At 45.5% G+C, this 72,089-nt stretch overlaps 1 protein-coding gene across 1 annotated transcript; it reads right to left on the reverse strand.

Annotated features, from left to right (window-relative positions):
* Positions 1-18,255: 18,255 nt before the first annotated feature.
* LOC112102631 (60S acidic ribosomal protein P1) lies at positions 18,256-18,706 on the reverse strand. Its single transcript, XM_026652529.1, is given in 2 exon segments — positions 18,256-18,334; positions 18,336-18,706. Coding segments are annotated over 2 exon segments (435 nt in total). The 3' UTR covers positions 18,256-18,270.
* Positions 18,707-72,089: the final 53,383 nt, after the last annotated feature.

The following is a 72,089-nucleotide window of genomic DNA, read 5'->3' on the forward strand; positions in this document are numbered from 1 at the left end:
CAAGCTTGGTGGGCTGGTGCCTGGAGCTGGCCCTGATTGGTTCTGGCCCTGCTGCGGCCAGGCCAGGGTCGGCTGCCGCCGGGCTACTTCCGGACTCCCCCTCGTAAGGTACCTGAGTTTGGCTGGTGTCCTCGGAGGTTTCCAGCACCATTGGTTCCTCCAGGTAACTAGCAAAGGGTAGGCTCGGCTGCTCCTCAGGGTAGCCGTCGAGGAGTAGGCTTGGCTGGTCCGGCCAGTCCTCGGGTCGGCCACAGCCCGCCAGCGTCTCCCAACCTGGAGCTAGGCCACAGGCATCTGGCCTCTCCGGCGGCTGGCTTTTAAGTGAGCTCTGCATTGGGGCTTTTCTACTTCCTGTCCTGCGCCGTGACCTCTGGGGGGCGGGCGCAGGACCCACTGGCTCCGCCCACGTTGGTGCTAGGGGAGGCTCGTCCCTCCGCGGGGCTGTGGGTTATCCCATCGCTACAGTCTCTTAATGCTATTGTCATTTATGTTGCAAAGTTCCATTATTTTGGTCAAAAGCAAATTGTAAATAGGCTACAACATCTTAGGCGGGATTTGTACACTGAAGAAACTTCAGCAGTATGGCTTCACTGCACAGTCAAGAAAAAGAAAATTAATCAAACAAAAAATGAAGTTCAAAGGAAAGGAGAGCGTCTAGTGCTTAGATCAAGGAACTCTTGCTTCTATTCCCAGCTCTGCCATTGACTCTGTGTGACCTTGAGCAAGGCACTTAATCTCTTTGGTCTAATTTTTGCATATTAAAATAGAACCTTACTCTGCATGGAAGCCCACTTTCTTTCAGCTGAAATCAACGAGGATGTTCAAAGGATCAGATTCTACTCAACGAGGGTATAATATACTTACAAACCAGACCACATAGCACCTTAAGTCTGAGGAATTCAAAGCATTTTGCAAAGGTGTTTTGTTAGCCTCATTTTATAGATGGGTAACTGAGGCACAGAAAATTTAAGGGCCTGATTTTGCCACCCTTATTCACAATGAGTAGCTATGTTACCCCATGAGTATCCCATTTGAATCAATAGAAGGTACTACTCTTCATGAGTAAGGGTGACAGTATTGAGCCCTATGGGCCAGATTGGCAGGAATCAGGGCGTGCAGCAGAGCCAGTCTTTGGCAACCTCACAAGTACAACTGGCATGTAGCAGGCTGCCTGATTGGCTATGCTGCCTGATTGGCTGGAAGAGTCAGCAGACTGGCTCTTAAGTCCAGCAGCAGCAGTTCAGTGGCTGTTCAAAATATTTGCCTATGGCTGTAATAGCTCCTGTGCCTGCTTGTTCCTAGCCTTGGACCCAGCCCTGCTTCTGCCTTCTCTCACTCCAGATAATCCGGCTGTGACCTTTGATGCTGATTCTTGACCTTTGACTCCAGCTGTTACCCTTGGCTCTGGTGCCTGGCTTCTGACTCTGGCTCTGACCCTATGCTACTATTCCTGGCTACTGACTCCTGATCGAACCACTGCACCTGACTGCTCACATCCCAATCATTGACACAGATAGTGAACCTCTTACTCCCACTAAGAACATAAGAATGGCCATACAGGGTCAGATCAATGGTCCATCTAGCCCAGTATAGTATCCTGTCTTCTCAGAGTGGCCGGTGCCAGATGCATCAGAGGGAAAGAACAGAACAGGACAATTATCAAGTGATCCAGCCCCTGTTGTCCAGTCCCAGCTTCTGGCAGCCAGAGAATTAGGGACTCCCAGAGCATGGGGTTGTGACCCTGGCCATCTGGACTAATAACCATTGATAGTTGGAACTTATCTAATTCTTTTTTGAACACAGTTATAATTTTGGCCTTCACAACATCCCCTTGCAATGAGTTCCACAGGCTGCCTGGGCATTATGTGAAGAAGTACTTCCTGATGTTTGTTTTAAACCTGCTACCTATAAATTTTATCAGATGACTCCTGGGCTTGTGTTATGTGAAAGGGTAAATAACACCACCTTATTCACTTTCTCCATGCCATTTATGAATTTATAGACCTCTATCATATCCCCCTCCTTAGATGTCTCTTTTCTAAGCTGAACAGGCCCAGTCTTTTTAATCTCTTCTCATATGGAAGCTGTTCCATATCCGTAAATATTTTTGTTGCCCTCTCAGTACTTTTTACAATTCTAATATATCTTTTTTTGAGATGTGATGACCAAAACTGTACTCAGTATTCAATTTGTGGGCATATCATGAGCTGATTTAGTGGCATGATACTTACAGTCTAATTACCTATCCTTTTTTATTGTTTTCTAATATGCTGTTAGTTTTTTTGACTGCCACTGTACATTGAGCAGATATTTTCAGAGAACTATCCACAATGATTCCAAGATCTCTTTCTTGAGTGGTAACAGCTAACTTAGATCCTATCATTTTATATGTATAGTTGGGATTATATTTGCCAATGTGCATCACTTTGCACTTATCAACATTGAATTTCATCTGCCATTTTGTTGCCTAGTCACCCAGTTTTGTAAGATCCCTTGGTAACTCTACACAGTCTGCTTTGGACTTAATTATCTTGAGTAATTTTGTATCATCTGCGAACTTTGCCACCTCACTGTTTACTCCTTTTTGCAGATCATTTATGAATATGTTGAACAGCACTGGTCCCAGTACAGATCCTTGGGGGAACCTGCTAGTTACCTCTCTCCGCGTGAAAATGGATAATTTATTCCTACCCTTTGTTTCCTATCTTTTAACCAGTTTCTGATCCATGAGAGGACCTACCCTCTTATCTTCTGACTGCTTACTTTGCTTAAGAGCCCATGGTGAGGGACTTTGTCAAAGGTTTTCTGAGAGTCCAAGTACACTATATCCACTGGATCACCCTTGTCCACATGTTAGTTGATACCCCCAAAGAATTCTAATAAGATTGGTGAGGCATTTTATAAAAGCCAGCTTGACTCATCCCCAACATATCGTGTTTATCTATGTGTCTGATCATTCTGTTTTTTACTGTAGTTTCAACCATTTTGTCTGGTACTGAAGTTAGCTTTACCAGCCTGTAATTGCCACAGTTGCCTCTGGAGCCTTTTAAAAAACTTAGTGTTACATTAGCTATCCTCCAGTCACTTGGTACAGTGGCTGATTTAAGCAATAGATTACATACCATAGTTAGTAGTTTCATATTTAAGTTCCTTCAGAACTCTTGGGTGAATACCACCTGGTGACTTATGAGTGTTTAATTTATCAGTTTGTTCAAATACCTCTTATATTGATACCTCAATCTAGGACAGTTCCTCAGATTTGTCACCTAAGAAGAATGGCTCAGATTTGGGAATCTCCCTCACATTCTCTGCAGTGAAGACTGATGCAAAGAATTCATTTAGCTTTTCTACAATAGCCTTATCTTCCTTGAGTGCTCCTTTAGCACCTCAGTTGTCCAGTGGCCCCACTGATAATTTGGCAGGCTTCCTCTTTCTGAAGAACTTAATGGGTTTTTTTTGCTGTTATTTTTTGTGTCTTTTGCTAGTTGCTCTTTAAATTCTTTTTTGCCTGCCTAATTATACTTTTACACTTGACTTGCCACAATTTTTGCTCCTTTTTGTTTTCCTCTGTTAGACTTAACTTACAATTTTTAATATATTTCTTTTTGTCTCTAACCACCTCTTTTACTCTGCTGTGTAGCCCTGGTGGCAATTTTTATTTTTGGTCCTCTCACTGTTTTGTTTTGTTTTAATTTGGGGTATATATTTAGTTTGAGCCTCTATTATGTTGTTTTTTAAATAGTTTCCATTCAGCTTGCAGGCACTTCACTCTTGTGACTGTTCCTTTTTAATCTCTTTTTAACTAGCTTCCTCATTTTTGTGAAGTACCCCTTTTTGAAGTTAAATTCTACTGTGGTTCGTTTCTTTGGTACTTTCCCCACTACATTTTGGTTGCTATTACCGAGTAGTTCCATTACATTCACTTCATGGGCCAGATCCTGTGTGCCACTTACAACTAAATCAAGAATTGCCTCTCTCCTTGTGGGTTCCAAGACTCGTTGCTCCAAGAAGTAGTTGTTAATGGTGTCTAGAAATTTTATCTGTGCTTCCTGTACTGAAGTGACATATACCTAATCAATATGGGGATAGCTGAAATCCCCATTATTATTGAATTTTCTGTTTTTGTAGCCTCTCTCATCTCCCTGAACATTTCACAATCACCATCACCATCCTGATCAGGTGGTTGGTAGTATATTTGACTGGTGAGCAATTACTCATGAGTGACTACTTGTGAGTAACTGATCACCAATGGGAGTAAAGGGTTCGCAATCTGACCCGCTTAGTGACTCACCCAGGGTGACGCAAGGAGCTGGTTAAATAATCAAGAAAAAACCCTAGGTGTCTTGACTCCCAGTTCTAGTGTTCTAAGCACTAGAAGTAACAGGGCTGGTCTGTGTTCTTTAAAGGTAGTACGGACTAGGGGTCAGCCAACCCCTGTTCCATGGCATGACCCTATAAGATTTTGGGAATTTTGATGTACATGAGGGCCTATTCATGTTGAATAGTATCTTACTGCTTGAGTACTCCCATTGATTTCAGTGGGATAACTGGTGGAATAAGATACTACTCTTTGAGAGTAAAATAAAGTGAGAACCTGCTGCTAAATGTCAACAATATCCTTAGCTTTTCAGTTGGTCAGCTGGTCAGCTGACTGGCCTTGCTAATATGCCATGTGGAGTGCTAATTGTGAAGGCAGTTTATTTTCTGTGACCAAGCTGCCTGTTCACAAGATGCCTTAGCAATCTTGTAAATGGTGTGGCAGCAGCAGTTTAACTAGTGATTTTCTCTTGGTTCCCCCATAGGTTCCTTCAGACAGAATGACCAAACCATAACATCTCTTAAATTAGTGCTGCTGAGGAAGCAAACACTGTTACAGCCAGAACAATGAAATGTAGAGATAGAGTTTGATATTTATAATTCCCAGGAAAGGCACGGGATTTATTGATTTCACCCAATCATGAAGTGGGGCCCTCACCTAGTAAAACATTACATAGATGAGACAAGTAACTTACAGTCACAAAGCAAAAAGTGTTACAGTTAAACTAATGACTATAAAAATTTACTTGCCTTTTATTCAGAAGGGTCCCTACTTAGTTATTTTACAGAATACTTCTGTGGGAATTACTTTCTTCACCATAGAAATGCAGACACTGCAGAGGTGGGACTTGGCAGCTGTTTAACAATTCAAAGCAACGCAATACTAGTTAATGACAGAAAGTGAAGAATAAAATATCCCATTGAAATTACAGGGGTGGTTTTAACTAGAATGTACCCAACTACAATTTGTCCAGGATATCGAGGTTAACTTTTCGGTTCCTACCCAAACAGCCATGGAATATTTGACTACAAGTTGCCAGGTTCACAGTTTTATATATTATCTGAAAGACGACAGAGCAATAGCCCAACCATGTTCTTGGGCATTAGTTGTGTACCACAGACTGAGACTGAAAAGTGTGTCACCTACTGAAAAGCACTACCCCTTCCTGCAGCCATCTGAGTTTTCCGTGGAAGTTTCCCATCCAAATCCTGACCTGGTCTGACCTTACTTAGCTTGTGAGATCTGATGAGATCACAGCCTGAGGTGACGGAGCTAAACTAAAAAATATGATAACAAAACAGAAATGGCATGATTGACAGGGCATTGGGCTAACACAATAAACCCACGGAGAGCTATGTGTATGTGTTCTGCTTCCTAATATCTTATTTGTAGATAAGAAAAATAAGCCTTAACCAGGGGCTAAAATAGTAATGGGATGAGGGCTGCATGCATTACTTGATGGCCATAAACAAAAAGTATATTATACAAAGACAGATTACTGAAATGGAAAGGAATTGGGTACTTGTGAGATGCTACCTCCAGGCAGGACTGAAGCAAGAGCCATCCTGGACCTGGGTGCTGCCTGCATTTTATCTCCTCTTGGAGGCTGTATGCTTCTCAATAAGCTGTGATCTGACCCTGTGCAGTCCGGCTTTACTGCTTTCCACTGTCAGGTTCATTGAGACTATATAAGATTATTTTTCTTGAAGAAAAAAAAAGAAGATATGTGAACAAGTCACTGAGTGCATCTACAGATAAAGGAAGTAGTCAGCAGTGAGCTGTCTAAAGAGGTTTTCTTTTGTAGTGCACCAATGGAAAGTAGCATACTTAGGGCAATGAAAGGAAGGGTAATATTAGGGTTACATAAAAGGAGCTCAAGATCCTTTTAATTTTTTCCCCAGTCTTGGAAATTATTAAAGCAACTGCAAATAAGAGTTTGCACTGGTGTAAGAGAGCTGTGATCGCTGGGTTTATTGCTGGTGGCAAGTGCTGAAACTCAGAAGCAATCCTGGAGACTGCTCTCAAATTCTGCTCTCATTTTGATGCCATTAACTTCATTGGAGTTGATCTAGACTGATGCTGATAAAACGGAAAGTCTAATGGGTCTAATTCAGAGTGCAGGGGGCAAAAATTTTGAAATTTTAAGTTTCATATAAATCAGCCTTTACCATGTACATATTCTTTATGGCTAGTCAACCTCATTACTTTTTGCCTTCCAAAAAAAAAAGAATAGCTTATTTCTAAAGCACTTTTCTCTTCTGCATACTTAGCTATCAGCAGGCAGAATGATCATATGCAGCTCTTTCATTGCTTGGAGAGTCCTGCCTATCTCATTTTCAACTCCGATAGGTTGGTGGAATGATGCAGCAGAAAAAGAACAGATGCAGTCTGCAAGGTCTTTTCTTCAAGGAGTAGAATTCAAATAAGTTAACGTAATCAGAAAGTATACAAAAATTTTCAGTCGCAGGAATTCAAGACAGCCCCATGATAGGGTGTGCAGCAGGCCTGGTTGAAAATTTTCACATTGAAACTGTTTTCCAATGGAAAATTGGAGATTTGATTAAACAAAAATTTTCATAGAAAACATCTGCTTTCCACAGAAAATTTGATCTTTTCATTGAAACACCAAAAAGTCCACTTTTTTCTTGATTTAAAAAAACAATACCACATTTTTTGTTCAGCTCTAGTGTGGATCCCATCTTCTCATAGGCCTTCAATCTGTCCTGTCTAACTTGGTACTTAATCAAGTGTAGAAATCACAAATGCATGGTCTACCATCTCCAGGTCTATGGTTCAATCACCTGTCCTATCACATATGGAAGTCAGCATTTTGGGTGTTTTTTTTTGCTGCTGTGGCTATTTGGCTCTGATATCATTGATGAGTCTAAGGATATGTCTACACTGGCAGAGTTACAACGCCGGCAGTTACAGCACCATTCAGAGAGCGCTGAAGGGAAACCGCTGTTGTGTGTTCACACTGACAGCTGCCTGTGCAATAGTGTGTTCACACTTGTGGCACTTGCAGCTGTATTCAGAGCGGTGCACTCTGGGCAGCTATCCCACGGAGCATCTCTTCCTCTTCTGCCGCTAAGAGTTGTGGGAAGGTGGAGGAGGATGCGGGCCATCCTGGGTCCTATCCCAATGCCCCGTGATGCATTGCTTTGCATCCCAGCAATCCCTGTGCTTCTGTCCACATTTGGCACCATCTTTTAACGGTTATAATCTACTGTGCATTCTGCCTCTTTGGTCTGCAGGAATGGATCCCGAACTGTTGACCAGTATGCTGCTCGCTCTGACTAACACCTCACGAGTGGCAGTGGAGTTATTCCTTAAACTACAAAGGCAAGAGGAGTGCGACATTGATCTTGCCACGTGTACTAGCTACAACACGAGATTGCTTGTGGCATTCACGGAGGTGCTGACCACAGTGGAACTCTGTTTTTGGGCTCGGGAAACAAGCACTGAGTGGTGGGATCACATCGTCATGTATGTCTGGGATGACGAGCAATGGCTGCAGAACTTTCGGATGAGGAAAGCCACATTCATGGGACTGTGTGATGAGCTTGCCCCAGCCTTGCAGCGCAAGGACATGAGAATGAGAGCTGCCCTGTCGTTGGAGAAGTGCATGGTGATTGCACTGTGGAAGCTGGCTACTCCAGACTGCTACTGATCGGTTGCTAAGCAGTTTGGAGGGGGAAAGTCGAATGTTGGACTCGTGTTGATGGAAGTGTGCAGGGCCATTAATCTCATCCTGCTCCGAAAGACTGTGACTCTGGGCAACGTGCGTGACATTGTGGATGGCTTTGCACAAATGGGCTTCCCTAACTGCAGAGTGGAGATAGATGGCACGCATATTCCAATTCTGGCAACAGACCACCTAGCCACCGAGTACATAAATTGGAAGGGGTATTTCTCAATGGTTCTCCAGGTGCTTGTGGATCACCGTGGGCATTTCGCAGGCTGGTCCGGAAAGGTGCATGATGCATACATCTTTCAGAACCCTGACCTGTTCAGGAAGCTACAAGCAGGGACTTCCTTACTGGACCAGAAGATCACCGTAGGGCAAGTCAAAATGCCCATTGTGATCCTGGGAGACCCCACCTACCCCTTAATGCCGTGGCTTATTAAACCACACATGGGGCACCCTGATAGCAGCAAGGAGCAGTTCAACAATAGGTTGAGCAAGTGCAGAATGACTGTTGACTGTGCTTTTGGCCATTTAAAGGCCTGCTGGCGCTGCCTCTATGGGAAGCTGGACCTGACCGATATCAATATTCCTATGCTTATAACCGCGTGCTGTACACTCCGTAATATTTGTGAAGGGAAGGGTGAAAGCTTCGCTCAGGGCTGGACCGCTGAGGCTCAGTGCCTGGAGGCTGAATTTGAACAGCCAGAGACCAGGGCTATTAGAGGGGCGCACTGCAGGGCCATAAGGATCAGAGATGCCTTGAGGCAGCAATTTGAAGCTGAAAGCCATTAATATTTGTTGCTATGCTCGGGAGTGCAGTGCTTGTAATGCTAGGAGGTGATTGTGATTGGTGCAGATGATGCAATATGAAGGTTTAAGATAATTGTCTGTTGCTTTGCAGGGTTCTGTTTGCTTTCAATTAATAGAATAAAGTTTGCTTTCAAACCAACACAATTCTTTTTTTAAAAAAACAATAACCGGAGGAAAGAGTCAAACAAAAAAACACATCAGCACTGAGGGGGATGGGGAAAGGGAAGGTCCCAGGAGGAGGTGGGGTCCCAGGATGGCTTAAGATTTGTATATGTCCAGTGATCATATCCAACCTTCTCCTTTGGAGTATAGTTCAGAAGGTACTGAACTTCAGCAGGGCCAAACTGCAGAGGGATGGGTGTTGAGTGCAGTGGGTACTGGGAGTCTGCAGTGCTGGACTGTGATGGGGGGGAGTGGAATGTCATGAGTACAGACTGGAGCCAGGAGGTTCATAAAAGTGTGTTGGCAGTGTCTGGGGGGTGCATGGAAAAGAGTTTTGTGACAGCAACTTCAGGGGAGGGCAGTGTGTCCTGGTCATGGCTCCTTTCTGTCATGCATTGTGAAATCTGTCCATAGGTATCATAATTCCTACGGCTGGAGCACAGCTGGGACTGGACAACCTCCTCTCCCCAAATGCTGATGAGGTCCAGCAGATTGGCACCGCAAGCCTGGGAGGCGGGAGAAGTGGAGCGGTGCCGGCGTGCTCAGGGGAGAAGGCAGAGCAGAGGTGAGCTGGGGTGGGGAGCTGCCGCAGGAGGGGCTGCCCGGGCGGAGGGGGGGCGGGGAGCTGCCACGGGGGGACGGGGAGCTGCTGCGAGGGGGCTGCGTAGGGCACCAAAATAGCTAGGGCGGCCCTGGCTCCCCGGGCCGGAGGGGGGTCGCAAGGTGGAAGTTTCGCCTAGGGCGCAAAATATCCTTGCACCAGCCCTGCCTGGAGCGGACTGCCGCTGGGTGAGTAAGGCGCAGGGCCCTCTTAGGCGTGGGCGTGGGGCCCTCTTCGGCGTGGGGCCCGATTCCGGGGAATCGAGGGAATCGGCCTAAAGCCGGCCCTGGTGAAACCAACACAAAAGATGCTTTATTTGCATCTTAAGTCAACAGAAAAAGCAAGTTATTGGGAGGATAAGAAAACAGCCCGGCATCAGCTCACTGGAGCAAAAACAGCAGGAGAGAAGAACTTTATCTGGGGATACATTTCAAAAGAACACATTTCAAAGGTTTACTGGACTATAAGAAGAATGGGGAAAAAAACTTTTCTTATCCATCACTGAGGGCACAAAGAGGTCAATGCTTTTTGCAGTCCATGAACGGTGGATCCCCGCCTATATGGACTGAGTGATACTGAAAGGTTGCTCATCTTAGTCAAGGACTGTAGCCTGTTGGGTTACGTTTTGGTCACCAGGAAGCACAATTATACTTTTTTTTTATTTGTAACCATTTTCTTGCATCTGAAGAAGTGAGGTTCTTACCCACGAAAGCTTATGCTCCCAATACTTCCGTTAGTCTTAAAGGTGCCACAGGACCCTCTGTTGCTTTTTACATTTTCAGTGAGTGTTACATGTACCCCCTCTAGTGACTGGTCCACAGAAAATATGTCTGCTACCACTAGGAAGCTTTTATTTCTTTAACTTGTTTGGTGGAGGCTCATGCTTTTAGTGCTGGAAGCCCCACATTGAAGCTCCAGTGACAGCTCATGACAGTAGTTGTTGCAGGTGGACAGCAGGAGGTCATCCACCAAAGCAACAAGTGCTGTTTCTGTACCATGCCTTGTCCTGAAGTCTGAGTGGGAAGGATCTAGGATATTGGCAGCTCACAGGTGGTGCCGGAGGCTGTTTTTTGTTTCCTTCTGTATCAGCTTCCTCAGAAGAAGGCAGCTAGTCATTGACAGGGAATTTGCCAAGGAACTATTGTCTATTCTCAGTCATATCGTTCTTCCCCCAGAACAAGGAGAGGGGAAAGTTGAGCTGACATTAACTCTCTGTTCACCCAGGATCAGATTGTATCCCTGCACCTATTCCATTACTATTACTGAACAACTTCCTGTGCTTGACATTATTAGGTTGGTTTTGTGACACTGTTCTCATCCTTCTTTGGTTGTTGTTAGGCTTGTTTTTGTTCTTATGTTAGTTCTTTCTGGCTCTACACCTACCACATTTACATTTTTGGTTCTCCTCTAAAAGCTTTTGTATAATGATGTCTTAAACTTTATGCCACGAGGGCCTAATTCTTGTCTCACTTACATCAGCTAAGGTACCCCAGCTAATTATACCTAGATTGTGAGTGGGTTAGTGGGAGAAGCCTTCTGTGCAGGGCTCTCAGTTCTAGAATTTGTTTTCTGCACTGGTCTACGAGAGCCTGATGGTTTCTTTTTCAGGGATGCTGTGCACTTATAGCTCCCATTAAAGTTAATGGGAGCTGTAGGTGTTCAGCACCTTTGAAAATCAGGCCATATGTCCATGTCCTGGGTAGCATAAACTGGGGAATCTCAAGGAGGAATAGAACATTTATTTTATCTCTATATTTGGCACTGGGATGGCTGCTGTTGGAATAGTGTGTCCACAATTCGAGAAGGATGTTGATAAATACAAGAGGGTTCAGAGAAGAGCCACAAGAATGATTAAAGAATTAGAAAACCTGCATTATAATGATAGACTCAAGGAGCTCAATCTATTTAGCTTAACAAAGAGAAGGTTAAGGGGTGACTTGGTTACAGTCTATCAGTACCTACACGGGGAACAAATATTTAGTAAGGGGCTCTTCAGTCTAGCAGAGAAAGGTATAGCACGATCCACTGGCTGGGAGTTGAAGCTAGACAAATTTAGACTGGAAATAAGACATACATTTTCAACAGTGAGGTTAATTAACCACAGGAATAATTTATCAAGTGTTGTGGAGGATTGTCCATGAGTGATAACTTTTAAATCAAGTTTGGATAATTTGCTAAAAATTATGCTCTGGGTATAATTTTGGGGAAGTTCTGTTGCCTGTGTTACAAAGGAGATCAGACTAGATGATCACAATAGTCCCTTCTGGCCTTGGAATCTATTAATCTATTGGAGGGGTGCAGGCATACCTGAGTAGGACTGCAGGATGTGGCCTCTTTGCTAAAAATGTAAGCAGTTCCCTTTCCTATACATGTTTGCAAAGGAAATGAATTTATTTGGAAAGCAATAGTGTATTTTCAAAGTGGTTTTTCCAAATGTTGTTTTATTTCCTTTCGGAACATACTGAGAGTATCATTGTTTTACATTCCATATAAAACTCAAATGTGAAAAAACATGAAATTCATTTAGTATCGTTATCCCAGTTGTAGCAAAGTACTGTATTCGGTCAAATTCATAGGCATAGCTTTGTCGGTATTGAGAAGTCACTTGCTCCCTGTGAACCCAATCACCACGGCAGGGACACCTCAAATCTGGAATACACATCATTCTATAAAGACAAAGTGGTCCAACCTCAACTCTTTGTTACTAAATTCATGAATATGATTTTCAGACATCTGAGGCTACTGCTTGGAAAAGATGATATTGGACAAATCCCTGATTAGACCCTTTGTAATGTTAACCATCCCCACTGTGCTTGAATTGATTACGCACATTTGGTGAAAGGCTATTTGAATGGTAAGTCACTTAGTCATATTCTCGTTTTCACACATCCTTCAGCTTCCTACTGTCCTCCTGCTCATTCTTTTCTCCTTTCTCACAACAGTAGGCACAGCATGTTCCCTCCATTGTTCAGCATAGTTTAAAATGGCATTAAGAGGGGAACAGTGATGTGAACAGGTGGAAATAGTTCCCACTGCAATGGTTAGTATTCTCCCGCATGTGCACAGCTGCAGCACTCTGCTCTCCCAGGCTACAAGGAAAAGAGAGAAATTAGCAGCACTTCATTTGAAGAGATGAACTAATTACGGCAAACATATTTAGGGTCCTATCCTGCGAGGTGATGAGCACCCTCAACTCCCACTGAAGTCCCCACAGTTGAGGGCATTCAGCATTTCGCAGGATCTCCCCCTTAATGAGGTTTATCAGTTTTCAAAAACAAGCAAACAAACCTATTTTCTGCATATTTAGTGCATTGGGGACTGAATATGAAATTGAAGATTAGACTGAGCCAAAACAGAACTCCAGACCTGACAGCTAGATCCAGACCAAACTTTCTATATTTATAGTAGGTCAAGCCAAAACTCCAGATCCAAATCCTCTCACACTTGAAGATTTTAATTCCACATTGGGGTCTGAACTTTCCCAGATTTCACGGTGTTCAGATTAGCCCTCTTTAGAGAACCGTTTGCTGCAAACTCAGATCTGAGCCTGGACCTTGACCTAGAGTTTAGCACTGGGTTGGTGATTTTCTGTTTGTTTGTTTGTTTATTTGTTTGGGTCCATCACTACCAAAATCTATTACTCTGGTGGTCATATCATACTGATATATCATTTAGTTTATTAAATAACATTTGCTCCTGGGGGAATTTTGTGCCAAAAAAATAAAAATTCTGCGCACAATATATTAAAATTTTATTTGTCAAAATAACACTATAGAATAATTTCTATTATTTTGTTAATTTATTTCAAAATACCTGTCAGCAAGTATTTCTGTAACAATACAGACACACAAAAATTCCCCCAGGAGTAGACAGTTAAAGAAACCCCTACGACAATCCAGTTCCTGTTTCTCTGCCCCCAGAACCTAGCCGAAGGACCAGACACTCACACCCCCCAGAGCCGAACCGTGGCCGCCCCAGCCCAGAGACTCACACCTCCTACCACCCAGAGCCCAGCCATGACCCCCCCAGCCCAGACACTCACATTCCCTACGCCCCAGAGGCCAGCTGGGGGGCCCCCCAGCCAAGACACTCACACCCTCTACCCCACTCAGAGCCCAGGGATCCAGAGGGAGATGCTGGATCCTAGGCTTGCATGGAGTTTCCTACATGCTGTCGCCTCCTTCCTTCAGGGGATGTTGGGAACTACAGCAGTTCCCTCCACCTTCCCCCAGCCTTGTCTTCTATTTGTGAGCTGGGCTCTGCCGGGTCCAGGGGCCCCCAGTGGTGGCCAACATCTCTGCAGCCCATTTCTGTGGGGAGGGAGAATGGAAATGCTGTGCGCAGAACATTAATTTCTGCAAAATTCTGCATTGCGCAGTGGTGCAGAATTCCCCTAGGAGTAAACATTGCTTGATTGTTTTTTAAGCCAGACCTGTTTATTTTTTTTGAAAGTACTCAGACTACGTGTACCCTTCACCAAAGTGATTGTAACATTTTAAAATAATTTGCCAAAAAAGCTAATTTTTTAAAAGACACTTACTTTGTAATGGGAATGTGACAATACTACATTTTAGATTCCTAATCAGCACAATGTCTCTGTGGCCTTCTGAATTGCATAGACTGGAGATGGCTGGATTCTGGTCTACTCAGGTAATAGATCAGCTTCTGCATCTTGCAAACAAAGAAACCAAAGCATAGCACAGAATTGCAGAGTTGCTCATTGGAGAGCTACAAATGCTCCTGCCACCTTTCACACTCAGCTACCTTCTATGCTGGTGTAAAACATCACAGCATTTAAGGCCTGATCCTGGGGGTGCGGACAGCCTTATTGTGACTTTAGGGCTGAATACTGAGAAGGGCTGAGCACAGGCCCAGATTAACCAATGTGCACTTGGTGCACTTGCCCGGGGGCTCCCAACCACCGGGAGAAACCCAACATCCCCCCTCCAAACACACACACATACACACAAAACCAACCCAGGTCAGGAAGGGGGAAGAGCAGACCGTTTTGGGGGAAGGGCCCTGCCTGTTCCCTGGGTGAGAGCCAATGGGCTGGTGTGGGGGAAGCTGGGCCAGCCCTGCAGGACAAGAGTTACTGTGGGGTGAGTCGGGAGTCGGCTCATGCTCTAATGCCCCCTCTGGGGCCCCCCACCCCTTGGGGGAAGGGAAGGTGGAGGGGTGCAAATTGCCATAGTGAAAACAAGTAAGTTTGCTCACCATGCAGGTTTCCCCAAATTTAGACATAAATATCCTTACAGTTAAATCAAGTCAAGGAAAAGTGGCTTTGTTTCCTAGCAAACATAGCTTAGGCAGCCATCAGCACTTGATCATTTATACAGAGAGGGAACTGTTAAGCTGCTGCCAACTGCCCATAGTGCCTTTCAAAAACAGATGTTACTGTTAGAAAAATAACATATGCAGCTTGACATATGAGTGCTGCAATTTTAATTTAAAAGGGAGATGAGAAAATGTGGTTGAATTAATGAACTGAGGTAGATGATGTACAGTATGAAAAAATTATAACAGGAGAAAGTGGTGAGTGCCCACTTCCATGAGATGGTTAAAACTAGATTGCATGGATTAATCATAGCTAGTAGACAATAATCCTGCATTTGCATGAGGATGGATGGGTCTTTTCTGGCTCTAACTCCTATGATTTCATGTGGACTTTTTGGTCAATCCCCAGATGTAGTAACTGAAACTATATATTGACCAAGGTCTAAGATCAATATTTACCAGGAGGGGAATGATCAAAATCCACGTGTTACATACCAATCAGTCTGTCACAAAAAATTAATGAATTGTAGTGTGGATTTTGCTATAACTTTGTTTTGATGTCTGGTGGCTTTTTCATATAAAGCAATGAATCTTTTGCATTCTAACCTGTCACTTTAGTTTATCTGGGTACCACCATCCTATAGGCTAGGAAGGACCTTGTATTGAAAGGTAAATAGTACTATTTTTTTGTTTATTCCATAAACAAAGAACAAGTGACTTTCGGTCTGGACAACTTAGACAGAAGAAAAGAGTAAAGAAAGAAAAGAACAAATATAAGGGATCAGATCTGCCGCTGCAGCCAGTGGAGTGATGCCAATTTACACCAGTGGAGGATCTGCCTCAAGGGCTCCATGCAACAGCACAGTCTATGTGTTTCTGTAGAAGCAGCCAGCTTGGACTAACGCATGGGGAGTGCCTCTGCAGTCTGGCTAGGTGACTCACTTTACCTATGAAAGTGCCATGCATACAAAGCAGCCTTCTAGTTACATAGCCACACGCTTCACAAATGCTCCCCTCTGCTTCTGGAAGCAGCTGAGAGGGAAATGAGAAAAGACACAGAAGGGGAGATTACCAGCTCTCTGCTATGCGCCCCTTTCTGTCACTTGAATACGCCTTGGTGCCCTCTGATATAAAAGAATACAATTTTCTATTATGATTCATCATATGGTAGCCACTAGAAGCGCAAATAAGGATTATGGCCCCATTTTCTTAGACTTTGTGCAAGTAGTTAACATTGACATTTACCAGTTTGCCACCAGTCATGAATGAGTAAGGCTTTAATGTAGGTAGAGTCAAAAATAACTGATGTTAAAATCCAGTCACAAATCAAATACATACAGTATTTCACACATAGTTAAAACACTGTCTAATTAAGTCTTCAGTTAAATGGGTGTAATTTTGCTGTTCAGATTTATAGACACCTTTGTAGACTATATTCCCTACAGTGAGTCATGATGTCTCTTCATAAATGTTGTTAGGGATACGAAGAAAATCTTTTGAAGCTTGTGTTTTTTGCAGATATAGCGTGACACAAGTGAGGACCTGAGAAGTTGTCCTGGTCATTCAGATGCTGCTTACTTCATTGGGAACAAAGGATATAGTAGGGTTCAGATTATAGTGCAGTTCTGAAATCTGCTCCCAGTTCTTTTTCTGAATTGCTGTAAAGCACAGTACGGGCAAGGGCTGGGGAAACGAGACTTCTACGGACACAGGCATTCTAAAGCAAGCAATCTGCTCTCTAGGCTTAGGGGAAAGTCATAATTACACCGCAGTGATGATTTGCAATGCACAACAACACAAAGAAGTGAATTGCCTGCTTACTGAGTGTGAATTTTTGCCCCATAGGCAAAAAATAATAATGGAAATGCATGAAATGACAGTGCTAGCTGGAATTCTGTTCTCTTTTGGGAGGAAAAGGGAGGTCCTAATACAACTTTACAATAGCTTTTTTCTGTTGTAGGTAACAAAATTCTGCTGTATTACAAAAAGAGTTTGGAGAGTTGGTTAAAATAATAAATCTGAGGTCACCTGTAGAAACATTATCACTGTTACAGCAATGTACACCTTGGCTGCTTGGAACATCATGGTAACAATGGAGATGATCCTCCTACTTCCGAAGCATAGGACCTTACCATCTGGGCTAATAGATCATCTCTAGCAGCAATATAAGCCCTATAACATACAGCTGAGCTGTTCTGATGCTGTCCAGAGAAGAACAGCAGTACCTGTTCACACAAGCCAGTTCAGTGCAATACTTGTATCATGTTTTCTATCCTACAGTAGGATCTCAGAGCTTGTTACAAATATTAATTAAGTCATAAAACATCTCTGTGAATTTGGTAAGTATTATTATAGCCATATTGCAGTTGGTGAATTGAGGCACGGAAAGAAATAGTGACTTCTGCAGTGTCACATGGGAAATCTATAGCAGAATGGGGAATACAGTCCAGGCATAAACTAAGGGTGAATCTAGCCTGAAATGATTTTTCTGCATTAATCGTCGACTTCAAAATATTTCTCTCTATGCTACGATATAATTAGTGCTTGATTATTTTTTATTCAAATGATTTATTCATGTAATAATGCAGATTTTGGTGCCTAGAGGAATTAAAATAAGTACAGAACTTGCTGCTGAGAGATAGTGCTGTGTTAGTAGCACCTAAATTATAAATCACGTGACCACTGGCATTCATGCAGTGATTATGGGATGCAGGTCAGTGAGACCCAGACAGTTTTTAAACCACTAACAAGTGAACTCTCAGACACACAATTGAACTCTGAGACACTAGCAATTGAACTCATGTGAAATCAGTCTACAGAGGCTAAGAGCTGCTCATGTAAGTGGAATTTTCAAACTACAAATAAATTATAATGGGAGGGTAAATAGGACCCCCCTAGGGAGCTGATGTACACACAGCCTGCTGCTGTTGCAAGATCTATTTCTACTACTTGCTTTGCTGGAGAGGTTGAGAACTGTAGCAGAATGAAATAGCTAAACTATGGACTGATAACTTTGGAAATGGAAGAAAAAGAAAATTCTACATGAAAGTCAAATGTGTTAGTCTCTTGTTAGTATGGATGGGTATAACGTTATTCATTTTCAACAGGGCAGCATGGGGGGTGGGATGTTGCTGGAGGAACCCATGTAAACTGAAGGATAGCTCTTTCAAAATATACAATTTTGTTCTGTTTATTTCTGTATGAAAATATTTTTAACTTTATTTTGAAACATTTCCCTTTCCAACCCAAGTGTTGTTCTGTTTGCATTTTTGATGGAACTACTTGTCTTTGCAATGAAAATGTGTGAAACATTTGAATTTTCACAAGTTTTCAAGACAAAAGCCATTTTTGCTTGAAAACTGGACTCATTTTGACTCAGAAATATTGTGTATATTCATGATACAAAAAGTCAGTTTAGTCAAAGAGACCAAAGCCCATGTCATCATCAGATTCCTCAGATTCTTCTTCCTTTTCTTCCTTTCTTCTCCTCAGCAGGGGCAGCCCCACCAGCAGGAGCAGCACCCCCAGAAGGAGCAGCAGCAGTTGGAGCACCACCAGCTCCTACATTACAGATCAGGCTTCCAATGTCAATGTTAGCTACAGCCTTTGCGAACAGGCTCGGCCAGAAAGGTTCAACATTTACTCCAGCTGCTTTAATAAGTGCATTAATTATGTCCTCCGTGACGGTGACTTTGTCGTCGTGCAGGATGAGCGTGGCGTAGATGCAGGCGAGCTCGGAGCTGGAGGGGCGGGTAGCGGTGGGGCGTGGTGCTAGTCGCCAGGATGTAACGGCCTTAGTTTCAGCTGAAGGACACAGCACCTTTTGCGGCCAGAGAGACAAGAGAACCATTCATGACACTTTTCTCAAATACACTTATTTCCATATGGAAAAGCAAAAAAAAAAAAAAAAAAAATCAGAGTTTGTTACAGATATTTCTCACAGCTGTGCTGGGAAGTTTCTGGTCCGCACTGTGATCGGTCACATTTCTGGGGTTAACTGTACCTCTGTCCCCTCTGTGGTCTGCTTGAGGGTGCCAATTTAGGTTTCATGCTTCCAACCATCACCTCTGTATGGTTGGAGACCCGCAGCCCTCTTCCTCCAGACTGGGGATGTAGGCTTGCAGTCTCCCTGCAATCCACTGTGTTTATCCCAGCAGGTCTGAGCTTAGCCTAAGGATATGTCTACACTGCAATTAAAAACCTGTGGCTGGCCCATGCCAGTTGACTCAGACTCATGGGGCTTGGGCTAAGGGGTTGTTTAATTGTGGTAGCAACGTTTGGGCTTGGCCTGGAGTCCAGGCTCTAGGACCTTGCAAGATGGGAGGGTCCCAAAGCTTGGGCTGCAGCTCGAGCCTGAATGTTTACACTGCAACTAAACAGCCCCTTAGCCTGAGCCCTGTGAGCCCGAGTCAGCTGGCACGGGCCAGCCGCAGGTATCTAATTGCAGTATAGACATACCCATAGAGGCCCAGATCCGCAAAATGACTTTGCATTGCAAAGGTGAGTGTCACAGTGCCAGGGCCGCCCGGGGGACAGGGGGGGCAAGTGGGGCAGTTTGCCTCAGGCCCCGGGCCCCGCAGGGGTCCCCATGAATATGTCGGAGGCTCCCCCCGCCTCCGTCTTCCCCCATCCCCCGGCGTCTCAGCTGGTAAGGGGGCGGGGCTGTGAGCTGCGGCTGAGCGGCTCCCTGACACAGCGTGCTGAGGCTCCGGGACAGGGGGTAAGAGGCATGGTAAGGGGCCGGGGCTGGGCACCCCCCCCGACCCCATCCCCCACAGCCCTGACCCCCAGCTCCGAGCCCAGCCCCTCTGAGCCGGGCACCCCCCCCCGACCCCATGCCCCACAGCCCTGACCCCCAGCTCTGAGCCCAGCCCCTCTGAGCCAGACACCCCCTGACCCCATCCCCCCCACAGCCCTGACCCCCAGCTCCGAGCCCAGCCCCTCTGAGCCGGACACCCCCCTGACCCCATCTCCCCACAGCCCTGAGTCCAGCCCCTGTGAGCCGGGCACCCCCCAACCCAGAGCCCAGCTCCCCACCCAGCCCTGGGCAACAGCAGCACCACCCCCAGGCAGTGACAGCCCATTGGCACCAACCATCACCATCACCCAGCAACAGCCCATTATGTAATTGCAAATGTATACATACCATTACAGCTTTTAATGTTTTTAAATAATGTATTTAGTGTATTTTCAAATTATTACAAATTAATTTTTGAATGTATTTCACTAGTTATTTTTTACATTTCCAAATACATGTTACTATAGTATTGCAACTTTTTTTTATGGAAGGGGCCCCTGAAATTGCTTTGCCCCAGGCCCCCTGAATCCTCTGGGCGGCCCTGCACAGTGCCTAATTTTTAGGAGCCTAGGAAATCATAGGAACAACACTGTGACACTGCAAAGCCTAAATTATGTGCCTATACTCCTATACAATGAATGGGGAGAGAGAGGTGCCTCAGAATGGGAAGCACAAAAGCCAGCACACTATGTTGGGGAGCCATTTAAGCTAGCCAGTGGAAGATACCAAAGGGAAGCATGTGTCCTAGGCTCCATCCCTCTCGTAGATATAGATACTTATCTCTTCTAGTAACCCACAACTGGGAACCCCTCTCCTGATGGTGGCATGTGCTGGACTATAGGATATTCTGATTGGATCTCCCTCAATCTCTCCTGTTGACGTTGTTCCACTTTAAATAATTATACTGGGCCAGAGAAAGAATGAGACTCACTCTATAACCCAATGGTTAGAGCACTAACCTGAAAGGTGGGTTCAAATCCTTTCTCCTCAGCATGCGGGGGGGGGGGAGTTGAATTGGGGTCTCCCACATCCCAGGTGAGTACCCTAACCAGTGGGCTAAAGGAATATCCTCCTCCTTCCCCCTCTCCCCGACTTTTTGTGTGGAGTTAGGTGGTCTCTGAGCACGCTTACTGGCTCAGACTCTGCACGTGACTTAGGTGGAGGAATACCTATCTTCCCCCAATTTTTGGAAGTTTTTGGAAAGTGTAGGGGACAATTTCCTGGTGCAAGTGCTGGAGGAAACAACTAGGGGCAGAGCTCTTCTTGACCTGCTGCTCACAAACCAGGAAGAATTGGTAGGGGAAGCAAAAGTGGATAGGAACCTGGGAGGCAGTGACCATGAGATGGTCGAGTTCAGGATCCTGACACAAGCAAGAAAGGAAAGCAGCAGAATATGGACCCTGGACTTCAGAAAAGCAGACTTTGACTCCCTCAGGGAACTGATGGGCAGGATCCCCTGGGAGAATAACATGGGGGGCAAAGGAGTCCAGGAGAGCTGGCTGTATTTTAAAGAATCCTTATTGAGGTTGCAGGAACAAACCATCCCGATGTGTAGAAAGAATAGTAAATATGGCAGGCAACCAGCTTGGCTTAACAGTGAAATCCTTGCTGATCTTAAACGCAAAAAAGAAACTTACAAGAAGAGGAAGATTGGACAAATGACCAGGGAGGAGTATAAAGATATTGCTCAGGCATGCAGGAGTGAAATCAGGAAGGCCAAATCACATTTGGAGTTGCAGCTAGCAAGAGATGTTAAGAGTAACAAGAAGGGTTTCTTCAGGTATGTTAGCAACAAGAAGAGAGTCAAGGAAAGTGTGGGCCCTTTACTGAATGAGGGAGGCAACCTAGTGACAGAGGATGTGGGGAAAGCTAATGTACTCAATGCTTTTTTTGCCTCTGTCTTCATGAACAAGGTCAGTTCCCAGACTGCTGCACTGGGCAGAACAGCATGGGGAGGAGGTGACCAGCCCTCTGTGGAGAAAGAAGTGGTTCGGGACTATTTAGAAAAGCCGGATGTGCTGCATCCGAGGGTGGTAAAGGAGTTGGTGGATGTGATTGCAGAGCCATTGGCCATTATCTTTGAATCGATCGGGGGAGGTCTCAGATGACTGGAAAAAAGCTAATGTAGTGCCCACCTTTAAAAAAGGGAAGAAGGAGGATCCGGAGAACTACAGGCCAGTCAGCCTCACCTCAGTCCCTGGAAAAATCATGGAGCAGGTCCTCAAGGAATCAATTCTGAAGCGCTTAGAGGAGAGGAAAGCGATCAGGAACAGTCAGCATGGATTCACCAAGGGCAAGTCATGCCTGACTAACCTAATTGCCTTCTATGAGGAGATAACTGGGTCTGTGGATGAGGGGAAAGCAGTGGATGTGTTATTCCTTGACTTTAGCAAAGCTTTTGATACAGTCTCCCACAGTATTCTTGCCGGCAATTTAAAGAAGTATGGGCTGGATGAATGGACTATAAGGTGAATAGAAAGCTGGCTAGATCATTGGGCTCAACGGGTAGTGATCAATGGCTCCATGTCTAGTTGGCAGCAGGTATCAAGCGGAGTGCCCCAAGGGTCGGTCCTGGGGCCGGTTTTGTTCAATATCTTCATTAATGATCTGGAGGATGGCATGGACTGCAGTCTCAGCAAGTTTGCAGATGACACTAAACTGGGGGGAGTTGTAGATATGCTGGAGGGTAGGGATAGGATACAGAGGGACCTAGACAAATTAGAGGACTGGGCCAAAAGAAAACTGATGAGGTTCAACAAGGACAAGTGCAGAGTCCTGCACTTAGGACAGAAGAATCCCATGCACTGCTACAGACTAGGGACCGAATGGCTAGGCAGCAGTTCTGCGAAAAGGACCTAGGGGTTACAGTGGATGAGAAGCTGGATATGAGTCAACAGTGTGCCCTTGTTGCCAAGAAGGTTAACTGCATTTTGGGCTGTATAAGTAGGGGCATTGCCAGCAGAACGAGGGACGTGATCATTCCCCTCTGTTCGACATTGGTGAGGTCTCATCTGGAGTACTGTTTTGGGCCCCACACTACAAGAAGGATGTGAAAAAATTGGAAAGAGTCCAGCGGAGGGCAACAAAAATGATTAGGGGGCTGGAGCACATGACTTATGAGGAGAGGCTGAGGGAACTGGGATTGTTTAGTCTGCAGAAGAGAAGAATGAGGGGGGATTTGATAGCTGCTTTCAACTACCTGAAAGGGGGTTCCAAAGAGGATGGAACTAGACTGTTCTCAGTGGTACCAGATGACAGAACAAGGAGTAATGGTCTCAAGTTGCAGTGGGGGAGGTTTAAGGTTGGATATTAGGGAAAACTTTTTCACTCGGAGGGTGGTGAAGCACTGGAATGGGTCACCTAGGGAGGTGGTGGAATCGCCTTCCTTAGAGGTTTTTAAGGTCAGGCTTGACAAAGCCATGGCTGGTATGATTTAGTTGGGAATTGGTCTTGCTTTGAGCAGGGGGTTGGACTAGATGACCTCCTGAGGTCCCTTCCAACCCTGATATTCTATGATTCTATGATCCTATGATTACTAGCGGAGATAAGCACCTTTCTCCATGAGAGGGGCAGGGCTTAGGACACACCCCTCTCGCCGACATCTCCCATTGGCAAGTTTAGGCAGAGAGCTGCCTAGCATGCTTGGTTTTGTGGGTTGGATTCTAAGGGTATGTCTACACTATGAAATTAGGTCGATTTTATAGAAGTCGATCTTTAGAAATTGATTTTATACAGTCGATTGTGTACGTCCCCACTAAGCATATTAAGTCGGCGGAGTGCGTCCTCAATACTGTGGCTAGCATTGACTTACAGAGCAGTGCACTGTGGGTAGCTATCCCACAGTTCCCGCAGTGCACTGTGGGTAGCTATCCCACAGTTCCCGCAGTCTCCTCTGCCCATTGGAATTCTGGGTTAAGCTCCCAATGCCTGATGGGGCAAAAACATTGTTGCGGGTGGTTTTGGGTACATGTCGTCAGTCTCCCCTCCCTCCCTCCGTGAAAGCAACAGCAGACAATCGTTTCATGCCTTTTTTGCTGGGTTACCCGTGCAGATGTCATAGCACGGCAAGCATGGAGCCCGCTCAGTTCAGCACTGCTGTTGTGAGCATTGTAAACACCTTGCGCATTATCCTGCAGTATGTGCCGAACCTGGCTAAGAGACGCCAGCACGAGGACGATTGTGAGGAGGACATGGACACAAACATTCCTGAAAGCATGGGATGTGGCAATTGGGACATCATGGCAGCAGTGGGGCAGGTTGATTCAGTGGAACGCCGATTCTGGGCCCGGCAAACAAGCACAGACTGGTGGGACCGCATAGTGTTGCAGGTATGGGATGATTTTGACTTTTGCATGCATAAGCCCACTTTCCTTGAACTTTGTGAGTTGCTTTCCCCCGCCCTGAAGTGCAGGAATACCAAGATGAGACCTTCCCTGACAGTTGAGAAGCGAGTGGCGATAGCCCTGTGGAAGCTTGCAATGCCTGACTGCTACCGGTCAGTCGGAAATCAATTTGGAGTGGGCAAATCTACTGTGGGGACTGTGTGATCCGAGTAGCCAATGCAATCACGATGTTCTGTTATCTCGGGTAGTGACTCTGGGAAATGTGCAGGTCATACTGGATGGCTTTGCTGCAATGGGGTTCCCTAACTGTGGTGGGGCGATAGATGGAACGCATATCCCTATCTTGGCACTGGACCACCTTGCCAACCAGTACGTAAACCGCAAGGGTACTTCTCAATGGTTCTGCAAGCACTGGTGGATCACAAGGGACGTTTCACCGACATCAACGTGGGATGACTGGGAAAGGTACATGACACTCGCATCTTTAGGAACTCCGGGCTGTTCGAGCAGCTGCAAGAAGAGACATACTTCCCAGACCAGAAAATTACCGTTGGGGATGTTGAAATGCCAATAGTTATCCTTGGGGACCCAGCCTACCCCTTGCTCCCATGGCTCATGAAGCCATACACAGGCAGCCTGGACAGTAGTAAGGAGCAGTTCAACTATAGGCTGAGCAAGTGCAGAATGGTGGTAGAATGTGCCTTTGGACGTTTAAAAGCTCACTGGTGTTGTTTGCTGACTAGGTTAGAACTCAGTGCAACCAATATTCCCATTGTTATTACTGCTTGCTGTGTGCTCCATAATATCTGTGAGAGTAAGGGGGAGATGTTTATGGCGAGGTGGGAGGTTGAGGTAAATCTCCTGGCAGACGATTTTGAGCTGCCAGACACCAGGACGATTAGAAGAGCACAGGTAGGCACTTTGCACACCAGAGAGGCTTTGAAAACCAGTTTCATGACTGGCCAGGCTACAGTGTGATAGTTGTGTGTGTTTCTCCTTGATGCAAACCCACCCCCTTTGTTGATTTTAATTTCCTTTAAGCCAACCACCCTCCCCCTTTCGATCACAGCTGGCAAACGAAATAAAGTCACTATTGTTTTGAAACAATGCATTCTTTTTTTATTAATTAAAAAAAAAGTGAAATAACTGACAAGGTAGCCCGGGTGTGATGGGATGGGGTGGGGTGGGGGAGGAGGGAAGGACAAGGCCACATTGCTTATTGTAGCCACACTACAAATCAAAACTGTTTGAATGACAGCCTTCTGTTGCTTGGGCCATCCCCTGGAGTGGAGTGGCTGGGTGCCCGGACCGCCCCCGCGTTCTTGGGCGTCTGGGTGAGGAAGATGTGGAACTTGGGGAGGAGGGCAGGCGGTTATACAGTGGATGCAGGGGCGGGGGGTCTGTACTTTTGTTGGCTTTTCTGCAGCTCCACCAGACGCCTCATTATGTCCGTTTGCTCCCTGTAGCAGGGTGGACACCTGCTCCTGCCTGGAAGGGCCTGAGATAGACCAGGGACCAGGCAGCGTGAAGGCTGAGCTGATTGGGGGAAGTGGCTGCAGCTGGGGCCACGTCCCAAACAGTCTCAGCAGGCCCTATAAAGGCAGGGAGCCAGGAGCTCAGGCCAGAGTCTCTCTCTGCACTCAGAGAGAGAAGGGCCTGGCTGCAGGGAGCTAAGACAGAGTACCTGGGTAGAGCAGGGCTGGGGAAAGGCTGAGGAGCTGGGAGGTCCAGCCTGGAAAGCCCCAGGCTGCAGCCTAGTAGGAGGCCAAGGGGTACTGGGGTTGCACAGGGCAGCCCATGGGTAGGCCACGGCAGCAGGTCCAAACCCAACCTTGCCTGTGATGAGGGGCCTATACTGCAGTCTGCCCCAGGGAGCGGGGGCTAGTTGGTGACTGGCAGTGGCCTTATTCTATGGTGAGGTAGGGATAGTGGGTGGGGGTTCCCCGGGGAGGGGAGACCCTAGTACTGAGGGGTGTACTGCCAGGGGGCAGCACCCCAGATACAAGGGCACAGGGGTCTGGGAGGGACACGGGGGCTAGAGGACAGGCGGATCACTGGCCTGCAGGGGGTGCTCCAGGATGCTGGAAGAGCTAATTCCCAGAAGAGACCAGCAGGAGGTGCCACAGGGGTGAGTCCGCCCCTCTACACTTCCCCATTAGCCTCAGCGTCGCCTCCTGCCTCTGCTCATCGCGCTCACTGTATGCTTTCCTGGCCTCTGTCACTGAATGCCTCCATGCATTCAGCTGTGCCCTATCAGTGCGGGAGGACTGCATGAGCTCGGAAAACATATCATTGCAAGTGCGTTTTTTTCCGCCTTCTAATCTGCGATAACCTCTGGGACGGAGATGAGGGGGGAGCGTAGAAACATTTGCACCTGCGGGGGGATAAAAAGGGAGAGTAAAATTTAAGAAGATACATTTCTGAGAACAAAATGAAGACTCTTTCACAGTGAATCAAGCAATTCACAGCAGACAGCACATGGACTTTAGGTACAAGGTCGCATTTTGCCTTTTATATTGAGCGCCTGCCGGTATGGTGACACATCACACACGGCTGGGCAAAAGAATTCGGTTTCCAGGCAGCCATGGTAAGCCAAAAGGTATGTGGGGTTGGCTTCCTATGCCTTCATAACATGTGGGAATGGTTTCAAACTGCAGCGCCCTCCTTTCCCATAGCAAGCAATGCCGGTTGGGTTTCACATTTAAAAGGAGAGGCTGTGGTTTTCAGGTGGATGTGCAGCACACACTTCCCCCCACCCCACCGCGTGGCTATTCTCTGGGATGATCCCTTTTAGCCAAGCGCAAACAGCCCAGCATGAACGGGGTCCTTTTACTGATCCCTTACAAAAATTCCCCTATTTCAACCAGGTGACCATGAATGATATCACTCTCCTGAGGCTAACACAGAAAGATATAGACCAAATGTTGATTGAGTTTCACCAAAACCCAGGACCATTCACTGCCATGCTTTGTGCTGCAATGATTCCAGTCTACTTGCTACTGGCTTGGCGTGGTAAAGTGTCCTACCGTGGAGGATGAAATAAGGCAGCCCTGCCCAGAAACCTTCTGCAAAGGATTTCAGAGAACCTCCAGGAGAGCTTCATAGAGATGTCCTTGGAGGATTCCTGCTCCATCCCTAGACACGTTAACAGACTTTTCCAGTAGCTGTACTGGCCGCAAATGCATCCCAATTCTTCAGGGCAAATCAAACATTAAACACTATTACTTTTAAGCCCTGTACTATAGTTACAAATGTGCACTCACCAGAGGTGCCTTCTCCGGCTTCAGGGTCAGGGATCCCGCCTTGGGAGGGTATTGGCTCCAGGGTGATGAAAAGGTCCTGGCTGCTGGGGAGAACGGATTCACCAGTTGCCTGCTGGGCATTCTCCTCCTCCTCCTCCTCCACAAAATCCTCCTCCCTGTTGCGTGAGACTCCCCCTTTGCAGGTGTCCATGGGCAGTGGTGGGGTAGTGGTAGGGTCCCCCCCTAGAATGCCATGCAGCTGATCACAGAAGTGGCATGTATGGATCTCTGACCTGGAGCAACCATTTGCCTCCTTTGTCTTTTGGTAGGCTTGCCTGAGCTCCTTGACTTTCACGCAGCACTGCTGTGTGTCCCTGTTGTAGCCTCTCTCCACCATGCCCTGTGCGATTTTGGCATATATATTAGCATTTTTTCTTTTTGATCGGAGTTTGGCCTGCACAGATTCTTCTCCCCATACAGAAATCAGATCCAGTGTCTTCCGTTTGGTCCATGCTGGAGCTCGTTTGCAATTCTGGGGAGACTGCATGGTCACCTGTGCTGCTGAGCTCACCACGCTGACCAAACAGGAAATGAAATTCAAAATTTCCTGGAGCTTTTCCTGTGTACCTGGCTAGTGCATCAGAGTTGAAAATGCTGTCCAGAGCGGTCACATTAGAGCACTCTGGGATAGCTCCCGGAGGCCAATACCATCGAATTGCATCTGCACTACCCCAGATTCGACCCAGCAAGGTCAATTTTAGCGCTACTCCCCTCGCCGGGGAGGAGTACAGAAGTTGATTTTAAGAGCCCTTTAGGTCGACGGAATGGGGTTGGTTGTGTGGATGCATTCATTTTAAAATCGACCTAACACAGCTAAATTCAACCTAACCCCATAGTGTAGACCAGGGCTAAGTCACCATTTCTCCCCCTGCATTGTATAGGAAGACTAGGCTTCCTATATAATAACTCAGGGCTGTGTGGATTGCAATTGTTCCTGTTATTTTCTAGGAGACTAAGGGTATGTCCTACACTACAATTACTACAGCAGCACAGCTTCCGTGCTGCAGCACTGTACTGTAGACACTTCTTATATCAGCGGAATGGGTTATTGATGTAGTTAATCCACCGCTCCAAGAGGCAGTAACTAGGTCGACAGAAGAATTAGCCATGTCTACAGTTGGGGTTAGGTCAACCTAACTACAGTGCAAAATGTTTACAGCTCTGAGTGACATATCTAGGTTGATCTAATTATTAAGTGTAGACCAGGCCTAAAAGTTAGGTGTTGAGATGCTGTGTGTCACAATGCCTAAATCCCTTTGTGGATCTGGGCCAGTGTGTGCAAGTTTTAGTTAAAGGCTCAATCCAGCAGTTACTTTAAAATTCATTCTTCCAGGAGTACAATCTAACTGTTTTTTGTGCAGCAAACCTGGTACAAACTCTCAAAAGACTTTACACAAAAGTATTATTCTGCTTTCCCAGGGAAATTCATTGATGCAAGCTTACAAGCGATTTTTAATCTTTTTTTCCAATTTTTAGTTTTATGTTCTTTTACTCATGAATATTCTGATGTTTATTTATTTACTCACAGTCAGATCACGTGTAGTACATAATTACATACTTTATCATTTACTGACTGATTTATTACACGCTGTATTGATATAATAATATACCCTACCATGCAGAGCTGAGGAGCCATACCTTCATCAAATGGAGCTTCAGAGAGACACACACTAATCAGAGAGCTGTCCTGTCACTGCATTTAGCTGGCATTTGCACTGTCACAACATATAAACACAATGCTGTGACACAGATATCACAATGCAGCGTCAGGACACCACTCTGCATTTGTTTTGTGACTATCAGCAACTCCATTCAGTAACATATTCATTCTTTTGTCTGCCCCTTCCTTGTTTCTTGGAAAAAGGGTGTTTCTTCTCACACTCTTTCCCTATTTCTCTTTCCTTCCTGAAGCCCAATCTTGCCTGGTGTTTTAGCATCTTGTGGAAGGTCCTGAATGCCTTTAATTGCCACTGAAGTCAGTGAAAGATGAAGATGGTCAGCATCTTGCAGCGCATGCCCCTGGTTGCTTGGAAAACTCATAGGGGCTTGGACTTACATGTTTAGGGCAGCGGCCTATACTGCCTCACATGTGAGCGCCAGGATTCCACAAGAAATAGGGTTGAGAGCCCAGAGCAACTGTATTTGGCTGTAGAGTCACATGTTGGATATTGCTGCATTAATACTTGATACTTTAAAAAATGCCAAAATGTTTTTGAAAGTATGAGCCATTTCACTGGCCTATCTTATCACAGGATGTAATCAATAAATCATATGCCAGTTCTGGACATTCTGCATGTCAGATGTGTCAAGTCACATGTCTACATCAGTGTCCAGACTAGTACAGATTGCGTGTTTGTTATTGTGTTTTTCTACCTCCTCAGTGCTGACTTAGGAGCTATTATCCTAAGTTCATAGTAATTGCAAGAAAATTCCATCTGTTTGCCCCAAAAGAAGGAAACTGAATAAAGAAATTCAAAGGAAACTGCACTTACTAACCACAACATGCCACCACCTGTGGCTTAGCTAAGGGATCCTCATACTCATGGGAATTCCGTGATGTAAACGAAGTGCCTTCCCAGTAAGAAATCTGCATAACCTCTAAGTCATGCCAGTTCTCACCAACTGGTTGAGCTGAAAGATGAAAGTCACTTTTGATATTTACAGACCATGACTTATTGATTGTTGTATGGCATATACAGACCAGTTCAATAGGGAAAATGCTTCTTAGTGGAAAATGAAGCTGATAGTAATTTTATTGTAAGGATGCTCTTTGCCTGTCTTGTTCGTTTGTCATATTGTAAACTAACCTAATTCAAATGCAAGCTACATTTTAAAATTGTACTGAAAATCAGACAGGAGTAAACAGATCCAATTCAGCACACCAGATGAGAATACAGATTACAAAAAATGTACAGATCTGAAGGGAGAAAGATTAAAACATCAGACTAAGAGCCAGGATATCAGGCTTCTATTCCTAACTCTGCCAGAGAATTCCTATGGGACCTTTGGACATAAGGTACAGAGGTTAGTTTCCCCATCTGTGAAATTAAGAAATTAACAATACTAACCTGCATCACAGAAGTTTTGTGCGGCTTAAATTAATATTTGTAAATGGCTTTGAGACTGACAGAAGTGCAAATCATTATTTCAGTATTATACTCCTGGCTAGAATTTCCATAGTAAGAGAAGTTTGTTAGTGTTAATTTTGGCTTGTCTTTCTGCTAAATAAGGGGACATTGTAATATGTTTCTGAATCTACTGTCCTTTTTGGTATCTCACTGTGATTGATTTCCACTTAATCAAGGTTTATGGGCAAACCTTCAAAAAGCTACTCTGTTCTGACATCACATGTAACATTTAGGAGCCTCCCTCAAGATGGCACTATTAAACTGCTTCACATACCTCTGAACACTTGCATAATCTTGTTTATAAAGCACTGAGGTCATTTTAAAGCTAAGATCACCCGATGCTAATTTGGCCAATTATTTTCAATTTCTTTTTGGCAAAATGCCTTTTTTATGTCTAGATGCAGACATTTAAAGGCAATGTTTGTGTGAAGGCTCTGCCAATAGAGTTTTGCAGTCAGGGAGTGCTTGCTGGGATTACAGTTTTGGATCTGTTTGAGAAACTGTGAATCCCTCTGAATCAGTTGCAATGTTGCATTACATTCCTTTCAGTCCTTCAGCTGAAACCCAGGATCTGCACTATGGGGGAAGATACAAAGGAGAGGGGGAGGTGGATTTATTCCTCCAGGCTCTGTGAGTTTAGGTCACCTTCTGCATGCAGATATTCCTAGTCCCCAAGCACCGTGCCCCACCCCACCTCACTTCTGTTCCTGTTTTCTCCGTCATTGTCTCCAGTACTTAATTGTGGCCTGGCCTTAGTAGTTCCTCCCCTTTAGTTGAGGGTCAGACCTTTAGTTTTTGGTAGGCCTAAACCCACCTGTCCCAATACTGCAAATAGTACCGTGCCCCAGCTGGCCTCTAGACCCTGTGGAGCTCCCATGGTGGGTCTGGTCATTCTGTGCAAGAAGGGGAGAGGGGGCAGGGAAGAGCCAGGGGGATGCTCATTTTTGCCTCCCTCACCCAAACCCTCCAGGAAATCCACAACATAGCTTCATTAATCCTGAGTCTGCATTGACCTTTGTACATCCAATCCTCCTACCTTGAGCATTCCTTTAATGGGTTGGGAGGTCCCACTGCTTAAGCCAACTGCTCCTTATCGTTGTTGTTCCTTTGCCACAAGGCCATTACCCCTCCTCATTCACATCCTGCCTGAAGGCCCACCTCTGTGGTAACCGAGAACTCCCATCTCCATTGCCCCCCTTTACATCTCTAATCTGGCATCATCCTTTCCCCTAAACTCTCTTACTTTGACATCAATCATCTGCGGATCTGCCTATTACCATCTGCAACACTCTGTAGGGATACCACGGCCTCACTCTACTGCTGCTGAAATCCTCCTCCCTGCCTTCTGTGACACATCAGCTGAGAAGGGGTTAACTAGAGCCTGAAAGCCCTATTAGCCCCATTTTGTTACACCTAGAGGGTGTGTCAGGCTCAGAGATGAGTTTTAATGACAGAGTTCAGTGTCTAGGAGATAGGTGGTCTGTAGTTCCTGCTGTGTGGGAAGCGCCAGGTGGTGGGAGAACCTAAAATGGCCTAAAAGCTCAAGCCTGGGCCAGGAGAAGTTGCTTAGTTTGTATTGTTACAAACAATACAGCCTGGCTGAAACCTGGTTATGGGTTGAGTTAAAACCTCGCTGAGATTGATAGGAGTACACTTACCCTTCAATTAATGTAACTGTAAGGCTAAGTCCCAACCTAAGAGTAAAGGAGTATTTGAACCCACCAAGGAGCTTTTGCTGAGTATTGTTTTGTTAGGAGTGTCTATTGTGGTGGTGGGGAAAGGCAGAACAGACAAAAAGCTGGGAAAGACAGAGACATAGCCCAAAGGAGCAGCTGAAAGCATGGTGGGTAACCCTGGAGAAAATCTGGGGAGAGGTTTTGGGTCAAGGATACAGGTTGAAAAGAGTGTTCCTAGTGCTGTAAGATAAAGAATCTGCTTTCTGCTATTTGATTCCTTTTGTGTTCAGAGACACAGGATTTTGTACATTCTTTGAAAAAGGAGTAATTGTGGTGACGACGCAGGAAAGGAAACAGAACGCCAGGTCTGTGGTACTTTGCTTCTAAAGCCTCAAGCCAAAAGCCTCCCAGGAAAAAAACCTTTCCTGGGGTTTTTATTATATTACTTGCTTTGTTTACAACACTTCTTATTGGTACAAATCTTGCGCATGAAGAAGACATGCAGTAGTCAATTACATAAGATAAGAAACCCATCTCTTGAGCGCGTGAACACTAGCTGCAAGGGTGATGTCAGGTTGCCAATAAGTTTTCCAAACATAGGCGCTAGAACAAGGTCACTCCTGCCTCGTTGCCAAGGGAACAGTTTGCCGTTCTTCAAGGCTTGTGATTAGGGAGCAACACATTCCTACAAGTAATGAATAATAATCATATTGGCCCATATTCTGCCACCTTTATGCCAAGTGAGCAGTACCTTTCTGTTCACCTAGGCCCTGATCCTGCAAACACTTATTCAAGTGTTTAACAACTGTGGGTAGCCCCATTGATTTCAATTAGACTTCTCATAGTAGTAAAGTTAAGCATGTGTGTAAGTGTTTACAGGTTTGGGGTTTTAGGCCCATTGAAATCATAACTTGACGAGTAGGTGCTACTCAATGTGAATAACGGTAGTAGAATCTGGCCCATTAGTACCATTTACTTGTATTATGGATGGGCCTACAATATGCTAAATGCTAAGAACACACACATGCTGTAGTGCAGAGCTGACAAAGAACACATTAAATGGCTGAAAGGCGGTGAGATGGATAAAATGTACAAAAGAAAGCTGAATGTATTTCCAGTCCTAGAATACCTGGTATTTCTGAATGGTTTCTATTATGTGAGGTGTATAAACTACAAGGAGTATTTAAGGAATTTTTATGACCGTATGAATGAATAATAATTTCAAGGTGCAAGAAATGAGACTCAAAACCTAGTATGAAACACGATACAATGTTTTTGTTTGTAGGGATCATTCCTTTCTCATGGGGAATATCAAAAGTATGTATTTTTACTCATACAGCTCTTCTCTTCTTATACCCATCTCCTCTCTCAAGTCTTCTGTCCTTTCTTCTTCCCCCTCATTCAAATTCTTTGCATGATTTTTTTATGGCATACACAATAATGTTCTTGTACTAGCCATATATTTACTGATTTTAACGTGTTTAAAATCTCTCTGTATAAAAAGAACTAGAGCTGAAAAAACAAAGGGGAAAAATGAAAACAATTCACATTTCTATGTCTTCATTAGTTCATTTTTAACTCTGTACAAACAATAAAAGTAATTTTATAACAGAGGCCTAATTTACCAAATTACTTTTCTGCATAGGTTATAATGGATGCCAGTGAAAGATGCAAGAAAGTACACATTGGGATGCATGCATTCCTAGTTGCTAAATCTGTCATACACATGCATGTATTGAATGTTCCTGCCATGATACTCTGAAGCAATGTAACTGGCATAGAAAGATGAAGGAATATAATTTGAATTTTCTATGATCTAATGGATCCATCAGAATGGATATGGGCAACTGATAGATGTTGGAATGCCACTTTGATTCCTGATAAGAATGGCAATCTTATGTGTACATGGGGAAGTAGGAGAGGGAGCAGTAAGGTAACCTTTCACAGAAAGGCAGCTAGAATGCTGGGTGGAATCTAATCAGACTGCTTACAAGAAGGTTGGCATCAAAACACAACAGCTGAAGTGTAGCAGATGGCTAGATCTGAAGGAGATGTAAACAGAGGTTGAATAAACAAGCATTGTATTCTGGTAGATGTCAAAGTTTTCAGGCTGTACAAAGTTTAATTTAAGAACTCTACTGCAACTGCCTTACCTTCTTTTACTAAATCCCCAAACTTGACACACCTCTAAGGGCACATGAGGTCTGAAAGGCAATGGAATCACTGTGGCTATTCTGCATGGGATGGATGCAGAGTTGGCCACTGAAGGTATGTCTACACTGCACTTAAACACCTGCGGCTGTCCCATGTCAGCTGGCTCAGGCTCTGGGGCTGTTTAATTGCTGTGTAGATGTTTGGGTTTGGGCTGAACCCTCCCCCCCACAGGATCCCAGAGCCTGGGCTCAAACCTGAGCCTGAACATCTATACCACCATTAAACAGCCCCATTGCGCAAGCCTGAGTCAGCTGACATGGATCAACTGTGAGTGTTTAATTGCAGTGTGGACATTCCCTGTGTGCCCATGCAGTGAGCGGGAATATGATCCCCTCCTGCACCAGGTGTTCCGGATCTGTACTCTTCAGGGATTCCATCTATAGTAGCCAAGAGAGGTTGGTGGTTGCTAGGGTGAGGAGAAGAGTGGGGTGTATGGTCAATTAATACATAAATGCATGGATACCCTGGCCAACCCCAATGGCCCTACATATAAGAGGAGGTGCAGCAGCTTCCCATTGCAGTACTTCCCTGTGCCAAGCTCATGTATTTGGGCTTTGTGCAAGGGAGAGGATTTGAGACTTTCATGGCAGTAAATTGGGAGGGAAGGAAGAGAAGTTAGTTGTGCAGGCTAAATGTAGGAGTCACTTATCCATATGAAAAAGAGATTTCTGTGACAGCTCTCCAGTGAAGTAAAGTCTGAAACTTGTGAGCCATATGACTCATCATCCCTGAGCTCCTCCATGTGTTCTCTGCTAAATTTTCCTTTTGTCTTTTTCTCTCTCATGTGACTTTGCACTTTCTTCCATGCCCACTCCACTTCCTGGCCACAAACACCACTCATCTCCTTCAAATCCCTCCTTAAAACACTCCTTGTCTGCAAAGAAAAAAAAAATCTCCCTGAGATCTCTCACCAACAATGTCTCTGCACTGTCTGTCTCATGCCTAAACTGTTGTCCTATGCATCACATTATTTTAAGGAGATTTCAAACGGTTCAGCATCAATGTATTCTGTAAATTGCAAGCACATATATTGTGCTATAGACATGATGTCTCTGAAAATCAGGCCCCTCAGACAATTGGTCAAATGTTACATTTGGGTTCTGAAGCAAAGATGAGAGACAGAAAATGACAGACCTGAGTTGAATGATAATTGATATGACAGTTGAACAAGTACCTGAGAACAATTATACAGATAAGGATAGTTGGGTGAATAGTACATGTGGAAGTGTTCAGAAGTGGAGGTTGGTTCAGATCCATCTCTAGTTAAATATTCTACCTGCTCTGCTTGAAAGCAGGGAAAATCATAAAATCAGTAGTAAAACAGAAAAGGCTTGTGAGTAAGGTTATTGTATTAAGTTATCCTTGCCAGATTGCAGTTCTGGCTGTTTTCAGGTAACTTGGCTTGAGGCTGGTGATAAACACCTGATTTCTGGCAAAACAAACAAACAAACAAAAAACAAACCCCAAACCAGCAAGTAAAAGTTCATTTGAAGTACCCAATGCTTAAGTTATCCTTTCCACCATTCCTTTACTAAACATACTACTGCAGGTATTTGAGCCTTCCTTGGGGTTAAACAGGAAGACCAGATACTTTCCTACGGGCGCTGATATAAGAAGATAGATCTGATCCGCAAATACATCTGAACTTAGCTCTGCAATTTTATACCCTCCATACTTCTCTTTCCTTCAGCTATACGTCTTATTGCACCAGCTCTTAGTTGCAGCAGCAGCAGCTTTGTTACAGCAGTCCCAAATTCTCCATGACTTCAGGATGTGAATACATGCCTTTAGCTATAAACTCAGCTTTTCATCCTTCGAAGGTAGATAACCTGCATATCCTGCAGTTTACTGTATAGGGGGTCTCTCTCCCAGATGAGAGCTGAAGTGAGGTCTACTATGAATGAATACTAACAATCTGATGTCCATTTTTGTATGAGTTAGAGTTTGCCCCATGTCTTTGGCCAGAATTGCCCCTCCTTTTTATTGTAATGGAGTGTGCTCCATTTACTAGCACCAGTCAACTGTTGTCTTTCTCCCTAATGGAGGTAGCTTTTCAGAGGTGCTTTCTGTATGTGTACTATCAAGCAGTTTGTGATCCCTCTAGTATTATTTTATAAACATAAAATATTATAAATGGATACCATGCCTCTCTGACACTGGAACTGTGAAAAAATGTTATGACTGTGTTTAACATAGGAACAGCCAGACTGTATCGAATCAGTAGTTTCACCTAGTGTGATATTTTGTCTCTGACACTGACCAGTAACAGATGCTTCAGAAGAAGATGCAAGAAATTCTGTAATGGACAGTTCTGGAATAATCTTCTGGTAGGTGAAACTTCTGACTAATTTCTTTTGATTAATGATTGGTTTATGCCCTGTGCGTATGGGTTTATATCCCTTGTACATTTTTATCCTGTTTTGTGGATCTTCGATAATTCTGAATGTCTATATAGGCACAAGGAGCAGGGAATGTATTGGGGAGGAAGAAATTTATAGAAAAAGAAATATTTGAACTAGGACAAAAGATATAGGGAAAAGGGGGAGTGAACTAATTCTCTCTCTATCTCAAGATATTTTATATGACTGGACAAAAGCCTTTTATTTCAGGTTGCTTGATTGCAACAATAATACTACAGTTAGAAGCTCTTTGGGTTTTGAGTCATGTGATTCCAGGGAAAGGGCATTCAAGATACTAGGTCAGCTTGTGCTCTCACATGCCTTCCAGTGTCATTCTGGAGTCAACTCATTGAGAACACTGGAATTGCTCTGGCTTTATACAGCCAGGGCCGGCTCCAGGCACCAGGCATCCAAGCTGGTGCTTGGGGCGGCACCTGGAGGGGGGCGGCGCGGCGCTCCGGCCGCCAGGGAGAGCGGGGCCACAGCCGGGCTCGCCGCCCTCCCCCCGGCGCTCTGGCCGCCCTCCCCCCGGCCGACGGGGGGAGAGCGGCGAGCCCCTACCGGGGCGCGCCGCCCTGCGCGCTCCCGCCGGGGCTCGCCGCCCTGCCCCCGGCGCTCTGGCCGCTGGGGGGAGAGCCAAGCCCCCTCCGGGGCTCGCCGCCCTCCTCCCAGGGCTCCGGCCGCCCTCCCCTCCGGCGCCCTCCCCCCGGCCGCTGGGGGGAGAGCGGAGCCCCCGCCGGGGCTCCGGCCACACCCCCGCCCCGGCTCCGGCCACCCGCGGGGGGAGGGGGGGCGGCCAGAGGCTTTTTTGCCTGGGGCGGCAAAAAAGCCAGAGCCGGCCCTGTATACAGCTGTACATGAATGCAATATTTGGGCAACTTTTTTCATCCATGGTTGATGGCAGTATCATTTCTATTCATTCCCTTTAATTTTCAAATATTATACACTTACAGTCCATGAGACTTGATACCCCCTCACATAACCTCTGCTGCTCATTGGCGCAAAGGCTTTGTCCACACAACTACAACTGTGGTGTTATAAGCAGGTAGAGATACAGTACCCTTGATGCGTTACAAGGAATATGGTTCCACTTGTGTCACAGTCATGTTTGTACACCCACAGTTCTTCCATGCTTAGATGAATGGTTGGCCATAGTGATTGTTTGCCATTTGATCCATTCCTGTGTGGTGACAAGGGCTTGATGGGCCAAGAGTCCAATGTCAGAACAGACTTGATGTATGCACATAATAGGGGGTCTCCCTCTCGGCCGCCTCCACCCCTTGGTTGGTGGAATTTTATCCTGGATGTTACAAGCCACCCAGAAAATCATGTTCACCAGAATGTCTTGCAGCATTCTGGCAACATGTCCGAAAAGCATAAGACCCCATCTGCGGACAATGCCCCCAGACATCCACACTGCCCAGTTTTATTTGTATCAGTGCATTCTGGGACAATTCCTTACTGCCTCAATAGGCAGGACATGTACATTGAGCAGCAAGGGGAGCATGCAGTGGAGGATGTCCTACCAGATAGAAAGCTGGAAGGAAGAGGACTACCTAATCATTACACAGACATGGTTTAGGAGTCCTGTCTACATAGTGAAAAAAAGTGTTCTTCATTTACAGGAAAGCAATCATTCTGGATGAGGCAACTGGCAGGCATCAAACACTGTTAGCTGCCACAGTTACTAACTGAATTTTAACCATGCATAGTAAGGACACAAATCATGTTTAGAGTCAGTCATGCCACTAACTGGTTCTATTAAAAGTTGTAGTGTGGACAAAATCAAAGAGGGAGTGGCTATAAGCCTGCTGCTACAGAACCTTCCATTTTGCCAAATCTGTGAAACTTTCGGTGAAAGAAGGTTAATTTGTGACAAAGAACAAGCAAAAGTGAAGCAGCCTTCCATGGTTATGTTTGAAATTACTGGCTCTCAGGAATGAGTCTGATCAGGCTGCTTGCTGTGTGGAGACAGTACTTTGGTGGCCACCATAGTTTGGATTATGTAGTGCTCAGCTGAACTGCTTTGCCTTTGGGGCACATAGCATGGGTTTCTCCTCTTCATTAGGAAAAAAACCCAAAACTGGATTTGGATTCTCAGACTTTCAGTGTTTTTGAAGTTTGTCAGAGATGGCACCGAGCAGCATCTCTAAACAGTTTGGATTGAATGTTTTTTGAATGAGTAACTGTGAACAATAGCTTGCTTTTACTGAGGAAGTAAAAAATCTGCACTCTGATTTAAAAAAAACAAAACAAGCAAGCAATTCCAGATATCTTTTGCTTTGCTACTTAACATTTGGCTATGGTTCTGAAACCAGAACTGGTAATCTTGGGCTCAGTTACGTGATTCAGGGATGCCAGAATCACTTTAGCCTCTAGCAGGACTGGAGGAGACTGAGGGTGGTGGAACAGATTGGGGATAACACAGAAGGGGACTTAATTGTCAGCACGGAGGAGGAAATATTAGATATTTTTAGGGTTTTTACAAGTATATGATTTGTCTAAAATCTGTCTGAGAATAGCATAGTAAATAACTAGTACCAGTGCATTGCACTTCTGACATGCTGTCTGTCCAAGGATCTCTAAGCACTCTACAACTATCAGTTAAGTCTCAAAATCCATGTGAGAAAGGGAAGATCATTTTACAAATAGGTGAACTGAAGAGCAGAAAAGTTAAATGGTTTGCACAATGTCAATGAATAAGTCAATGGCAGAGCTGTGACTAGAACTTTGCCTATGTTCTTTGAAAAGATGAAAAATTGTCTTAATGAAGCAAATACACTTTTTTAAAAACTAAGTTAAAGGAATCTCTGGAATGATTCATTCCTAGTAGAAAATCATCTGAAGTGACAACTCATTTTTGGTTCCAACCCATCGAACCTCACTCTCACAAATCCAGCATCTCACTCTGAAGTAACAGTCAAGCATTACAGGCTGTTGAACTGCTATGTTTAATCAACAAATTGCTCATGAAACTTGTAAGGCTCTTTGAAATCTTCACCAATTCACCTCAGCTCTAATCACAAAGCATCGCAGCCTCTGTGAGATACTGGAAAGCTCAGCTCAAATGTTTAGGTCTGTTTCCAGTTCACCCCTATTCCAGGATCAAAGAATCCGCTCAGAAAACAGGAAAACATGGAGACAAACTGCAACCCTAATCTCCTAGGATGAAATCCACCCATGGACACAGAGGCTACAGAAGATCTGCAACAATCCTGGTGGGTGCATGGGTGGGCATGTGATAGAATTAGGCTTCAGACTAACTTCAAGTAGCCCAACTGAGAGGGGCTTTGGGTCGAGGCCACTGGGTCCACAATTACACAGATCCAGTGACCTCTGGCTCCTAGCATTAGTTTATGCCCTTTCTAATTCTGGGATATTGTTGGAGATCGTCAGCACACCCCAACCAATTACATTTTTAATCTCTGCCTCAAGCCTTAGATGCCTTCACATGTTGGAAAACTCCCCTGTCATTTGTGCTATATTGCAATCGCTTTATGATGGGTGCGATCAAAATCAGGTAGAACTGTGCTAGTGACACAAAATGAATTTCATGTAGAAGCTTTCACAGGTGTAAGCCCAAGCTAATCAGAAGCCCAATTCATCAGGTCCCTGGGTCAGTGATCCTCCTTTAAAAATGTGGTGGTGGGGGGTACTTTTGTTCTTGGTTTAAACAGCTCACTTGGGAAAGAATCTCAAAGTCCTAATTCTGATTTCATTTACTCCAGTTTTACACCATTATAACTCTGTTGGGAACTTATGCTTCCTAAATCTTTGGCTATGTTCTCAACACTGGTTAGGGCAGCCCTAGAAACTGCCCTAGTTTGTGCCTCTGGCTGTCATGGCCCCTCTGAGTTTGTGGCAGCTAGGGAATTGCCAGGATATAAGAATACCCCAGCAGCACAACTTACTACCCTCCGTACATACGCTCCTCCTGGCAACCTAGAATGTCCTTTCCACAGTGCAGGCTCCTCTGGAGTGAGTCCAGAGTCCACTTTGCATCTACCAGGGAGGCCCCCTGTGTGGAGGGGCAGGGCTTCTGGCCTCTTTGTGGCCACTTTATGCTAGAATAGCTAAAACAAAGTGGCTGCAGCACTGGGGTGAATTCCTCTCATTGAGCTTGACTCATTGGAGGTGTGCTGGCATAAAACTGGAGTAAGAGCAACCAGAGTGAAACTCAGTAATGGAGTGCTGCTGTTTGTGCTACAAAAGCAAGGCCTCAACTCTCACAGCCAACTATAAACCCTAACAAAAGCTCCATATAACCAGTGTTCTATCTATCCTCATTAGCCCCTGCTGGGCATGGAAGTGACTTTTTGTTTTGCATAAAAAGCCAGATCCTATACTTTTCACTTCCCTGGTTTTTCCAACTGGGCCTGATTTCCCCCCTCATTTACACCTGTGTAAATCAGGAATAACCCTGCTGAAAGTCATCAGTATAAAACTGGGACAGGAGAATCAGGCTCAATGGATGATTGCACATGAGGAAGGAGAGTAGGATTTGGCCCATTATATCAGGATTAGAAAGTTATTTAATCTCCATAGAATAAAGCAATTAAAAACACATGGTAAAAGGTTTTGCTATTTTTGACAGGCTTGTCTGAACAGTGTGGGCTCCAGGAGACAAACAAAAATAAACAGCTAGTTTGGGTTCTGAACACATTGCCACAGCATGGAAATGTTTCCACACCCAGTTGATTAAAAATTAAGAAGTGCTAACATTTCCCCCATTCCAAAAACAAATCAGTAGTGCTTTTTTAAATAAGGGGTGGAGAGGGAGGGGGAAAGCACCTCAGTCCTCTTCGATGTGTTTTGTATTCTGTGACTTGGGGAATATCCTGGTGTAAATCAATGTCAGTGAATATACTGCTTGTTCACCTCAGTAATTAAATAAAGTTATCTGGAAATTGGTTCAGAATGGAGCTGTGATGTGTGAAAAAGTGCCTGTCCACTTAGAGCTGAATGTTCATGCATAATGGGAGAAGGTACAGAACTGTGATTCAGCAGGAAAAAACCTACCACCACATGATATATTACATAGAATACACCCACCACCTGTCTTTGTCAAAGCTGGAGCCCATTTAATGCTCAGAAGCTCAGAAAAGCTGCATTATGCAGCCATTAGTAGTACAGGAAAGAGGTGTGTTTCTTGCTGTACTGAGGGATTAAGACAGGATTTAGGTTTCAGCACTCCAAGACACTGAGTATTCTCAATGCCCATTGACTCCAGTGGGAGTTGGGGGTCCTGAGTGCTTCTTGGAGCTGCTCATCAGCTTACAAGATGAAGCTCTTATTGAGGGCTTTGAGACAGATATTCCCTTTTACTTACATGGGGCAGGGGAGCAAAAGTGCATGGAAATGCAGCAGGGAGCATGGAAGGAATTTGGAACAGTGGCTCAGTGGCAGGTACCTTATAGGGTAATGGATCCACGCACCAGCCTGGGACATGTGCAGACATCAATCAGACACGTGCAGTTCAGTTTGTAGCCCTAACCTCAGAGCTCTGTTTAGTCTCCAAAATAGAGAGAGAAAATATGGAACGATAACACAAAGTAATAGTCCTGTTCCCAACCGAGATTGTGGGGTTCTCTAGCCTCCAGCAGCTTAACAGTCAGGTGCTTCCCCATTCTAGGGCTGTCTACAGGGACAGCTTACCCTCTTCCAGCCTTCTGCTGCAGTACTCACAACCGCTTCTGGATCCCTAGCTACCTCATGGAACAGGGTCCTCATTTATACCCCCAGCTGTACAGATGGGTCTGATGAGTCTCCAGAACAGTGTTCCAAATCCACTGAAGCCTTACTGCACCAATACCATATTGAGAGGCTCCCTAAGTTCTTGGAGGGTTAGGTGATCTGTGTCATGGCAAAATCAGGGAATAGACACTTTACATCTTTGTTATTATTTATATTGCGGTACTGCTGAGGGGTCCTAGTCATGGAAAAGGGCCCCATTGCGCTCGGCACTATACAAACATGGAACGAAGAGTTTCCCTGCCCCAAAGAGCCGACAATCTAATATTTAACTTCTGAAGAGCAACTAACTAACAACTTTGTTTTCTTAGGAAGGGGGCCCAATGTCCATGGCAAATTGGTATAGATATTAATGCCAGGCAGACTAGCCTTAGTCTCCTCCCAAGGTTGTTAGCTCTGTGCAGCTGTACTAGGAGAATCCACAGCAGTGTGGAATGGGGTCTAACTAAGCAGTCAGGGATGAGGGGGACCCAGCAGATAGAGTCAATTTTTGAATGTCTTGTCAAAGATCTATATGATATGGGAGTGGATTTCCGGTGGATCTAGGTGGAATTTGGCCATTAAATCTCTTTATTGCTTTGTTAACGCTATTAGACTCAGTTCTGAATGTCCTTGCTTTTATCAAGTTAGCTGGGTCTTTAAAATGAGGCTATCCTCAAAGTGATTAACAATAGCATCATGTGGCTCCATGCTTATTAATTTCTGTACCAAATGTATTCATTTTGCAATAAAGAAATGAGTTCTTTTTTATATGAGTTTGTTAGAAATGTCATATTAACAATGGCATAATGTGAATTTCCCAACAGCACAGGTTGTTTATATACAAATGCACTTTTTGGTATCAAGGGGCTGAAAGGATTATTTCCTATTTGCGCAACAATCAGCTATGCATCCTTCACAGAGCCGTGGAACACTGCCTAGAGTCCTCTGCATCAACAGCACATTTACTGGAGAGTCATGGGTGCATTTTTACTTTCTAATCCTACTTTATAGACTAAGGCCAAACTTGCCGAGGTGGATCCCTAGGGTTAACTTAGGGTTGTCAACTTTCTAATTGCACAAAACCGAACACCCCTGCCCTGCCCCTTCCCTGAGGCCCCACCCCTTCTCTGAGGCCCTGCCCCTTCTCGCTCCACCCCCATTCCTCTGTCGCTCACTCTCCCCCACCCTCACTTACTTTCACCGGGCTGGGGCAGGGGTTTGGGGTGCGGGAGGGAGGGGTGAGGGCCCTGGCTGGGGTTGTGGGCTCTGGGGTGGGGCCAAGGATGAGGGGTTTGGGGTATGGGAGAGGGCTCTGGGCTGGGGCAGCGGGTTGGGATGTGGGGAGTGAGGACTCCAGCTGGGGTTGCAGGCTCTGAGGTGGGGCTGGCGATGAGGGGTTTGGGATGCAGTAGCGGGCTCCAGGCTGGGGTCGAGGGGTTCAGAGTGCAGGAGGGGATGCGGGAGGCTCTGGATGGGGGTGTGGGCTCTGGGGTGGGGCCAGGGATGAGGGGTTTGGGGTGCAGGAGGGGGGTTCCAGGCTGGGGCAGGGTGTTGAGGGGGTGCGGGCTCCAAGAGGGAGTTTGGGTGCAGGAGAGGGTTCGGGGTGCGAGGTCACGGCGGCGCTTACCGTGGCTCCTGGGAAGCGGCGGCCAAGTCCCTGCAGCCCGCAGGCGCCACCCCCACAGTTCCCATTGGTCGCAGTTCCTGGCCAATGGGAGCTGTAGAGCCAGCCCTTGGGACGGGGGCAGTGCGCAGAGCCTCCCTGGCTGCCCACGTATCTAGGAGCTGCAGGGACCTGGCAGCCGCTTCCAGGAGCCACACAGAACTAGGGCATGCAGGGAGCCTGCCTTAGCCCCAGGCCTCCATTGCGCTGCCGACTGGACTTTTAATGGCTTCTTTTCAGTGGAAACCCAGACACCTGGCAACCCTAGGTTAGGTACCTAAAATAAGTGACCTGATTTCAGTGGCACCAAGCACCTGCAACTCCCACTGAAGTCCGTAGGAGTTGTGGTTTCTCAGGCCCTCTGAAAAGTAGGCCACTGACTGAGGTATTTAAGTATAGATTTAGGTGCCTGATTTTAGGCACCTGCATTTGGCCTAATAAACACTGAAATTTCTTAAATGTTTTGGCTTCTTTGAGGGCAAATGTTCTCTGTGGGTGATATTCACTTCTGTGCAGGGGGCAACATAAGGTGTATGAAGCACTTAAATCCCATTTAAACCCTATTTTAAGGGCATATGTGAGACTTTAGGCCCGTGGCATCCCTCTGCACAGGGTGCATTTCACCATATCTGAATATTGCATAGATGGTGATAGTATTTTTTTCTCCTATGTTAGGTATATAATTAGTGACTCAGTTTTTCCACTTAAGGTAGCAGGACTTCCCTTTGGATAGTGATTAGCTACTTAGCAATCCAGCTGTGAGTAAGAGGTCTTTTAACTCACTGCTTTCTTGAAGAGCACCATCAGCTTGAGATTTACTAGGGAGTCCTCTGACAACTTGTGCCCCCCATCCCAGCCACTCAATTTATAATCAGATTTCCCCCAAAATAACCCTGAATAGCTGGACAGGTCTGACATATATGAGTAAGTCCCTTTTCACAGTATTGCCAACCTCAAAAGTGCAAAAATTAGGCCCCAAAATCATGGTTTTTTTTTATAAAAAATCCTCATGTTTGTTCTGTCCTTTGATATTTGAATTCTCCCTGCCCATTGTATGTGTGGCTGTTTCACCACAGCTTCTCCAGCACCTATCCCCTCTGATTACATTTAATGTGGTAGCACTTAAAGTTTTGTAAGAATCTATTAGTTTGAGGGATATTCCCCAAAAATAACATGGAAGTGAGCCTGGAACAGGTTTGATCACTATATATATATATATATATATACACATACACACACACGCACACCATTGATCTTTTAAGGTAAATTTTTCCTTTTATTGTAGAACAAACTGAAAATGCAAGGCCTTTCCTTCAGATTCGGAACCACTCCATGCGTGCATTTAGAGATGATTTAGTCATCAACTCTATAAACTCAATCTGGATCTAAAAATCAAGCTCTGATGTTTCTGGCTCATGTACTGTCTCTCATAATAAGGATTCTGCTGGCCAAATTCTCCCTCAGTTATATCTGTGCAACCCCAATGGGTCAGATTCTGATCTTGGTTAGAATTGTGTAAATTGGGAGTAAGTCCATTGACGCTACTGGCCCAAAAAGGTAGCACAGGTGTAAATGTGTGGAAACATTGGCACTTCAGCAGGAACTCAACAATTCTGCTGATGATACACAAGACAGAACAGAATCCAGCTCACCCTCCCCTAATTGTGCTGATTCTGCAGTGTTAACTGGAGTAAAAGTAGTAAACATTTATTTTTGTCCCTAAAATAAGCAGACGTGACTCAGAGCACACAGAATGACCCGATCTGTTGAGAAAGATGGTGCCATTCTTGTAATGTCATAATAGCATGTGTGACAAAGTTCCTCCTCTATCTTGGTGGGTCTTGCGCTTATTGGCGGATTTTCTTGCCTCAGAGATTCACCATGTGGGTTGGGGAACAGCCCAGAGACCTTCCCCTCTGGAAGAACCCACAGTCCAGGTCAATTGGGAGGTTTGGGGGGAACCCAGGCCCACCCTCTACTCCGGGTTCCAGCCCAGGGCCCTGTGGACTGCAGCTGTCTATAGTGCCTCCTGTAACAGCTGCATGACAGCTACAACTCCCTGGGCTACTTCCCCATGGCCTCCTCCAAACACCTTCCTTATTCTCACCACAGGACCTTCCTCCTGGTGTCTGATAACACTTGTGCTCCTCAGTCCTCCAGCAGCGCACCCTCTCCCTCTCCCTCTCCCTCTCCCTCTCAGCTCCTTGCACCTCTTGCTCCCAGCTCCTCACACTCACACCACAAACTGAAGTGAGCTCCTTTTTAAAGCCCAGGTGCCCTGATTAGCCTGCCTTAATTGATTCTAGCAGTTTCTTCTTAATTGGCTCCAGGTGTCCTAATTAGCCTGCCTGCCTTAACTGGTTCTAGCAGGTTCCTGATTACTCTAGTGCAGCCCCTGCTCTGGTCACTCAGGGAACAGAAAACTACTCATCCAGTGACCAGTATATTTGCCCTCCACCAGACTCCTGTACCCCACTGGTCTGGGTCTGTCACACATGGTAATGCTATTTCAATAATTTGTTTAATAATTACTATACTGTGTGTCTTTCTAAGGCCAGTCGCACTGTATTGCACTTTCAAGTGTAGCTGGGAGGATGCATAAAACAAAATGGCAAAGAACAAAAAATAAAGTTTGTTTTCTTTTGTGATGTGCTAATATTTATTTGAAAAGTTTTCAGTTCACCGCTCAGTATATTTCCACAATCTGCACATCTGTACTTCAAAAAGTAATTTGAATTATGACATCCTGTTGTACTCAAAATAGACTGGACCACCAAGGGGAGGTGTCATGAAATGACATTTAGTAAAAGCTATTCTCTGTTCCACTGCACTGTACCCTGCCATGTCCTTCATGCCAGTTATTGATCAGACCATCATTCAATGCAAAACGCCTCTCTTTGAGCCCAGGCTTGGAATGTATTAATAAAGTAGGTCATTGATTAGCTGGAAATATGACTGACAACTCCTTCAGTTTGATCCAGATGTACTGTACATCTTGGGGGAGGAGAGCAGACGATGATTCAGTGATGTGAAAGGAAATAAAACCCACGCTTTTCATATTTTTTGAAAGATTTACTTCAATAAAATAGCTAGCAACGGTACCCACAGCAGATTAAATGGTATGCAAATTTAAAGAAAAAAGCACTTCTGGCTTTCCTAAAGTAAAAAAAAAAAAAAAAAGGGAAATAGGTAAAAGTAGGACAAATCTGCCAGTAACGTATCTAATTGCAAAAGACCAAGCGCCTAGGGAATTTCTTCCTCTCTGAACAAAGAATTTTAATGGACTACTCCAGTTCAATATACTGTACATTTTGGAAATGAACTATTCAAATCTCTATTGATTTAATATACAATGTGTTTAATACAGCATGGGTAAATTATAGGAGCAATGAGAACAAAGGGCCAGACTTTGATCTGTTACACTTGTGTAAATCTGGAGTAACTCCATTGACATTGTAGTAATGGAGATAAGAACTGGGCCTGAGAAATTCTGTATTTGTTTAACTCACTTCTAACCTTTGTCACCAATATAAAATTAATATAAAACCAGTTGTATGGTACATATTCTATCTGCTAAGATAACACTTGATACAGGATCTTCCTCTTTGACACTGAAGGATAAAATCCTAGTTCTGGCTGTATTGTTGATGGATACACAATAGCAAATCTATGGCAGCTTTTGCTCTTCAGCCACTGCTTCAGGACCTCACTACCATTTGCACAGGCATAAGGTCCACTGAATCTGCATAACTTTGGACTTTATGACCCTCCCTTAACCTCCCCTAAATGGAGCAGAGACCCACTCTACTGTTTGCAGAAGTACCGCTGCCTGACTGTTGCACTGCTGGATTTCCCTGGGAAGAACCAATAGGGGGCTTAAATGGAACATGCAATGATGATTATGCCCATTAGCACACTCTGGTAATAGGCTAAGTACTGTTGAAGTTTTTGTTTTTAAGGAAAGTGATTTATGAAATTTAAACCTGAACATTTTAGGTTTTAGTTTTCAAATGGCTTTTAGCTTTTCCACCACAATTGTTGTTGCTTTTAATCTTTACAGTCCTGGATGAAGATGAGTGGTCCCACTGAATTTAGTAGTACTACACATGTAACTTTAGACATGTGAGTAACTGTTTTTGGGTTCAGCATCTAGATTTGTTACTCATGTTATGCTTTCATGCAGCTATTGATGTCGTGGATAAAAAGGGAAAACGTCTTTAGGGATGCTCATAACACTGGAAGAAGGGCAGAGTTATTGTGCATTAACACAAAATATAGCAGTAAGTACAGCATTATTTGATTTGAGATTTTTAATGGGATTCCATAAAACAAACAAGAAACATCAGAGATAAACAGATGCTGAAGTAGTAATACAAGAAATGCTGACAGAATGCATTTTCTATGTAGCTGTTCGAAATTACAAACAGACTGGGAAGTTATACATCAAACAGAGAATAACACACAATGATCAAAGAATGGTTAGCTTGAGAATCCCTCCTGCCAAGGGTTCGACTCTTTCTCACAAACAGAGGTTTCTGCCTATTCTTTTTTATTGTTCAACTGTGTGTATCGTGAGGAAATGGAAATCAGAAACATTTTTTAACAGTAAATGAAGTTTCAGTTTTTCCTATGGGTGATATCCACCCTCTCTGCAGAAAGGCAGCAGAGGGGCTATGCACCATTATATCCCACATAAGCCATATCTTTTGAGACATAAAACTGTACCATGACAAAAAGTGGACATAAAGGATGAGCCACCACTCAAGCATGCCCTCATAGCCAGAAGTCACCCTACAGCACCCCACTTTTGTTTCCCCCTTTGCAATATTCAGATAAACTTCATCCAGGCTTTTTGGGGGGGAGAGGAGGAGGAGTCAAAGACACGCCTCCTCGTGGACTGGACAAACACAACTAGGACAAAATAAACCAAGTAAAACTAAAATATCCCAAAATATAGTCCATTCAAAAGTCCACACAACACAACGGTGTCTCTTCCTGCCTGAGGCCTTTATAGACTTGCTCTACTTAGTCAAGGTCTCTCACAGATCAGCCTGTGACAACCCTGAACTCAGGCTCTTCACAGCAAGAACAGTTCAGACTATTTCCTGAACTTTCCCCTTCTCCCAGCATCCTCCTGCTGCTCTTTTTAAGGCAAACACCTGATCTCACCCAGGTATGGCTCCTCAGTAATCAGGGTTGGCTGGCTGTAGGCCTTTCAGCCCTTAGGGCAAGGCACTTTGTTACAGGGCAGAAATAGGGTTGCCAACTTTGTAATGGTACAAAACTGAACGCCCCTGCCCTGCCCTGCCCCACCCTGCCCTTTCCCAAAGGCCCCGTCCCTACTCTGAGGCCCTGCCCCCACTTGCTCCATCCCTCATCCCTCTGTCACTTGCTCTCCCCGACCCTCAACTCACTTTCATCGGGCTGGGGCAGGGCGTTGGGTTGCAGGAGAGGGCTCCGGGCTGGGGCAGAGTGTTGGGATGTGTGGTGGGTGAGGACTCTGGCTGGATGTGTGGGCTCTGGGGTGGGGCCGGGGATGAGGGGTTCAGGGATGCAGGAGGGGGCTCTGGGCTGGGGCCAAGGGGTTTGGAGTATGGGAGGGGGTGCAGGCTCCAGCAGGGTGTGCAGGCTCTGGGTTGGGGCCAGGGATGAGGGGTTTGGGGTGAAAGAGGAGGTTCTGGGCTGGGGCAGGGGGTTGGATTGCAGGGGATGAGTGAGGGCTCCCGCTACGGGTGTAGACTCTGGGGGTGGGGCCAGGGATGAGGGGTTTGAGGTGCGGGAGGGGACTCTGAGCCAGGGCAGAGGGTTGGGGTGTGGGAGAGGGTTCGAGATGCAGGGTCCCAGCGGCGCTTACCGCATTGCCCAGGAAGTGGCTGCCAGGTCCCTGAAATCCCTAAGCGCAAGGGCGGCCAGGGACGGTCCGCATGCTGCCCTCCCGCCTGCAGGCACCGCCCACACAGATCCCACTGGCCGCAGTTCCTGGCCAATGGGAGCTGTGGAGCCGGCACTGGAGCGGGGGCAGCACGCAGAGCCTTCCTGGCTGCCCATGCACCTAGGGGCCACAAGGACCTGGCGGCTGCTTCCGGGAGCCACGCAGAGCTAGAGCAGGCAAGGAGCCTGCCTTTGCCCCAGACCCCAGCTGCGCTGCTGATCAGACTTTTAACGGCCCGGTCCGCGGTGCCAACCAGAACCACCAAGGTCCCTTTTTGACCGGGCGTTCCAGTCGAAAACTGGATGCCTGGCCACCCTAGGCAGAAATGTCTGTTTCAGCTGTCTAAATTTATACTTAATAAGATATTTCAGCATTAATAGCTGCTGGAAAATGTGATAAGCTAACCAAAGAGTCTCATAGGTACTTGCATGGAATGCTCCTTGATATTACACTTGAGGTAGGCAGCTCTCAGATTAGCATGAATCTTCCGTGGCTCTTACCTTTGATTGGGCCTGTTAAACCTCAGAAAGTGAATCAACAAGCTTTATTTTTCTCCGTTTTCTAAATATCTTTTAGCCACTTACTATGGGCCAAAGCCTTTCTCCAGTGAAGTCAATGGGAGCTTTGCAGTTGATTTAAATGGGAGTAGGTATGTATTGGATATATTGCATTCAGAGTAGGTTTTTCTTTCTGGTACACATGCTTCCATCTGAGCATGTTTACTTTAGTTGTCCTTTTTTGTCTTGTGAAGAGATCAGATTAAATCTTCACCCATTGCAGGATGAAACATAAGAAGAGACAGTTTTATTTACTGTGGCTTTGTACATGTAGGAAACCATCTCTTTTTAATATTTAAATTATGCCGTCAGTGTTGAAGAATTTAAAACTTCCTTCTAAATCATGTGGACCAGATTCTATCCTGGCTCATAATGTGCAAGTTTGTTATGTCAGTAGGGTTTCATAAGACAATATCAGCCTTGGAGGAACATAGAGCACAGCCTTGGTCGGTAATGGATATTTAAAGTGAATTAAGATGTTTTGGCAAAGAAATATCTTATCAGTACAGAGAGCAATAAGAGCTGTGGTGAATTCTGTGGAAATGCTAGAGAGACTGAAAACAAGGGAGATGAAAGCCCTTAATAAATCCTCAGGTCTCTTACACTGCAGGAAGATGTGGGGTTTAACATCTGGTCAACTGATAGAGACTTTATCCCTTTTCATATTTTCAGAGCATAAAATGTAATTTTCACCTTCCTCTAATTATTAGTGTTATTTATTGTTTCTATTATAACAGCACCAGTCAGGGTCCAGAGCCCTAGCCTATTACATTTTGTACAAACATATAGTGATAAACAAAATGCCAGTCACAAAGAACTACAAATGTTACTTTGAAAAAAAAAGACGTCCAGTGATGCAGATGTGGTGCAATCCTTTCCATTGTTTGTCACCGGGCACAGCTCAGGGTGGAAGTAAAGGTGATTTTGTGCCACCTTTATATCCTCCCAATCCTGGGGCCACTGAACTTGTCCCAAGAAGCATCTTAAAGGAGCTTTAGGGCAGTTCTGGGTTGCACTACTTCCCAATGGCCTCTACGGGTCATTCCTAAAGCTGGCGATCACCAGCTTGCAAGAGCAACTTAAACCTCATCCTCCTTTTCACAAGACATGCTCCTTAAACTGAGAGAGGGGGTGACACGCCTGCCTTATACCACTCAGGGATTCCCCCTTGGTGAGGAGACCCCCAAATGGTCAGTTATACCTGCTCTAAGGATGCTTTGTGATGCCAGAGCTGTGCAAAAATAATCTTAACTGGGCAGAGGACCTAGCTATACATCTTAGATCCTGATGCTTCTCTGATTGAAATCAATGGCAAAACTCCAATTGATTTCAAGGAGAGCAGGACTGGGTGCTTATTTTGTATAGTGTCTTAAATACAAATTATATTTCTAAACAATGTACATAGTTGAGCTTAGGACCTAACTGCACCATTAAAGTCAATAGGAGTCTTGCCTTGCACTTCAGTAGGTGCAGGACAAGTACTTTATACAATAAATAGCAAGAAGAGAGCAAAATTAAGGAGAAATAGGTAGGGGAGAACAGATGCTTCTCAGCTGAAATTTTACATAACAGTAGAGCAGAAAGAATGGGTGAGTCCCTACAAATGCTTCCCTGCTCTTCCACATAGCACTCAAAATGTTATTGGAAAAATCTACCAAATAAAAAAAAACCTTCAGAACAAAATGGTCTCTACTTTGCTTATTACATATGGAGTAATGTCAGCCAAGTAAACTTGTTTGTTATAGCAACTCATCCATTTCTAAACTTTACGTGGAAACAATTAAAATTAAGGGGAGAAAACCCACCTTTTCTGATCTGATCAGGCAATCAGGACTCAAACTCTAAAAGCAAATGTTGCTCTAGTCTGTAAGTTTAATGCAAGCAAGCAAGAGTTTTATTTACAGCCAGAGGCTTCCTTATGTGCTTTCACACTTGTGTTAGGTTTGTCTAATTAAAAGGTCAGAATGAAGAAATAGCAGGAAAAAAGGTTACATGTGTTTAATTTAAGAATATCTACTGCTCTCCAGGAAAGTTGGGACCATCATTAAATGTCAGCTAGACAAAAAGCAGTAGGATGACATTATTTTGTTGCCATGAAATGCTTCTAAATTTACCTTGAAGATTCACATATCCGCAGGACTGCATGTCTGCCAGTGACTCATGCTGACTCATTCACTAAGTGAGCATTCAGCTACTTAGTCTCTATACCCGCTTACAGTGATATGATTTCCAGAGAGTGATTTCTTTAAAATTTAATTAGGCATGCGTTCGCTACAGGGACACATACAATTCTGTCATTTTAGTTTTATTTATTTATTTTTGTCTTATTCGATGTGTATTCATAAGACGTTTTGTGCTATTATTTCCAAACCAGCTTTTAAAATGGTGTGGATAGGCACAACTATTCTTATGTCCAGCTGTAAAGGTTTGTTTATACATGCTCCAGTTATACATAAGCAGTGATAATTTACTGATGTTTATGGAAACCAAAGGCCTAAAACTTTACCACTGGATTTCTGCCATGGTTTCAATGGGAGCAGAAGCAAGGCCCAGTTGTGAAATGTTTCTAGTTTTGCACTCCGAAATAATTAATGAATGGACAATAATGGCCTGATTCTGATCTCATTTCCATTTGTATAAATCAGGAGTCACTCCAGTGAAGTGGTATAAAAATTGGTGTGAGATCAGAATCAAATCCAATAAATTCCTAATAAGTGTTGCTATGAATATATTGAGCCCAACCCTGCCCCAATGGAAGTCACTGGGAACTTTGTCATTGACTTCAATTAAAATAATATTAAGTCCATTGTCAATCTCTCGAGTTTAGATGTAATTCTGATATGCTACAGCAGTGAGCTGGAGTATGCCTACAAGTAATTCTCTGTTGTAACAGTACAAATATTGCAATGGCATAAAAAGGGGAATGCCTGGAAACTCTCTCTGAAACAAAGAAAGTGGCACTTCCCTGCATTCCACTTCATTGTAACTTCCTGATCTTCCCTACAGTTGGGTATAATTGTTAAATCATGATTACATAAATGGTTTCATGCCAGCTCTCCACTTTCAAGGTACTTTATTTATTTTTTGTAAGAAATCTACAAGTATTTATTCAAAAGAGATGAGGGGGAAAAGAGTGTATAAAATGAACAGGTCTAGACTTCTGTGTTGCCTGGACTTGCTCTGGAGCCATTTGCTTTTTAACCTCTTGTGGTATATAACTACCCAAGTCACAGGCAACAGAAAATCAGGTCTACACAATGATCCTTCTCCCAACAGGAGTAGGATCAAGCACTTAATCATGTCAGTAGGGGGCTCCAGAAACTGTTCTGCTACACTGTTCATATCTTTCGAGAAAACAGTTCTTACCTACCCTCATGCTGCCCACTCCTTCTCCAGGCTGGCAGCTTCTCTGGGAAACTGTGGCCTCTCTCTTTAGTATGCCAAGTTTGGTGGTGCTTTTATAGTTCTGGATTACATGCTTCATTTTTCTTGCTCTTGTGGTCAGTCATGGATCATACTCCTATCCCACGGTGATTCATCTATGTTTCTGTCCTTTGATCTCTCTCCCATCTCGAATCTAAAAGTGCTGGCTAGTTCATGGTGGGTTTCTGCTTCATTGACTTCTTGGTAACTTAGATATAAATTGCTTTATTTTTCTTTTAGAAAGATAGAATCCCAAAGTCTCTTTAATTACTTTCCATCCACACCACCCCTTTTCACACTATATTTCCTGCTAAATTTTTCACCAGATCACTACTGTTTCATTATTGGGTGTGGGCAGGGGAGGCAAGTTTGTATAATTTTTGGTGGTGCCCAGAAAGGGTCCAAGCTCCCCCCCACACACACACACCTGACTTCTAAGCCAATATATATATTTTAAAATAATGTAAAAATGGACTGGAAACAGTAAGCGTTTAACAGTTTCCCTATTAAACAGTTTCTGACTGGGAGTGCGGGCTCTGGGGTGGGGCTGGGGATGAGGGGTTTGGGGTGTGAGGGGAGGGGGCTGAGGACTAGGGCACAGGGTTGGGGTGTGGGGGTGATGGCTGCGGGGTGGGGCCAGGGATGCAGGGTTCACGGTGCAGGAGGGGGCTCAGGGTGGGGCAGAGGGTTGGGCTGTGCGGGAGTGAGGGCTCTGGCTGGGGGTGCGGGCTCTAGGGTGGGGTGGGGCTGAGAATGAGGAGTTTGGGGTGCAGGCAGGCTGCCCAGGGGCTGAGGCCAGAGAGGAGGATTCCACAGTCCTCAAGCTCTCCCCCTCCCCTCCGCAGCACACTCACCCGGCACTGTCACTGCATGTGCTGCTAGGGGCCAGCCCGTCTCAGGTCCAGGAAGCCCCCTCACCTCCCCTGTAGTGAGTACTGGGGGAGAGGGGGGGTTGCCATTACATGTGGCCTCCTCCCCTCCTGCAGCCTGCTGCCCCTCACCGTAGCCTCACGGGGGATGGGGCTGCCCCTTGCCCAGCGTGGGGCAGGAGTGGTGGCTGCAGGCGGCAGGGGGATGCGGATCACACTGTCAGACACTCACCCAAGCCCCAGCAGCTGCTCAGGTGAGGTCCAGACTCCATCTCCTGGAAGCCCCTTCGGCATCGCCTCCTGGTGGGTGCGGGGGAGGGGAGGGCTGCCAGTCATGTGTGTGCCTCCTTCCCTCCTCCCTCCGCAGGTGCAGCAGCCGCCTCAGCCAGCCGGCGGCACTGCTCTTGTGTTGTAGGCAGCAGCGGCCACCGGCTGCGGTGGCAAGGGAGCGCAGAGCTGCAGGCAGCTGCCCACTTGAGGCAGGGACGCTCCGGGGCCCGGGGGAGGCACATAGGGTTGGCAGGCAGGGACTGGGGGAGGCATGCGGGGGCGGCACGCAGGGTCAGCAGGCAGGACCGGGGGAGAGACCAGGCTCCGAAAATTGGTGGAGCTGGGCCCCCGGGCCCTGAGTATTCCTGGAGCCCGGGCACCACGGGCCCATACAACTTGCCGCCCGGGGGTGTGGGAAGGGATTTAATAGCATCTAGTACTGGCCAGGTTAGTCAGATCTCCTTTGGGGTCCCTTCCATTTCTAAAAATGTTGCTTTTAAAATATCAAAGTCCTATAATTCTGACACCTTGTTCCAGAGAGACTGGCTTCTTCTTCTTGCACGTTTGTTTTGTAGACTAAAAACTTCAGGAAAGTAGTCCCTCTCATGCTCTGTTCCTCAGCCTAGCATGCATCTAAAAGAAAAAAAACAACAACCTTATGTCATCTTGAGACTTGCCTTAGACCTTCCTGTAATTCATATATCTTTACCAGTAATTTTACAATTCACTTATTCAATTAGGTAATGGGTAGCTGCAGCCATAGCCTGTTAAAGGGAAGCACTATATGCAATGCATTTTCTTCTCCTGAGATTGGTGCACAGGCATCCTTACAGTGTACACCTATATATCTTATTGGCAGTGCCCTTGGTTGCAGTGTGGGAACAGAGTTAACGTTGTTAAATGTGCAGAGGAACAACGTCCCCATTGTTTATTTTATAAATTTCATGTGACGTCTGGGAACGTTCATTCATTTCCATTTTTTAAAAAACCCATTGGATTTTCTTTTTTGGGGTCTATCCTGCACTCTTTATATGGATCATACTCCTACTAAAGCCAGGAGATTTTGTTCTGAGCAACGAGAGCAGAACAGAATCTGTAGGGGCTGATCTTGCAAGGATACTACATTCTCTCATCTCCTACTGAAGACAGGAGGTGGTCAGGGCACTCAGCATCTCCCAGGAAGTGCTCAGCACATTGCAGATTTGGGCCATTGATACACTTGGCATACCTTGATTGCTCTTATGCTCCCTTTGCTACTGATGTGCAGTAAGGAGTGAACATTGCCCTCAAGCTGCAATCTGATCTTCAGACAGAGCTCAGCCAATAACTGCAGAAAAGGGCAGCAGATTTTCCTTATGCAGCAGCATCAACAGCAGGAGTTCTGGAAGCTGTAGTGGCAACAGCCGCCTCTGTTATGACAGTTCTCTTGTAGGTCACCATGGTGAGAATGTATCTTGGTATTTCATCTGTCCAAGCACACTAATGTCGTTTATAGACACCAGAAGAATAGTTTATATTAATGAATATTTTAGTATGAGTATTCTTCATGCTAATTAGAAATGCACACATATTCCCCTTGAGGGAAGATTTAACTAATGGATAAAGTGAAGAGGGATTTAGTAGCATTTTAAAAAATAGATTAAAGGCATATTTACCTTGGTGTGATTGCATCTTTGTGAAACTTGTTACTACGCATTTGAAAAACTGGCTGTTGTTACTAAAAAAAGGACCTTATTAGATTTCTTACAACTTGTAACCCTGTGTCTTCTGCCTCTATGCCGTAAACATCCATATGAGCTCTGTGCATTTCTTCATGAATTGAAGATCAAATTTGCTGGGAATCATTAAAATAGTTAAATTTAGATTTAACAATTTACATTACATTTAAAAAACCACAACATTTTGTGGTTAACTCTTAGATTAGAAAAAGCCAGTTAAAGCTGCTGCAGTTTCCTCAAGAAGTGATATAAACAGCCTGAAGGGTCCTGTATATATACAACAATTACTGCTATGTCAGGGAACCTGTTTGCAACATGCTTGTGTCATAATCATGTTCTGATATTGTTGGGTTTTACCTGTGTAGAACAGACCAAATGGTATTATAATCTTACTAAAGAAATCATGATGCAACCCTGAAAGGCATAGATAAGTCTCTAGAGATGTGCAGATGGAGCAGATTGTGAATTACCAGTCTTTTGGGACTGGATGCAGAGGACCTAGCATGAAAAGAATGAACTCCCTGCTCAAATCTCTAGTGACAAAACCACACAGAGAAAGGCTTGGGGTAACATAATAGGACTTCTTATTGAGGCCAATCGGGGCTAAGGATTTACACTTGGGAACTCCATAAAACTGTGTCAATGGACGGTAAAGGACGGAAGAACTAAAGTTGTCCTATGATCGTGTAAACTAGGAATAAGTATACTGACACACCAGGGTATGGGTATCTATTTGTTGTTCTTTTGCTATATCTTTGAGACAGTCTTTTCATTTTGTTTTTTTTAAATGCTGTTTAATTTGGGCAGAAACTATGTTTGCTCTTGACAGGGTCAGGTGATGGTGAATTTGAACCTGGCATTTTCTCTTAATTACGGTATTAATATAAAAGCAAAGAGGTCAGAAGGGAAAAGTGGACCTTTTTGGAGAGGAGAGAAGAGGAGAGGAGAGGAGAGGAGAGGAGAGGAGAGGGGAAAATTGAAGGCTGCTTTCACAGCTTCTATGGCTATTTTGATGTCATACCTTCCTTTATCATGTCAGTACATTAGCACGCACTAGCTAGAGTGGCAATTTGGAAGGAGTGTCATCTAGTTGCAGGTTAGAGTACAGCACTACGAGTGAGGTGATCTAGACTTTTCTCTTCCCTCTCTGATAAAGTGTCTCTATGATCCAGGGCAAGTTGGTGTACCCCATTTTTCCCCATCTGTAAAACAGTGATAATGCTGCCTAGTAATGTGACGTTTCTGACAGATCTGGATAGAACCAACTACATGACTGCAATTTAGTATTATTATAGCTACATGTGAAATGTTTTCATGCAAGCCACTGTACTTAGTGCAATGACAAAAACACCAAACAAATAACTCAAAAAACTCAAAAGGTAATAACAAAATGTTTTTTAACTACATCAGAAGCAGGAAGCCTGCTAAACAACCAGTGGGGCCCCTGGATGATCGAGATACAAAAGGAGCACCTAAAGACGATAAAGTAATTGCGGAGAAACTAAATGAATTCTTTGCTTCAGTCTTCACGGCTGAGGATGTTAGGGAGATTCCCAAACTTGAGCCGTCCTTTATAGGTGACAAATCTGAGAAATTGTCACAGATTGAAGTGTCATTAGAGGAGGTTTTGAAATTAATTGATAAACTTAACAGTAACAAGTCACCGGGACCAGATGGCATTCACCCAAGAGTTCTGAAAGAACTCAAATGTGAAATTGCGGAACTATTAACTATGGTTTGTAACTTGTCCTTTAAATCAGCTTCTGTACCCAATGACTGGAAGATAGCTAATGTAATGCCAGTATTTAAAAAGGGCTCTAAAGGTGATCCTGGCAATTAATCTAACGTAAATCTAACGTCAGTACCGGGCAAATTAGTTGAAACAATAGTAAAGAATAAAATTGTCAGACACATAGAACATAAATTGTTGGGTAAAAGTCAACATGGTTTCTGTAAAGGGAAATCATGTCTTACTAATCTATTAGAGTTCTTTGAAGGGGTCAACAAAAATGTGGACAAGGGGGATCCAGTGGACATAGTGTACTTAGATTCCAGAAAGCCTTTGACAAGGTCCCTCACCAAAGGCTCTTATGTAAATTAAGTTGTCATGGGATAAGAGGGAAGATCCTTTCATGGATTGAGAACTGGTTAAAAGACAGGGAACAAAGGGTAGGAATAAATGGTAAATTTTCAGAATGGAGAGGGGTACCTAGTGGTGTTCCCCAAGGGTCAGTCCTAGGACCGATCCTATTCACCTTATTCATAAATGATCTGGAGAAAGGGGTAAACAGTGAGGCGGTAAAGTTTGCAGATGATACTAAACTGCTAAAGATAGTTAAGACCAAAGCAGACTGTGAAGAACTTCAAAAAGATCTCACAAAACTAAGTGATTGGGCAACAAAATGGCAAATGAAATTTAATGTGGATAAATGTAAAGTAATGCACATTGGAAAAAATAACCCCAACTATACATACAGTATGATGGGGGCTAATTTAGCTACAACTAATCAGGAAAGAGATCTTGGAGTCATCGTGGATAGTTCTCTGAAGACGTCCACGCAGTTCACAGCAGCAGTCAAAAAAGCAAACAGGCATTAAAAAAAGGATAGAGAATAAGACGGAGAATATCTTATTGCCCTTATATAAATCCATGGTACGCCCACATCTTGAATACTGCATACAGATGTGGTCTCCTCATCTCAAAAAAGTTATACACCTCTATCCCGATATAACGCTGTCCTTGGGAGCCAAAAAATCTTCCGCGTTATAGGTGAAACCGCGTTATATCGAACTTGCTTTGATCCGCCGGAGTGCGCAGCCCCGCCCCCCCGGAGCACCGCTTTACCGTGTTAGAGCCGAATTCTTGTTATATCGGGTCGCGTTATATCGGGGTAGAGGTGTACTGGCATTAGAAAACATTCAGAGAAGGGCAACTAAAATGATTAGGGGTTTGGAACGGGTCTCATATGAAGAGAGATTAAAGAGGCTAGGACTTTTCATCTTGGAAAAGAGGAGACTAAGGGGGGATATGATAGAGGTATATAAAATCATGAGTGGTGTGGAGAAAATGAATAAGGAAAAGTTATATACTTGTTCCCATAATATAAGAACTAGGGGCCACCAAATGAAATTAATGGGCAGCAGGTTTAAATCAAATAAAAGGAAGTTCTTCTTCACGCAGCGCACAGTCAACTTGTGGAACTCCTTACCTGAGGAGGTTGTGAAGGCTAGGACTATAACAGGGTTTAAAAAAGAACTAGATAAATTCATGGAGGTTAAGTCCATTAATGGCTATTAGCCAAGATGGGTAAGGAATGGTGTCCCTAGCCTCTGTTTGTCAGATGGATGGCAGGATTACCTGTTAGGTTCACTCCCTCTGGGGCACCTGGCATTGGCCACTGTTGGCAGACAGGATCCTGGGCTGGATGGACCTTTGGTCTGACCCAGTATGGCCATTCTTATGTTCTTATGTTAACTGTATAGCATTGCAGGATACTTTAGGTATAAAGATAATTAATGTAATATAGCCCTTTATTTGGCATTACCTAACTCTTTTTTGGGTACAAGAGCTGTAAGTCTATAGATCCTAATAAAAATATTGTCCTCACAATATAAATTTTTAGGGACTAGTTAACTGTTACCCCGCACTTTGTGTAATCATTGGCATTCGTATAGAGTGAATGGAAACAATATTTCCTTTCTCCCACCTCTTAGTACTGTTTATTTAGGCCTTGTCTACATGATATAATTCCATCAGTTTAACTAAAAGTGTGATTTAAAAAAAACCCAGCTTAGTTAAACAGGTGCAAGTCTATGCATTGATATATTTTGTTTTGTAAGTGGCTTATTGTGGTTTAGCTTATACCAATTCCTACACAAATTAAGCTAAACCACAATAATTATTAATTATTATTTTAATCTAGTTTATAATTATATGAGTGTCCATGCTGCCTTTTGCACTGTTTTAACTAAACTGGTTTAAAATCACATATTTTGGGCTTGTCTACAGGGGGACACTCAGGAAAGTTAATCCAAATTAACTGAACATGTGAATTTAAAGGGGCTCAGTTAAACTGCATTAAACCCCTGCATGGAAACTCTCCTTCAGAATTGAAGTGGCCCTAATTCGGTCTTGTTTAATTCACTTTAAAATGGTGAGAGAATAGGGCGATGATTCTGTTACATTTTTTTCTTTTAGAGGAAGACTGCTTGGGAAGTGTCAAAAAGATGATTTGCAATTTGCTGCAGAATTTTTAAAAAAATCACACTCTACCAGGCTTTCATTTAAGCAGTCTCCAATGTATGACACGTTAATCGCAAAGTTATTGTTAATGTACTGGCTTATTATGACTCAGTTGCTGCCATAATTATACAACTCAGAATCCTTATCAGCCAGTCAAATTGGGACTACAATCAAAATAATTTTACAATCTCCCAGAAGTCTATCTTTGATAACTCTAGTTTCTCTTCCCAGCAAAATAAGGGAACAAATATCAAAATAAAATGTCTGAAAATTAACAGGATAATATAACCAAGTGCAATGGATAGCACAGGTCTAAATAACAGACCTTGCTAGCCAAACTTGATTGCTTTTTGTTAAAATAACAAAATCAAGAGAAAAGGAACACAGTAAGTGCAATATATTTGGTTATAGTTGAGCTTTTGAAAGATTTTCTCATGAAGTGTTAACTCAAAACTAATTAAAATTGGCTTGAAGGGAAGGGGTAATAATCCGAAGTCCAGATATTCAAAGAGGGAGAAACCAAGACAGTAGTAATGCTGAAAAAGTGCAAGTAGTGTTAGTGGATAGAAAACTAAACAGAAATTTGCAGAAAAAGGCCAGTGACATTTTGGGCTGGAAATTGAGACTCATCATGTCATAGAGCAGAGAGGTAAAAGTCCAGCTAATATAGCTTTTCTGTCACCATAGCTGCAATACTGCATTCCGTTTTGGACTCCTCAGTTCCAGAAAGGAATTAATGAATGCAAAGGAGCTCAAACAAAAGCAACAAAAATGATCAGGGGATGAGAGGGAATGATTTGAGACAGGATTAATAAAGCTAAACATATGCGTAGTTTCACTATATGACTAAGGAAGATGTGGGACATAACTGTCTAGAAACATCTGAAGGGTATCAGCACCAAAGAAGGAGAGGAATTATTCAGCATGGTACAAAGGGATGTAACTAGGAATAGTAGTGGGATGAAATAAAGTTTGGCTAAACTGCAGAGGAAAGTTTTCTCACTGATTTCAATGGGACTTCTTGTGTGAATAAATGCTCACTAATGTGAGTTAAAGTTGCACAATCTAGCCCAGTGTAATCTACAAAATTGTGGATTAGGGAAACATTGGAAGCCACTTTCCTAGGGAGACATGGAACTAGAATGGACAATATATTAATAAATGTACTGAAGAGGATTATCCTGAATTGGCAGGATGATGAACTAATGGGTCTCCGCTGTCGCTAGGGCAGCGGTTCTCAAACTGTGGATCAGGACCACAAAGTGGGTCACGACCCCGTTTTAGTGGGGTCGCCAGGGCTGGCTTAGATTTGCTGAGGACCAGAGCCGAAGTTGAAGCCTGAGCCCCCCACCATCTGGGGCCGAAGCCTGAGGGCTTCAGCTCTGGGTGGCAGAGCTTAGGTTACAGGCCCCCTGCCTGGTGCTGAAGCCCTTGGGCTTCAGTTTTGGCCCCCCCACACGGGGCAGTGGGGCTTGGGCTTTGGCTTTGGCTCCCCCATCCTGGGCTACAAGCTTGGGTTCCCCCTCCTGGGGTCATGTAGTAATTTTTGTTGTCAGAAGAGGGTCACGGTGCAATGAAGTTTGAGAATCCCAGCTCTAGGGCTTCAATCTCCACTGTGCTCAAGCCCAATAGAAAGGAGGGAGTTGATTGCAGCTCCATGATTCACAGCAGCACAGCTCCAGTGCATGTTAAAGCTTTAGGGCAGCAGCTTGAATTTATACCACTGAAATAGGTTTCCTCAGGGACCTTACACTAGTGAAAAAACAGGTGCACTTCCCTCCCCTTATTCTGGGACAGGGAGGCATTGTGGTGCAGGAGGTGACTTATCCTATGAGGGAAATTCTCAGGGGAAATCCCTGGCTGCTTTGGTGCACTTTGTGCTGCATAAACAGGACAAAGTGAACTTGGCAAACCAGCGAATCTAGCTACTAATGTTAGAAAGTTTTAGAAATGGACGAATGGAAACACTGACTAAAGCCAAAGATGGACTGCAAAGAAATAAAGCATAATAAGCAATGGGTGGCAGGAAACTCTCTGTATCAAATGGACTGATGTAGAAACCAATCTAAACATTTATACTGTTCCCATTCCTATAGTACCTGGACATTGTGGAACATGTGACACTGGACATGTATCTGTACCCCAAGTTCCTTAATAACTATGTAGCATTAAGGATGGGGCCTGAGCAAAAGCCCAGATGTGGAACGCTCACCCATATTTTATATTATGATCCAAACTTTGTTGTTCAATCTCATCTCTGCAGAACTCAAATTGCAGTAAAAACACACCGTTAAGTCCCAAACATACTCTACTACAGATAGACTGAATTAATACATGTAGCTAACTTTTCACCACAGTTAAGCCTCAACCCTCTTTCACTGAAATCTATATGTATCTTCCACCCAGATGAATCTGCATGAGACTACAGAAGGGGTGGAGAGGCAGCTTCTTAGGACATTGGAGACTTCTCATGAGGTGTAAACTTTTATCTCCATCAAACATCCGGTCCCCACTAAAAAAATAGACTTCTTGAGTGGGATTCCATGCCACAGAAGTCATACATATTGTGGCTGAACAGAAGGTCGTAAATGATTTTTACTCAAAGTAGCTATATCTGATTATATGTTGCTTGAATACTAAGAATTAGTTGTATCAGAAAGTTGAGCACTATAGCAGCACTAAAGCATCAGGATTTACCCAATAGGAGTTCCAGGTGTTACAGTAGTTGCTGAATCAGAGTTGATCTATTTTTAATTCAATATGCCAAAATTGCATTTGTATGACTTTAGCTGAACATCTCTTTAGCTGTATTTGCAAAGATCAGACAGATTTGAAAAGATAAGAAACTTGTTTATATTGTACACTGACTTATCTGGTTGTGTCTTAGACATTTCTGTAAACTAGGCATCAAACCAATGCCATCTTAGCAAAGGCAGATATGTAGAAAGAATTTTAAGAACACATCAAAGCTTTATGACAACATAGGTTCTACTTTTTAACCAATTTTATAGTACCAAGACTACACCAAGGTGCATACTGAAATATCAGCACTGAGAAAACAGAGTGGACGTTGGCTGCTCCTATTATGGTCCCTGTTACAGGGTGAACTGCCCCTTTAATAGCCTAGGGATTGGGGGACAGGGAGCAGCTGCTGACCCTACCCCAGAGAGGAGCCCAGCAGACAGGTATTGGGAATCAGCTGACACAGCTGATCAGCACCTCATGATTTGCTCAAACTCTCAGTGGGAATATAAAGGAGACCTCAGCCATGCAGTTGGTTGAGTAGACAACTGGTGCCTCCCCATACTGGGGGGGGGGGGGCCATAAGCTAAAGGAAGGACATGTGACCGCCCCACATGTTGCCCCGATCAGTGACCCCTCCCACCCTGCACCCCGCCCAGGGCCACAACACGGGGGGAGGGGGCTCTCTGTCCTTCTCTCCCTGTGCCGCCTCCGCCGCACTTCCAGCCACTCTCACTCTGGCAGCTGGGTGGAGAGCAGGATGGAGCCGCTTCAGCCTGAGAAAGCCTGTCTGGGGGGCACTTGCTGGGGGAGAGGAGGACAGAGCAGGCCAGTCTGGGGGGCACTTGACACCCCCCCCACACGCCCCCATGCTCCAACTACACAATGCTGAATAGAGCAGGAGACTGCAGCCAGGCTGTCTGGACCTGTGGAGTGCCCCATGGTCAGAAAGGGCTCTGTCTGGTAGCTGCCAGAGGACCCCAGTCCGAACCCCTAACCAGACTGTGTAGTCATGCTTATTGTATATTCTTCTTGCTTTGTTTGGGAAGACAATACACAGAGCCCTGAAGTAAGGGACAGAAACCTAATCTGGGCGTGGCTGTCTGCCTTTCCCCGCCTCATAGACCAGCCTACAGTCTCATAGAAATGTTGCATAGAGGCCACTCCAGTAGGCTCTCTGCAACAGAAGCCATGGAAGGCAATTACTGCATGTGCTTCATGGGATGAGTGTATTGTATTGTTATGGCATGTATTACCAGGATGTACTGTTGTGAGTTCTTTTTCTTAGCATATAAACAAGTTTTGACTCTTGGAAAGATATGCATTGTTGTTTGTTTTCAGTTATTCAAGGTTTTTTGTAGAGGTAGCTTTGGGAGAGAGGGCACTGAGCAAACAGCAGCAGAGTTTGCTCTCTGCCTTGAGCTCTCTTTAAAGTAAATTCTTGAGGCAGAGGTACTTCATGGGAACTGGGCATTAGTGTTGGACTGAGATTCCTGAACAAAGGAATTGCCCTGCATGCTGTTTGACCATTTCATACATATGGTGTATGTGTGTAAATAAACCATGTTACATTTAGAATATGCCTTGACTCCATGTCACTGATTTCTTCTCCACTGGGAAGCTGACCTGCAAGACCTCAGACATGCGCTAATAATTTGCAGAGGGGTGACACGGATGTCAGATGGGACAACAGTACTTTGTTGGCCAACATGGCAGCAGTCACACAAACCAGTGGGTTAAAGTATGTATGTCTATATTTACTCCCCCAGATATACCATGGCCTCTGTGTAGTCCCTTAAGCAGATGGTTCCTGTTTTAAGTAGTAATTGATTGTATAGTTGTCCATGGGACTGTCACAACCAGAATATGGGAACATGTTAATGCTGTTTGTAGTTTGAGGCTAGGGGAGATGTTATTATAATACTTGCCAAAACATGGCCTACTTTCTACCTAGGCACTGACACATCTGTGAGTTTTATGACTATAGGTTACTTTAACTTTATTCATAACAAATATTGAATAATGTAGGCCGCTGCTTCTCAGAATGATGCAGAACTTCTGCCTTGGTGCTGGTGTCAGTGTTAGTGTAAATTGGAATGGGAAGTTATGAGAGATTACAGAGACAATAGATAATTGGAGGTTACCCCAAATGTTCCCTCATTTTTGTTTGCATCTTATTCAATGGATCCTTAATAAAGGAAACTAAAAGTGACATTTACTGCAGGTGAATCAGAAGTAGTGCAGAACTATACAACTACCTGGGCAAACAGTTGGTACTGGTTCTCCAGGATTTAATAAGATGTCTCTCCCATCTACATAATACAGTTGACACTCATTTTAATATTATTGATAACTATTCTCACACCAAGGGTATGTCTACACTACGAGAGTAGTTCGATTTTAGTTAAATCGAATATGTGCAATCGATATTAGAAAGTCGAACGTGTGTGTCCACACTAAGGACAGTAATTCGACTTTGTCAGTCCACACTACCGGGGAAAGCGTCGACATTGGAAGCGGTGCACTGTGGGCAGCTATCCCACAGTTCCCGCAGTCCCCGCTGCCCATTGGAATTCTGGGTCGAGCCCCCAATGCCTTCTGGGGGAAAAAAATGTCTCGAGGGTGCTTTTGGGTAACTGTCGTCATCCAATCGTCACTCCCGCCCTCCCTCCCTCCTTGAAAGCGCCGGCAGGAAATCAGTTCGCGCACTTTTCTGGTCAGTGACAGCGCGGACGCCACAGCACCGCGAGCATGGATCCCGCTGCGACCATCGCCGCAGTTGTGGCCGTTGTCAACGCCTCGCAGCTCATCATGCACCTTTCACAGAGGCAGATAGAGAGAAATCAGGCGAGGAGGCTATGGCAGCGGAGTGAGGACCTGAACTCCGAGAGTAGCACACGCCTGTCAGAAACCACGACACCCAGCGCCGAGGACATCACGTTTGCAATGGGACATGTGGATTTTGTTGAACGGTGATTCTGGCCCGGGAAACAAGCACGGACTGGTGGGACCGCATAGTGCTTCAGGTCTGGGATGAATCCCAGTGGCTGCGAAACTTTCGCATGCGGAAGGGGACTTCCCTGGAACTTTGTGAGTTGCTGTCCCCTGCCCTGAAGCGCAAGGACACCCGCATGCGAGCAGCCCTGACTGGTATTTACTTGGAGAAGCTTACTGACTCGCTGTGATCTCAGCGAAACCAATATCCCCATCGTTATAGCACCTTGCTGCGTGCTCCACAATCTCTGTGAGAGCAAGGGGGAGACCTTTATGGCGGGGTGGGAGGTTGAGGCAAATAGCCTGGCTGCTGATTACGCCCAGCCAGACAGCCGGGCGATTAGAAGATCCCAGCGGGACGCGCTGTGCATCCGGGAGGCTTTGAAAGCCAGTTCCAGGACTGAGCAGGGTACCCAGTGACTTTTAAGTTTGTGGACACAGAAGCTGAACTTGCCCCCGTTTCTTTACCCAGTTACCCCCTTCACCCCCTTCCCAAAAAATAAAATCTGTTCTGTTGTCTTCATTACTGTTTTCGCGGGAATGTTTTAAACCTGGGTTTAGTGTTGTGATGCTAATGATGCTTCTAAACTGCCCTCCCCCGCCACAAAGTCACAGAGCAACCCCGCCCCCCCCACAGAACATGAAAGCCACCTCCCAGAATGACCAGGGTAACTAGTCACTGCACTGTGTATGTGCCCTGCTGCTGGGCCTGCCCCCTGCTGTCCTGTCTAATTACCAAGCCCCTTCCCCCCCCTTCAGACAGACTCTCCTCCAAAAGAAGAGGATGGAAACAGTAATGAACAGAAACGTATTTTTTATTAACAACCACACATGGAACGGGGGGGGTGAAACTTGGACGGGGTCTTGTGTGAGGCGGGTAGGAAAGGACTTTTCAGATTTTGGGGAATGAGAGCCTTCTACTGCTATAGCTGTCCGCTGGGGTGGAGTGAAAGTTTTCACGGCCCCTGCTGCCCCTCCGTGTTTGGACTTTGGGTGAGGGGGGTATGGGACTTGGTGGCGGGGCAGGGCGGTTAGAGAGAGACTGCAGCGGGGCTCTCTCCTCCTGCCTCCGGTCCTGCAGAACATCCACAAGGCGGCGGAGCGTATCCGTTTGCTCCCTCATTAGTCCAAGCAGCGTTTGAGTCGCCTGCTGGTCCTCCTGTCGCCACCTCTCCTCCCGTTCCATGTTTGCCCGGTGCATTTGGGACAAGTTCTCCCTCCACTGTGTCTGCTGGGCTGCCTGTGCTTGGGAGCATCCCATTAGCTCAGCAAACATGTCTTCCCGTGTCCTCTTCTTCCTCCTCCTAATGTGCGCTAGCCTCTGGGCAGATGTGGCTCTGGGAATTGGAAAAAGGGAGTGAATTCCTGAGACAGATCAATGTATCTGTGAACAGAGAACATAGTCTTGCTCTGTGAACAAGACCATGCAGAGCACCTATCACACGCGCACTGAGGACAAGGTAGAATTTTCGGCCCTCGCCTACAGTGCCTGCGGTCTTGCTGTGGCGAGCTGAGGAGCGGGGCAGGACACCGGACTTTGTCTAGCTGGCAAACATGGTAAGCCGTAGACTTGTGGCTGCTTAAAACTTTAAGAGTGGCACTGGCCTCCTTTCACATAGAAAGCAATGCGAGTCTCTGCTGGCAGCAATCCTGCAAGCATGAACTCTGCCCCTGTCCCAGCCCCTCGCGGCTGTAAACCGCGTGGCTGTAAACTGGCGGTTGCAGTTCTGCAAAGGAAAGGGCAAGCAGTCCCAATACTAACTTTCCCCTACCTAATTCAAAGCAGGGCGTCATGCCAGACATCACCCTCCTGAGGGTCTCGGAGAGCCAGAAGGAGAAGATGCTTCGGGACAGCCTGCAGAAACCGGGGCCATTTGCTGCTATGCTCTGCAAGGCCATGATCCCCGAATACCTGCTGGCGTTGTGGCAGGGAAACGTGTCCTACCACGGGGGGCCTAATAAGCTCTCCCTGCCAAAGAACCTGCTAAGTAGGCTGGAAAGACACATGCAGGAGGTCTATGAGGAGTTCTCCCTGGGGGATCTCGCCTCTATCCCCGGACACATCAACCAGCTTTTGGGTTGGGTGCCCTTGGAGGGACAAAAGAGTGGAGCGTCTTGGGCAGTGTAATCATGAAGCGGACATTGTTGAATTTTCTTAAAATGGTTCAGACTATACATTGAAGCGGACAAAGACACAGTAATCATGATACCCTTTGTTCAGATTCCCCTTTTTGTTGCACTTTCCTGTTTACATGTTTAGAAGCACTTTACCCATTGTTAATATTGTAAATATTCCAGTTTTGTTGCACATACATGTTTACATGTTTAAAGCACTTTAGGAAAAACACATTGTTAATATTATAAATATTCCAGTTCTGTTACAAATAAATGTTTACATGTTTAGAGCACTTACTGCTTGATCCTTCCCCTGAATCTGTGTCTGGGATAACGGCTGGGGACGGTTGGTAGGGGATCTCTGTAAGGGTGATGAAGATATCCTGGCTGTCGGGGAAATCAGCGTTGTAAGCGCTGTCGACTGCCTCGTCCTCCTCATCTCCTTCCTCATCTTCCCCGTCCGCTAACATGTCCGAGGAACCGGCCGCGGACAATATCCCATCCTCAGAGTCCACGGTCAGTGGTGGGGTAGTGGTGGCGGCCGCACCTAGGATGGAATGCAGTGCCTCGTAGAAACGGGAGGTGTGGGGCTGGGATCCAGAGCGTCCGTTTGCCTCTTTGGTTTTTTGGTAGCCTTGTCTCAGCTCCTTGATTTTCACGTGGCACTGCGTTGCATCCCGGCTGTATCCTCTCTCTGCCATGGCTTTAGAGATCTTCTCGTAGATCTTTGCATTCCGTCTTTTGGAGCGCAGCTCGGCAAGCACGGACTCATCTCCCCACACAGCGATGAGATCCAAGACTTCCCGATCAGTCCATGCTGGGGCCCTCTTTCTATTCTGGGATTGCACGGCCATCTCTGCTGGAGAGCTCTGCATCTTTGCCACTGCTGCTGAGCTCGCCACGGTGTCCAAACAGAAACTGCGATTCAAACTGCCCAGACAGGAAAAGGAATTCAAATTTTCCCGGGGTGTGGCTGGTCAGAGCATCCGAGCTCGGACTGCTGTCCAGAGCGTCAACAGAGTGGTGCACTGTGGGATAGCTCCCGGAGCTATTAGCGTCGATTTCCATCCACACCTAGCCTAATTCGATATGGCCATTTCGAATTTAGCGCTACTCCTCTCGTTGGGGAGGATTACAGAAATCGATTTAAAGAGAGCTCTATGTCGAACTAAATAGCCTCGTGGTGTGGACGGGTGCAGGGTTAATTCGATTTAACTGTGCTAAATTCGACATAAATGCCTAGTGTAGACCAGGCCCAAGTCTTATGGAGCCCAGACTGCAGAGCAGAGGTACCCAGACTTTAACTAGGACACACTTAAATCTAGTTAATAATTTAAAACATTGTAAATATATTCTATTTACTTGTGTAATCTATTTTCCTTTTCTCGTGTGCATAATAGATAGTTTGGAGTCTGCCTTGACTTAAGCAGGTGGAGTTAACACCTTTTGATTCACCCTAGTCAGCTTATTCTTTACCCATAAATATATCACCATGGCATTAGCCATAGACTTAGGCCAGTCTCTTCTACTGGCATAGATCCTCTGCTGATATAAATCAACACAGCTCTAACAACATCAGTGCAACCACACTGATCTACACATAGGCATGCGCAGCCCATTTCATTAGGGTGTGCACCCAGGGAGCCCCGCCCTATCCCCACCCCTGCCATGCCCTAGCCCCGCCTCCACCCTGCCCCCATCCACTCCCTCCTACTTCCTGCCCCCTGACTTCCTCCCCTCAGAAACCCCAACCCCCCTGCTTCTTGTCCCCTGACTACCCCCTCCTGGGACCCCTGCCCCTAACTGCCCCCCAGGATCCCACCCCCTACCTAAGCCTCCCTGCTCCTTGTCCCCTGACTGCCCCCCTAGGACTTTACCTGCCCCCTGACTGCCCCAACCCTTATCCACACCCACACCCCCAGAGAGACCCCCGGAACTCCCACGCCTATCCAACTGCTCCCCACCCCCTGACAGGACCCTCAGAACTCCCGACCCATCCAACCCCCCCTGCTCCCTGCCCCCCCCCCCCCCCCTCCACACCCCCCCCCCATGACCCTCCTTGGTCCCTGTCCCCTGACTGCCCTGACCCCTATCCACCCCCCACCTCCTGACAGACCCCGGGACTCCCATGCCCCATCCAACCCCCCCTGCTTCCTGACCGCCCCCTCCAGAGACTCCTGCCCCTAACCACCACCCCATAATCCCACCCCCCTATCCAATCAGGGGCGGCAGGTTTGTATGATTTTTGGTGGTGCCCAAGCAGAGCTGTCCCAACCATAGGACGGATCGGGGCAACCGCCCCGGACCCTGTGCTTTGGGGGGCCTTGTGCTTCAGGGGGACATAGGGTCCAGGGCAGCTTGGGGGCTTAGTGGGGAGCCTGGCATCAGCGAGCAACCCGGCCCCAGCATGCCCCACCCTTCCCCCAAACTCCCACCACTGAGCAACACTAGGAGCCAGTGGGGTGGAGCAGAGCGGGCTGGGGCCAGGTCACTTGCTGCTGCCAGCGCCAGACCCCCGCTAACCCCCCAGGCTGCCCTGGACTCCTTGTCCCCCTGAAGAATATCCTGAGGCTCTCTCTGCCTGCAGCTCCCTCCCCCTCCCGGCAGGGGAGGCGCAGTCAGGCAGCTCTGGCACCGCCCCCCCCACAGCTTCCATTGTCTGGGGTTCCTGGCCAATGGGCTGGGAACCAGGTCAGCACTGGGAGGGGGGAGGGAGGCAGCGTACAGAGTTGCCCTGCCTCTGCCAAGACTCTCCCCTGCACGCAAGGAGCTGCCCCCGAGGTGAGAGTGCCCCACCCCCCGGCCCAACCCACCCTGCTCCCTGTCCCCCGACTGCCCCCCGCCACTTCCAACCCCCTCCCCAATCATGAGGGAGGCTCCTAGCAGCGTCTGGCTCAGCGCGGCGCCATACACGCTGCCCTGAGGGAGCACATAGCCCTGCCCTCCCACAGCTCTGCCTGCCCTGCATTAGGGTGTGCCCAGGCACACCCGGCACACCCACTGCGCACGCTTATGGATCTACATTAGCTGACGATCTGGCCTACTACTGTCAACTAAAGAATTGGTATACCATAGCATCTTTGGCTGGATTCTGATCTTTGGTTTTAAATGACT

Source organism: Terrapene carolina, unplaced genomic scaffold, assembly GCF_002925995.2.
Source record: "Terrapene carolina triunguis isolate 2854851 unplaced genomic scaffold, T_m_triunguis-2.0 Scaffold120, whole genome shotgun sequence".
Lineage (NCBI taxonomy): Eukaryota > Metazoa > Chordata > Testudines > Emydidae > Terrapene > Terrapene triunguis.